The sequence below is a fragment of the Cupressus sempervirens genome, chromosome 3 (genome assembly GCF_028749045.1).
Source record: "Cupressus sempervirens isolate cs-2001-9-10 chromosome 3, ASM2874904v1, whole genome shotgun sequence".
NCBI lineage: Eukaryota > Viridiplantae > Streptophyta > Pinopsida > Cupressales > Cupressaceae > Cupressus > Cupressus sempervirens.
Genome location: NC_143120.1, coordinates 255,595,032 through 255,667,120, shown reverse-complemented (window position 1 = coordinate 255,667,120; position 72,089 = coordinate 255,595,032). Strand labels below are relative to the sequence as shown.

The following is a 72,089-nucleotide window of genomic DNA, read 5'->3' as shown; positions in this document are numbered from 1 at the left end:
TAACTAAATAAAATGTGTGAGTGGTAATAAAACTTAGGATAATAAAATGATGTGTGAGAGCCTTTCCATTGAGGGATGTTGTATCCACACGACCCAAGCTTAGGCTTGTTGATGCCAAGTGACTCTCCATGATGTCAGCCCTACTTAGTAGCCTATTGAGTGTCTAACCAAGACCTATACTCCTTGCATTGTCTTAGGTTCTTGGTTATAGCCAACATACTGTCTAGCATGAGTGTTAGCCATGGATGTTGTGCTTTAAGTGTTTTTGTGGTTGGATCATTATCTCCATTAGCACAACAAGTGTGGACCTACGGGTGCCACGTGGTTGGGAGGCGTAGCTACCTATACGACTGCTAGGGACTAGTGTATAGAGACAGTCTTTTGTCCTAGTGCGACCATTGCTGGATGTTTTCACTTGATGCTTCAGGTTCTGGAGTATGCTTTCTTGTAATTTATGCTTTCATTGGAATGCTTGGATATCATGTTTAGATGATGTGAGTTTATTTGAAGCATTCACATATTATGATGTTTAGCATATGACTAGATGATGTGAATTGATGTATTGGATTATCTATTGTTTATTGGTTTAACATGTTAGATTTCCTTATTATGATGACCAACATGTGATAGGTGATGTTATCTACTTGAAGGATTATCTTATGCTTTACTACCAGCATGTTAGATTTTTTTATGTTTATATTGTAGCATGTTTTAGTAGTGACGTCCCTATTACAATAGTACCAACGATCTGATCGATGGCTTGGGATGTTACGCGTAGGGGATGGCTAGGATCCATGATGGTCTTATGATGCTATTGATAGTTGGGAGGAACCATGTACGTAGTTTGGTTGTTCAGTTATTTTGATATTATTTTTGTACATTGTGATGTTACTTCTGTTCACTATGATGTTGCTTTCAATATGTTCTTTACTGCTATGGTTTAGATGAATAGATTTTCCTCTTTCTTGTTGTTTATGCACTCAAGTGTTTGGTCCTTGATTTATGTGGATCTGGTACTCCCTGATGTGGAGGAAATTCATTTTCTAAGTTGTTTTCCTTTAGTGTTTTGGCTTGTTGATGTGTTTCCTCGAGTGAAATTGTACTTTTTTGCATGAGATTATTATGGTTCACGTGGTTCCTTGTATGTCTTCACGCGGTTCTTAGTACTTCCTTGTGTGAGAATGTGAAGGTTCACATAGTTCTTGGTGCTTCCTTGCGTGAGATTGTGCACTTCCTTGCATGAGATTGGAGACCAGTGCACTTCCTCACATGAGAAACAGAGAGCAGTTAGGCTTGGCTGAGGAAGTTTTGGAAGTTGGTTTTGGACACCTTATTGGATTTCACACCTTTCCAATTCAAAACATTCTTTCTAAGGGGTTTAAAATATATCATTTAAGTATAAGTTGACATATATTTAATTCCTTATACATAAGATATATTTTAATATATGTAATGAATCTTTTGAGATGGGTTTTAGACCTCCCCGAGATAAGATAAAGATTCTAATAAATTTCAGGGCTTAAAAATTCAAACTTAGCCAAATTTCAGGGCTTTAGGATTTTAAACTTAGCCAAATTTTAGGATTTTGCATTTATACCCCAGCTTGGTGTTTTATTGATGAGTGGTCATTTCTTTGAGCCCTCATTGTGTGTGTGGTCATTGTTGGCCTCTGTTTGCATGTGTCTATTTGGTAGTGGCATTCAGAGATTCATTGGTTGTTGGGATTGTGGTGAAGTCTTCCATTGCAATATTTGTGATCCCTGTATGATATTGTCATGTGCATTCATACTTGTAACCAAAAAATATCTTGGCTTGAATTGAATCCTTGTTCCAAGGATCTTTGGGTGGGGCATTGCATCTAGTATCAGAGCCCATATTCAAGCATTTGGATCTTTGCATTTATGTTGCCCATGTGGTTGTTGTTGTGTTGGTTGAGTGTGAGTGTCTTGGTGAGAGCTCATGATCTTTAATGCTTTAGTATCTACTTGTGATGGACTTTCTTGTCTAGTAGATGCAACTAGATCAGTGTACGGAGAAGGAAGTGAGTCTTTCCTTGATTTGCAAATGGTATCGATGTGCCTTGGTTGGTTGGTTTCTTGTGTGACCCTTTTGGATGGAACCACTAATTTATGTCTATGTGTTGGCTTTGAGTGCCTCTTTTGTTTCTCCTTGTGGAGAAAGATGCATTGTTTCCTTGTTTTCTCCTTATTGTAAGTAAATAAATGGATCTTATTTATGATTCTATGTTATGACATTATACTAATGAAATGGTTCTTTTCATTGAGAAATGAGTGTTTATTGTGAACCATTGCAAAGGAGTAGGTCTTGTATTAGATCTTTTGGGTTAATGACTTAAGTTCCCAATCTGATTGCTTCATAAGCTAATGGAAAATTGAATAAATTTAATGGATATCTAATTGTCACATTGCATGGAAAAATAATTAAGGAAATTATTGTTGTCTACATATGCATGAAGTTACTAATGGTATATTGCTTGATGTGTGTGAGTGTGTTCTCTAACGTTGCTAGGGTGATGTATTCCTTAGCATTGTGTAGTGATTTATCCCTCTTGTGTGACTATCCTTAGTCATCACATGTAATGTGATTTGATTGATGCCTTATTTTATTTGGCTGGAGGTACTTTCCTCATGTTGTTGGGCTAGCATTGGTTTTTAGTACTTTCCTTCTTGGAATAGTCATCAAATTTTATCCATCGCTCTCTTTGTTTCAATTGTCATGTGTGATTTATTCTTGAAATGTGCACTTTTGATATTTACTATTGGAATTGACAATTCCCCATGTGAGCTTTTATTTTGGTTCTTGATGACTATTCTGAATGTGTTTTAACTACTGTTCAGTTGTGTATTGTGACTCTACTATGTTCATCTCGAACCTCTGGTAGTATGTATAAGGGATAATATCATGGAGAACATGCTAGTGTGGCCTTGATAGATTTAAAGTTTTTAATGAAATTGGATGGTTTAAAAAATGAGTAAAGGTAATGTTAATTCTTGAAAGAAATTGAAAGATATGTACTTGTTTTATGGTGACTCTTGAACCCTTGCTTTGAAAACCTTTCAGTTTCGTTGTGCATCAGTGCTTATGTTAGGTTTAACTAATGAAATTATGAAAGAGAAGTAATGATGGTTTTAGTTTTTTAATTACCTTTCTTTCCATGTCTTATGTTGTTATGGGCATGTGTGTTCTTGAGTGGTTTTGGACATTTTGTTTGTTGCTTGTCTTGGTTACCGAGGCTATTTTTTTTCCTATGTTGTGTTGTCTTGAGTGGTGTTTCAAACTCTTAGGTCTTACGAAACTCTTAGCTCCATCATGTTTTAGGCCTCTTTGATATCTTTCTAACACTTTTCGAATGGAGTTAATCTGAATTTAGATGTGAAAGTTATCGCCTCCAGAGTGAAGGCAATTTTTGTGCTGATTTGAAATTTTGTGCGAGAAATTGGTGGTCATGCACTTTCTCGCCTAGTTCATTGCACTTTCTCTCTTGGTTTGTTGAGAAATGTCATGCAATATTGTGCTAATGCAAAAAATTTCCTAGGGAACAACAATCATCTTGTTCACACTTCTGGAGTTGCTAATTGATGTTTCGAGTACCCTTTATCGAGTAGAGACCAATTCAATCATGACATATCATATTTATGGCCATTGGAGAAGTTTATCTCTTCATGTTATTTGTAATAGAAGATTTATCTAGTCTTCATAATCTACTAGGTACTTTCATGAGTTCATGCTTGGGTTTGTGTGTTTACTATTGCACCAACCCACCCTTGTGAGGTGAAGTGTGGTTGTGAGCATTCCTTGTTTGAGGTTGATGTTTCCTTATCATTTGGGAGTGACTTAGTTCTTTGATGAGTCTAGATTCTCCCTTTTAGACATTTTCTTTGGTGCCTCTTCGTATCCTTTTCTCTTTTGAGAGAGTAGGCTAGCATGGTTATGCCACTAGCTCAGGTAGTGTTTTCAAATGAGTATGTTGATGGTTGGCAAAATTATGAGTTTTCCCTAACTCATCTTGGGCTGATTTAGTGCAAAGGTTGAGAGAGAGACTCCCTCTCAGTCCTATACTTTGTAGTTACTTTCTCCCTAAGCTTGTTTCTTCAAGAGGATTTGTCTCAGTCAAGTTTTATGGTTGATCGTTGATTTGAGGCTGGAGATTGAGTTTAGCAATAGGTTGGGTGTGGTATTCCCAACATGGTGCTAGAGGGACATGGTATCATTGGACACATGTTACCATCTTATGATTTGGTATGCAAATATTACATGATTGTATCCACTGACGGAAGTCTTTACAACCTTGTAGAAAGGTGATACCTTGTCTAGTTGGGTTGTGCAACCCTAGTTCCTAGTGGTAGTTGAGCTTGTATACCTTGGAAAGACATTGTACTCCTACGCTTAGTGGTGAGTAGTCTTTGGAATGTGTAATTTTGTTTGTAAGTCGTCATCCTCTATGCTCAAAGGGTGAGTTTACATGGTTCCAAGGATGCTCATGTGTGACATGATAGTATTCTTAGGGATTTTGGGAGGGTTATTCCCCATGATTCCAGCTCTTGTTAGAAGTGTGTAGTGTTTTGACCTAGTTTTGTGGTCATGTGGTAGGTGCATGTCATAGTTGGGCACCTTTTGACGAGGTAGAGTGGCTTTTTCCTTACCTTGTATTGTTGACTTTATGGCTAGATGGGTTTTTCCTAGCGCATAAAAGGTTTCTTGTTGGAGGACCTTATGTCAATATGAAACCTATTCTCTAGTTGTTGACCTATTTGGGGGTTGACATGATGGTTTGAGAATGTTGGAGTGATTTGGGTTTGACTTGCAAAGAGTTGTTGAGTCATTCCTATTGCTCACTTTTGATTTTGTTTTTAGTGTGTTTGGTTTCTATTCTTGGACTGCAAGCTTCTAGGAGTAAGCCTAGTCTTTGGGGGGGGAAGGGGGGGGGGGGGGATGATGTAGTGCCTCTCCCATTTGACTTCTATAAGTCATCCTGATGGATGCAACCTTGTTGATCTTTTTTTGTGATGGATCATGATTGTGACCATGAGTGGTCTACACTGTTGAGGGGATTTGATTTATGTTTTTATATTAGTTGCTTTGATTATGCTTTGGCTAACTTTTGAGATTATGATGTGATTTTTGGTTCACTGAGGTTTTTACCAGTGATTACCAAGATGGATGTGGTATCATGAGGTTGTTCAATGATTACCTTGAGATGTGTGTAGAGATTGCATTGTGTACTTTTACTATGCTACATTGGACTAGGTTCTTGTAGTAGTGGATAGTCATGTTTATGATGGTGTTTTAAGTGCCTTTTCTTGTTATTTAAACAACCATTAGTAAATGCTTAAATAATTAGAAATAGATTGTCGATGTTGGATTCATTGGTTATGTGTTGCATATATCTACTTATGTTATGTTTTACTTTTGAGATGACCTAAGGGTCAGATGTTATACCTTGATTTCAGTATCATAGATGTTAGACTACTATGCTGCTTAGTTGATCATATTACATGATGATGCCATTTTGAGATGACAGTTTGTTTTATGATGATATTTGGTTATCCAGTATTTGGACATATCACTGATTATGTTATATGATGGATTTAATGCTATGGTTATTTGCTTCATTCCTATGTTGTTATGCTTTATGCAAACGTGAGTGATGTAAATAGATTATTTTAATATAATTAAATAAATGGTTAAATTAGGTGATTTAATGTATTTATTTCTTTGGCTATGTTATTATATGCGATTGCACTTGATCATGTTGTTTAGTGTGCAAGATTTATATCCCTAGCAGTGGCACATGGAGTTAATGATTCAGCTATTCATATTTTACCAATGTCATCCCTGTATGGTCGACCTATTCTCATTTTAATTATTTAATTAATCCTTTTGGTTTATTAAATCCAAATTCATTTGCATTATGTGATTAGACCAGTGAGCATGTCTGTGCATTTAGAGTTTCGCATTGTCATGAAAGTTGTTAAGGAATTTTTTGTGTTTTTTGATTTTTAGGCTTTTAAATTAATTTATTTTAACTTCTGGCAGCTTTTCCATAGGTGAATTCATATTTATAGGAATAGCCTATTTCGTTTGGGTGGATTCGAGGTTTAACTAGGTTGGCTGGTTATTTGCTCTAATCGATTATTCACTTGAAAAGTGAATAAGTATCCAAAAAAGGAAATTAGAAAGTTGGAGAGTAAAACCCAAAATCCTCTTCATGAGGATTTGTTGTTTTGTTTTTTCTAGGAGCTACGGGCTTGGGATCATTGCGAGGTTGAGCTTGTTGGATCCAGCTCGGGGAGACCTTGGATAGTGGTGATTTTCAGCCACTTTTGTGGGCTTTTTATTTTATGGCTCAAATTTCCAATTTTCCCTTTTGGCTGCGAGGTAGGGCTCTCCTGTTTTATTATTTCTACTTCGTTTCTGCTTCTTTTTTTGGTAGTCATTTGGCTGGAGGTTGAGAACTAGTGTTCCCCTCTATTTTTGTTTGTTGGTTATGCCTGGTTGGTCTAGTATGAGCATTTCCTTATTTTTTGGGATGAAAGTTTGGGGTTTTGCATCGTTATGTTGGCCGTTTTTGCATAAGGTGTCCGAACTCATTTATTTTTGGATTTTTGGGGTTTTCGTACCCAAAGGCCAAATGGATTTTAATATTGAAGTTTTCCAAAATTTGGGGTTTTACCTCGTTTTGTGTGTTGCCCTATTTTCTCAAGTTTTCTTGGCACGAGTTAGGTCGTGAACCTAGATTATCTGTTTGGATATTAGTTAAACCTTTGTTTCACTTTTTTGTTTGCATTGGGATGTGTGTCACATCTGTACTCCCAACTTTGTGTTAAGTGATTTTATACTTGTTGTTATGGCTTGTTTTGGACCTTTGCTTTTGTTTGGTGGAAACTAGGATTCGTGTAGAATCCATACTCTCGGATTGAGGCTGGTTGAGTGAGTTCATGATGTTTGGTCTTGTCACATCATTGGGATTTGTGTAGAATCCATACTCCTAGATTGAGGCCAGTTGAGTGATTTCATGATGTATGGTTTTATTGGTTGTTGGGATTTGTGTAGAATCCATCCTCCCGAGTTATTTTCGATTGAGTTTTGTTTTGCATTATGTTCTCATCTAGTCCTTGTGTTATGATCCTTGTGATGGTGGTGCACTAGACACAAGTACATGTGTGTACATTTATCAAAGGACTTGGGGGTCTCGATCTTCCATGGTACTTTTTGGAGTTATGATCATTGGGGTTGGGATGGAAGAATACATGCCCATGGGCACTTGTCTTAGGATGAGCATGGGTAGGGTAAGGTAGCATATGGAGGGGGCTTCTATCCCACAGCCTGGCAATCATGATGCCATAGGTATGGTAGAGGTTAGGAATTTTTAAATAAGTGATAACTAAATAAAATTTGTGAGTGGTAATAAAACTTAATAAAATGTATGTGTGAGAGCCTTTCCGTTGAGGGATTTTGTATCCGCACGATCTAATCTTGGGCTTCTCGATGTCAAGTGACTCTCTGTGATGTCATCCCCTACTTAGTAGCTTATTGAGTGTTTGACCATGACCTATACTCCTTGCATTGTCTTAGGTTCTTAGTTATAGCCATCATACTATCTGGCGTGAGTGTTAGCCATGGATGTTGTGCTTTATGTGTATTTGTGGTTAAGTCATTATCTTCATCAGTATGGTGAGTGTGGACCTATGGGTGCCACATGGTTGGGAGGCATAGCTACCTATACCACTACTAGGGACTGGTGTACAAAGACGATATTTTACCCTAGTACGACCATTGTTGGATGTTTTCACTTGATGCTTCAAGTTTCAGAGTATGCTTTCTTGTGATTTATGCTTTCATTGGAATTCTTGGATAACATGTTTAGATGATGTTAGTTTATTTGATGCATTTCCATATTATGATGTTTAGCATATGACTAGATGATGTGAATTGCTATATTGGATTATCTATTGCTTATTAGTTTAGCATGTTAGACTTCCTTATTATGATGAACAACATGTGATAGGTGATGTTATCTACTTCAAGGATTATCTTATGCTTTACTAATAGCATGTTAGATTTCTTTATGCTTATATTGTAGCATGTTTTAGTAGTGACATCCCTATTACAATAGTACCAAAGATCTTATCAGTGGCTTCGGATGTTACACATAGGGGATAGCTAGGATCCATGATGGTCTTATGATGCTATTGATGGTTGAAAAGAATTGCATACGTAGTTTGGTTGTTCAGTTATTTTGATGTTATTTCTATACATTGTGATGTTACTTCTATTCACTGTGATGTTGCTTTCAGTATGTTCTTTATTGCTATGGTTTAGATGGATAGATGTTCCTCTTTCTTGTTGTTTATGCACTCAAGTGTTCTTTCCTCAATTTATGTGGATCTAGTACTCCCCAATGTGGATGAAATTCATTTCCTAAGTTTCTTTCCTTTAGTGTTTTGGCTTTTTGATGTGTTTCCTCGTGCAAAATTGTACTTTTTCATGTGAGATTATGATAGTTCACGTGGCTCCTTGCATGTCTTCACACAGTTCTTGGTACTTCCTTGCATGAGAATGTTAAGGTTCACATAGTTCTAGGTGATTCCTCACGTGAGATTGTGCACTTCCTCACGTGAGATTGGAGACTAGTGCACTTCCTCGCGCGAGAAATAGGGAACAATTAGGCTTGGCTGAGGAAGTTTTGGAAGTTGGTTTTGGACACCTTATTGGATTTCACACCTTTCGAATTCAAGATAGTCTTTCTAAGGGGTTTAAAATATATCATTTAACTATAAGTTGACGTATATTTAATTCCTTATATATGTGATGAATCTTTTGAGATGGGTTTCAAACCTCCCCAAGATAAGATAAAGATTCTAGAAAATTTCAAAGCTTCAAAAATTTAGACTTAGCCAAATTGCAAGGCTTCAAGATTTTAGACTTAGCCAAATTTTAGGATTCTACATTTATACATTCGCTTGGTGTTTTGTTGATGAGTGGTTGTTTCTTCAAACCCTCATCGTGTGCTTGGTCACTGTTGGCCTCTATTTGCATATGTCTGTTTGGTAGTGGCATTCGGAGATTCATTGGTTGCTAGGATTGTGGTGAAGTCTTTTGTTGCGATCTTTGTGATCCCTGTATGATGTTTTCATGTGCATTCATACTTGTAAAAAAAATATCTTGGTTTGAATTTAATCCTTGTTCCAAGGATCTTCAGGTAGGGTAGTACAAGGATCTTGAAGATGGAAGCCAACAAACTAGAAAACATCATTGAGAACCAAAAGATTGATGTTTAGTGTGCATTTGAACAATTCAAGACTACAAAGGAGACATTGAGGCAATCCTTGAAGACAAGGAAAGAGATGGAACTTCAACAAAATGACACCCAATGCAAAGAAGAGATTGTTGAAGAACTATTTGATGAAAATCATTCTAGTGAATCTGATGTAGCAATAGCAAATCTGTTGGACAAAAATAACATTCTAAATGAAGAAGTTAGAGAATTGAAAAGAGAACATGAGATACAAGTAGTAAGATTATATGAAGTGACTTAACAAAAGAAAAAGGTCGAGGAAGACAAAGAAAAGGCTAAAGAAGACAAAGAAATGGTTGATGAAGATAAAAGATAGATGATTATAAGACTTGATGAAAGGATCAATGAATTACATAAGATGACCCACAATTAGTTTGACATTATCAATCAGTTACTAATTGAAAATCATGAGATTGCAAGAAAGGACCTAGAGATTGCAAATTTGAAATCTGATAATGACATATTGGTGAATGAGTTGAAAGTTGAAAAGCAATTCATTGAGAGGTTAAAAAAACCTAAATAAACATCAATTTTCCACAATCTATCATGTATAGCAACAGTTTTTGGAATATATTGTGTTGGATTTTTTGCGTTAAAGAACATTTTGGATCACACTCTGTGATCCATCATTGGGACAAAAAAGAGTTGAATGATGAGTACAAACAAAGATTCTAGACCATGGTGGGGGTAAAGGCAGTTAAAAAGAAGGGAAATGACCAAGGGCTCAACGATCAAGGACAAAGAAGGAGGAGAGGACATAAAGTATAAAGGAAACTAGATCCAAAGGACAACTAAATTTTTAATTAAATATAAAACTAAAAGAAAGAGAAGCACCAAAAAGAACACAAGTAAAGAAAGAAACTAGAGAACTAATTAAAAAAAAGAGGAAGATCACCAATATATATATATATATATATATATATATATATATATATATATATATATATATATATATATATATATACATATATATATATATATATACATACATATATATATATATACATATACATATATATACATACATATATATATATATACATATACATATATATATATACATATATATATATACATATACATATATATATATACATATACATATATATATATACACATATATATACATATATATAGATATATATATATATATACATACATATATATATGTATGTATATATATATATGTATATATATATGTATGTATATATATATATATATCTATATATATGTATATATATGTGTATATATATATATGTATATGTATATATATATATGTATATGTATATATATATACATATATATATGTATATATATATACATATATATATGTATATATATATACATACATATATATACATATATATATATACATATAGATATATACATATATATATATATACATATATACATATATATATATATATATATATACCTATATGTATATATCTATATGTATATATATATGTATATATATGTATGTATACATACATACATACATACATACATACATACATACATACATACATACATACATACATACATACATACATACATACATACATACATACATACATACATATATATATATATATATATATATATATATATATATATATATATATATATCAACACAATCTCTTCCAAAAACTATTGCTATATAAACCTAAATAGGCTATGAAATTTCTTAATGAATAGATTAATGCACTAAGAAGACTTTGTGACACCTCTAGACTAGACTATGTTGAGTTCCTATCAAGTACCGAGAAAGGAGAATCATCAAAGAAAGGAGAACAAAGAAATGTGACTAGAAAACCAAAGAACAAGAAGCCTACATGTTATCACTACGGAAAACTAGGCTATACAAAAAATATTTGTAGGAGCAAAATTGGTAAGTCAAACCCTAAACCCAAATTTAATGGTTATTGTTTCACTTGAAACAAATAAGGTCATCAAGCACTTGAGTGTCGATCAAAGGTCAGTAAGGGATCTAGATTTGAAGGTCATTGTTATACATGTCAGAACTATGGTCATAAGGCACACGATTGCAAATCTAAAGTAAAGAACAATTGGACACCTAAAGGTCAAGGAAAAGCACCAAAACAAGGTAATACTATAAATTGGGATTAGAATACTCATGTGAATTGTGGAAAATATGGACACATTATAGAAAATTGTGCTATAATGCATCTCAGAGGAAGATCTGGAAATTGGAGAATATTGGACTAGTATGTTTCAATTTTCAAAAGTTTGGCCACCTAAGAAAGCACTATATGAACCAAGTGACATTACCTAAGAAAGAAATTGAAAGAAAAGGGTCAATACTAAGGAAGTGAGAACCTAGATGAATCAAATCTAGAAGAAGAATACTAATAGAGGCAATAGTGCAAATGGTGAAGTTGTGATCACCAAATCCAATGGATTAGGTGATTACTCAACCTCAAATGAAATGATAAGGTATGTATGGAACTATGCTTAAATTGATAAATCATGCATTAGTTCCTAATACTATATGCATATAAGTCCAAATCAACATTAGGGACAAATCTAAAGTTTAAAAAGGAAAATGATTTTTAATGTCATGTTGAAAATGTGGTAAAGACTAAGTTCCAATATTGAAGTTTGGATAGTATGAACTGAGTTATGATATTGACCAAGTGAAGTTGAGGGAAGTTTGTTTTCCAAGTTCCCTTGAGTTGGTCGAGATAGTTGCTGAGCACCTAACACATGTACAAAGCATTTATGGAGATCTAATTTGGTCATTTGAACTTATATAGAGGATTTCAAGGCTCATTCTAGTCACTAGGATTTCAATAATTTATAGAGTGAATCGTGAAGGTGATTGCAGAGTGAATTTGTCTAAAATTGTTAAAGATCTAGTGTGTGTTGCCAACATCTCAAGTAAGTTGTACACAGCTAAATTAAGATTGATTTGTGAAGTTATTTGCATTTTAAACCTTAATATGAAGAAATGGCATCAACCACATCTACAAGAAAGAAGAAGGATGTATTAAATGATTGTATTGCTCAGATAGTTTGTAACAAAGTGTGTCCTCCACCATAATTCAAGGCATACCAAGATATTGCATTAACTGGAGATTCTTTTGGAGCATTATCAATGATTCCACCAAGGGTTATTATGGTTCGCGATGTCAAATGGTACTACATGTGTAAGATTTGAGAGATGGGAGACTTTGATTTGAGGAATGTGTATGAAAATGAAAGATTGAAGGATGAGTACAAGGTAGTATCTGGGAAAGCGTTAACTCTTTCTCTAAACTTTCCAAAGATCTTTAAGATAGAATATATCAAAATCATGTTAATCTAGATCCATGGCATGAACCTCTAATTGGAGAACGGACTAGCAAAGATCACAAAGAACATCTTTCATCATGACACAGGATATCCTATTCTGGATAGGGTAAAGACCATTCACTGTCAAGGAAGGGATGTGATTAAAAAAAATGCTAAAGCAAAATGGAATGACAAAGGTATGTCAATCACCACCATTGAGAATCCAAAGGTTGAGTTTTTTGTTAGGGTCATAGCACATAAATTCTACCAGTCGAGCCAAATTAACATTGTGTCATATGTTGTTGTGGACATGGGCCACAAACTTGTTAAGAAAGACCATAGTTATGATCTAGTTGAGCTACAACTTACTTAGTTGGCAAAGAACCTGCGAGCCATAAGGAAAGAAAATAATGATATGTAAGTTTGGTTCTCTCTTTGTTTGTATATTCTTTTATGTACAATATTTATTCCCTACAATAGGAGATGTGGCATGGGATAAGAAGAAACTTTTTGTTGAGAAAATCAATGAGTTTATTAGTCAAATAGGTGACAACTTTGAGACATTTATGGACAAATACTTTGAAAACTTTAAGAAAAATATGAATAATAGGTTTAGGATCCCTAAGTCAATCATTGATCAATATTATAATGATATATGTTTCTTAGTGGATATTGATTAGACATATGTTCAAGATGTTATTCCAAGAGTTGTGTGGTTGAGACCTCTTTACCATGAGGTTAACATTGATGAAGTTTCAACAATCATTACTACAATATTGGTCGAGGAGATTGACAAGAATTTTGAACCTTTTGGTACTTATGAGAAAAATAAGATTAAAATGATGATTCAAACTAAGGTTCCTAAGTTGGATAGGAAAAGAAAGAAATTGATAGAGAGTTTAGAAGGCACATTTGGTGAAGCACCACTATCGATAATATAAGGAAAATGCAAAGACCTTAGTAGTGAGGATGATGATGAAGGTGATGATGATGAAGGAAAAGAAGGAAAATTTAAAGAGTTAGTTGTTGTTGAGCCCAAGGAAACCAAAGGTAAATAGATTTTTTTGGTTGAACCCAAAGTGAAGAAAGATTTGAAGAAGGTGGCTATTAAGCTTACAACCACACCATCTAGGGTTAAAAGACATAGATCCAAGGTAGGTTGCACTATAGTTGCCAAGAAATTAAAGAAAGGAGTCATGAAAATTACCAAGCTTGCACTAGTGTCAAGTACAACAAAGGGAAAGGCAACATTTGAAGAAGTAGAATCGAGTAAAAAATGTAGAAACCAAGAAGAAGGCTCATGGTAAAGAAGGATAATGAAGAAGAAGAAGTGGAAAGGACTAAGTCTGATGACTTGAGTCAATTTAAAGTTGTAGTACACAAGAAACCTCAGAATATTGATGAGGTATGTTATAAACTTAGGAATATTGAAGGTTTATCAGGATTTCATTTTATTAAGTATGATAAATTGAGTAAATAAGAGAAGGTAAAGATAGAAGAGGTTGTGATAGATATGTTGAGCCAAACATTAGTCTTGTAAAGGTAATGAACACATCAACACAAAAAATTGTAAGCCAAGTTCAAACTAAGTCTTTGTAGATGATAGTCCACACAAAGATATTGGACTCTAATCCCGTATTAGTGAAAATAAAGGACTATTCCGAGATTGAGACATAGGTGGAAACTCAATTGGTTGAACTTGCATCTACTCATGTTGCTAAACTGAGCCATGATGACAACCAAGGCGATGTACAAGCAAGTGTTGTCGAACAACGGAGTGGGATGGTCACTATAGAAGAGATTACAAAGACAAATGAATCCACGGAAGGATGTAGAAAGAGAATAGAAAGTTGGAGATCAAAATGATCAAGTAGATCAATCTACTACTAGCGAAGAAAGGCCACAAGCCTCAGGAACTTAAATTGAGGTAACAAAGGAGGTAGGAAAATAAATTTTTGTAATTGAAATCAAATCTATAGAGGAAAATAAATCAAGTGAAGATCCTGAGAAGGCCAAGGAAACCAGCACTAAGATTCAGAGATTAAGTATGGAGCTACAAACACAAAGCTTAAAAGTATCAATATCAAGCTCCAATATTCTAGATAAGAAGATCAAGAAGAAAAGAGTACAGTCCCCAATTTCTTTTCAAGCTGAACCTATTATGCTTGACAAATATATGTAAGAATTTGGTATTGTTCTGATACCATGTAAGAATTTTCCTAAGGACAAAATTCACCCAAGAACTAAGAACTCAAACACAAGCACAATTGTAGACCAAAAAATGGATATGATCAATTAATCAGAGTATGTCTTAATACATTGCTTTGTTTAGTATGTGATGTTCAAACACACTAGGAGTGCCTGTATATAAAGGCCTCTCAGGAAGCACCTAGAATGTCTCTAGAAGGAACCAGGAGATAAGATAAGCATCATTACAAAAAAGCACATGCCTTATCCATCATTCTAGATGAGTGGATAAGAATGACAAGGTTGTAGACACCATGTGCATAAAAGAGGTGCGAACTCCTGTGTTGTCAACATGACAACTCACAAGAGTACACATACTCCTAGGTGGCTAATAAATAAATTAATAAAATATGCATTAACCTAAGTAAACTTAAGTGTATATAGTGAATAATTATTTACACCAATAAGATAGTATAATACCTGATTGGGACAAGTCAAAATTGATAGAGGAAAAAATGAAGATATTGAGTGAATTATTTTCTAGGAAGGCTAAGCAAGCAAGCACAAAAAATAATTCTTGTATGACATTAAGGATGTATTCCTTGATTTATTTGTTATTGAAATTTTGGATGAGAATGCTCCCATCATTGAGAAATTGATTACAAAGTACAATAGAATAAGAGCCAAACTAATATCTATCCAAATCTATCAGCTGCAGATAATTTGGTGCATCTAGCAGCAAAGTTGGAGATTGAGATTCATTCTATTGAATCCATACGAATTAATTGGGATAGCACCCTAGGTAACATTTTGCAAGTCCACAAACCATTTTTGGATAAGTATGGTTTGACCCTTATACCCTAGCAACCATGAGTGTCAAAAACAAGGGGGAAATATGATGATCAAGGGGAGTTTTGAAAGGAAGTTTTAAACATGTATATACCAAGAGTGAATAAGAATATGTGTATAGTGTTTATCGAGTCAAGATATGGATTATATTCTAAGGGGGGGGTACTTATGTCTTGGTATTGTAAAATATTATTTTATTATTATGAATAAGTTTTTTTGCCACTAATATCAAAGGGGGAGATTGTTGATCCCTAAGGCTAAGTTTTGTATTAGTGTCAAACACTTAGTCATTCACAAGGCAAGATTGGTCATTCATCACTGCAACTGAGTCATCCTATACAGGTCAAGTCATGTTGAAGACTTCTATATATTTCAAGTGAAGTGTTGAGCATTAGTTACTATTGAGCAAGCTTGAGGTCACTGAGTACTCCAATGATTGTCAAGTTTTTTAGAGAAAGTAGTAGAAGTTGAGTGATGTAGAGACTGAGAAATTTAGTATATGTCACTCATAGTTAAGGCTGAGGGACAACATGATGAAATAGTTTATGTTGAGTATCAATATGGTATAAGTGCCCATTAACATAGTTTTGCATATTTGTTTGGAATTGCACAAACTTTAAGATAAAATATTTTTATCAAGCTGAAAGTGTGTTTTACAGATCGAGGAGTTAATCAAGGATCTCATTACGCATCTAACAAAGGATCATTAATCCTTATATAAGGCAATCCACCAAACAATAAATTGCATAGACTAAGTAGAAAAAGAAATGAATCTAGATCATTGATTGGGATCTAGAATTTTCACCCAAACAACTATTTAAGAAGGGTTTATGACCTAGTTTGATAGAGTTTGCATATGGAGTATATGTGATTAAGGGTTTGGTTGCAATGCGGAGTAGAGAGGTGAACCAAGTAGAAGTGACCAAGCAGTGCAATGAATAGTTTTGAACAAAGATAATGAAGATCAATCATAGTAAGGTGATAAAACATTGCATAGAGGAGATCTATTATCAACATTGAAGTGCATATCGAAGAATCAGGTACTAAACATTCTAACAGGTGTTTCAGGGTTCAAATCTCTTAATAGAGTAGCTTAATAAGGCTTTTGTAAATCTCTTAATATAGTAATCACTTCACTGCAATATTTAAATCCTTTAGTCAAGGTAGGACTTAACATTCTTGTAAGCCTTTAATAGGGAAGACCCCTTGCAGGGTAGATATTAGAAGTGATCAAACATTGTAGCCTTAATAGGCTCACTTTATTGTTCTAGTAGTGAAGATTTTATGGGTGTCATCCCCACCGTAGTTTTACCTTCGCCTTGGAGGGTTTTTGTGTTACCCAATATGTGTGTTAATGTGTTATGTGTTTATGTGTTTAGAAGTTGGATTTGATGTTATGTAGTAGTAAATGATTACATTGATATGAGGCTAATGTTCAAATTAAGGTGTATTCAAAGACATAATATATGTTTCATGTTTGAAGTGTTAAAAAAATTATAGATCCAGATTCATCCCCCCGCCCCTCTTATTTCCCTATTATATTTCCAACAAAGACTCATAGCTGAATACTTAGGAAAACATCAATGGTGATTTGGTCATGTTTCCATTTATAAATATATCTAGTTGAGTGTCGTTATCTAATTGCATCACATTGACAATTATAAATTGATTTAGAGAGAGATATAAGAAGGTACATGAGCGCATGGTTATAAAGTGCTAGAGGCACTGGACACTTAAATGATTAATGAAGGTCTCGGGACATACCTTGAGTAGATTCATACTAAAAGCAAATGTTCTATAAAAAATAGGCCTCAAAAGGTAAATACAATAAATATATATATTCCTGGGAGGCCCTTTTGGATTGAACAAAGAGTTGTAATTACACAATCTCCAATCATATTGTAACATTAAGAACATGCAACAAAGGAGGGAAAAGTCATTCCCACAACAATCACCTTCTAAGGGATTTTTCTAAGCCATAAACACCACATTGTATATGGCTTTCGTACAAGGAAAAAGGAGGTAAGAAAATTATTTGAAATTAGTTTCTATGAAAAGGATACTATGAAAAGGATATATATATATATATATTAGGTACCTTGGAATAATGGGGATTAAGGTAAAAGGGAATAATGTTAGGCTATAATTATCTCTATTTTCTCGAAAATATCTTATGTTGAGTATTATTGTAGTCTCTCTCTTGTTTTTATTTTCAATACATTTACTATAAGAGCTATTTGCCTTGATCTTTTTCGAGAATGCTCTTGTAGGAAAAGGAGGATTGATATCAAATTAAGAGGGAGTCTAACACTTCTTCAAAGGTAAAGGAGCTCATAAAATTGATGCTAAGAGGGAGAATAAGATTCAAAGGGAGCTTTCCATTTCATCAAAGGAAACCTTGAAAGAGAGGGAGAGAATAAAGGATATGGTTCAGTCAACCTTCGGTGATCTCGGTCATTTTGATTCAGAGGGAGTAGACCATGTTGAGATGGATTCTCTAGCAATCAATAAATTGTAGCAGTCAAGAGGACTATGATTCATGAATATATTTGATGACTATTTGGACCTAATCCCCACGTACATCACAAGAAAGTGTCGACTTCCAAATGATTAAAACTTGTATTTGCAGAAGTTATTGAAAGGTGGCTATCTTACAATAACTTAATTTTCTGTTATGATGGATATCTTACAATGTCTATGTAGATCATGATAGACTATACTTTGCAAGGTGGATGTTTATATGGTACACATTATGAGAATTCATGTGAACATAGCTTATAAAAAAATTGAGTACATGGTGAATGTTATGCAAATTGATGCTCAAGAAGCTATTACATAAAGTACTTGGTGAATATCATGTGACTTGATGTTTAGGAGGTCATTACTAATAGTATTGGGTGAATATCTTGTAAATCGACATGCAGGAGATCATTTCTCAAATAATATTTGGTGAATATCATATATTCATATTCTGGAAGCCAATACTCATGATATACAAATATTACTCGGATTATTTGGTGAATATCATATGTTGATATCTTGGAGGCATGTAATGCCCCGCCAAGAGATCCAAAAAATTAACCTAAAGTTTCACTAAGTTTGCCCAACAATTTTTTTTTAAAAACATGAAAGTAAATCCATTTACAACTAATCCATTTACAACTTATACATAATAATGGAAGCAATATCAATGTCCATCTAAAAGTAAACATAACAAGTTATATTCTTTAAGGATCCCTCAACGTTGAATTACATCTAAATAAACTAACATTATTGAATCCATCTAATACAACAACCACATGAAATAATAATGATAAGTCCAATGTTCATAAATTACATTTCCGATGCTCAATCATCCACTGTACATGTCACAGGGTATGAAAGGCTTAAAAGAATATACATGTGTGAAATAAAGTACATCATCATTCTAAAACTAATCCATGATGCAATAACATAAATGAAACCATAAATCATACATGATACATCATCATAAAAGATATAAACATCATAAAAGATAACCATTTTTCACAAACATAATTAACTAAGTGCACAGTTCCTCCCAACCGTAAATAGCATCATTAGACCATCATGGATCCTAGCCATCCCTCCGTGCGTAACATTCCAAATCACTGAAGAGATCATTGGTATTAACATAGTAGGAATGTCACTCCTAAATCATACTACATCATATGCAGAAAGAAGTCTAATATGCTACAACATACGCATAAGAATTCTAATCATGCAAAGTAAAACATAAGATAACATCATCTAACATATGCAAATCATCAATGTGAGGATACATGTCCACCATCATAATCCATGAAGAAAGATGCCAACAAAGAATGCATCAACCACGGTGTCTCAGACGGATCTCAAATGATAAGAGTGAAAAAGAACTACCACCTGACTGCGTGGAACCTAAATGGCCCACTCCCACTGCACTAAGTAGATAATCTCAAGTCCCAAACAGGTTATCAAAATCACATAGCATAAATACTCTCTAAGTTCAGGAATCCTAAAAGTATACTAACTCAAAGGTTTCAATCACAAAACCGACATCTACTTCCCAGAGGCACACAATGACATGTAGGAAACCTACTCTGTAAGCAGGCAAGTGTCATCGCATATATCATGTAGAAGTTACCTTGGCAGTTAGCTTAGGACTCTAGGGTCCCTACTGATCCTTATGCAGCCACTAGTATCCTCTCATACTGACAAGGCATACTATGAAATGAAAGGTCGCAACCAAGCGTTCTCTCTACTCCCATCCTAGTCTGTACTAGCACTCGAGGCATGGGCGAGAACAAAACAATTATCTTATTAGGTTCATTTAATCCCCATTTAGTGTAAATATTTTCACTTATTAAAATAACTTACAATGAGTTACCCTGGTAGCCACTTAGAGCCCTGGCCCCCATTGCAAGCCACTTCCCGACACTACAAGTAGATAACCTACCCTAAGCTCATGGAATCATAAATCACAAAATCACCACAGTCCTATACAAGCAACTGAAAAAATACCAAAAGAATAATCCATAAAAAGAGCATCAAATCTCCATGAGCAAATGAAAAGCATCCATAGATAATCATGACCACAATAGTTCTCTATTGGCAACTGAAGGTATCACTGATAATCGCAATAATCATTGGTTCTCAACAAGCAACCACAAAGTATCTCAAAATAATACTGATCGAAGACTCCAAAATGGTTGAGTCAAAACATGTCACAACATGACATCATCAAGAAATAAATCAACACTTCGGTCCCATCATGGCGACTGAAAAGTAATCCAAGGATAACTGATCGATGACCCAAAAATGGTTAGTTCAAGTGTCTCATACACATACATCTCAGCTTCACACATGAAGAGTGATGAGTAATAACAATCAGTAAATACAAACATCTCATAGAGCATGCCATCACATTACCATGGTTGGGTTTTAAAAGAATCGAGACCAAATAACATCAACATGCCATCACATTCGCATAACTCCCAAGCCTCTGGTAGACATCCTAACTGGTCAACACTCTAGGACCACCCAAACCCCAAACATGGACAGCATAAAGAACAAGACACAAACACATATTTTAGTTCACTTTTGCAATCACATGGTTAAGCCAAATATGAGGATTCAATTTTTGTTTCAAGTATACTTCAATTGTATAAGATTCTACGTTTAATTTTCAAGTCAACATAGAATTATCCCTCCATTGTTTTAAAACAATTTTCTAAAATAGTCAAAAGATAATTATTTACTTATGTAAATCATTAAACTAGTTCCCATTGACTTTTAGATAAAATCATTCACATTATTCAAAACATTAGAATAATACTTATCAACTTTCAAATAATTAGTTTAAAATTTCCTTTAAACACTTCAAGGACAATCATTTATTTAAAATAATCCTCATTGATTTTAAGTAAAATCAATCTTATTAATAATTCAATTATATAATTCCACTTATTAATATCTCTTTTCTTTTAATTTTCCCTCATTTAAAAATCCATTCACTTAAATTGACTAATAATTAATTACACTTCTTCTACTATTAACTAATCTTAATTAAATTTAATTTAATTAGATTAGTTAATAAATCATATAAAACTAATGCATAATAATAAGATTCTATTTTAATTCAAACCCAAACTCGAATCAATTTCCAAATCTTGATTATAAATGTCTTAGATCTATGCTGGTTTAATTTTTAATTCATTCCATGCTTTGATAGATTATTTTTGTGAAGTTTAAGCACAAAGAACTCTTGGTTATGGAAAATGGAGGAATGACTTTCATTGAATAAAATAGTCCCAATACGAGGGCCATATCTCCCTAATGAACCATTGGATCGAGCCAAATTTGAAATATGTTGGAGAGGGCCAAGTTGCACCAAATATGACTAGAGCGATTGAATAAATTTGGTCTAGATAAAAAGTTATGAATGTTTGAGTTCGGGTCTATGTAAGGGACAGCGACAGGGCAGTTTGTGATGAATTTCTTTTATAAATAAAACTAGGATTTCTTAATGGTTTCTTTGCAACCAAATTAACATACATATCTAGATTCCAATTTCAAGATTGAAGATTCGTTCATAGAGTATATTCAGACACATATAATAGACACGATGATGACAGGAAGAGAAAGAGTGCAAATGGAACATGCGAAAATTACGAGTGCACCTGAATACTGATGCTAATTTGCTATGCCTCAAAAGATTGTAGAGAAGCTCCTCCTCTTAGAACCTTCTCCCTTCCAAAAATTCTTTCTTTCTCCAACCTTTGTAATTCCTTCAAGAATCGAACCCCCTCGAGTGACTAGGAGTGCTTGTAGAAGCATATGATGATGTCCAAACACACTAGGAGAGCCTCTATATAAAGGCCTCTAAGATGCATCTAGAATGTGTCTAGAATGTGTCTAGAAGGAACTAGGAGATAAACATGACAACTAAGAACATAACTTCCATGATAAGAAGATAAAGATGATGAAGTTTCTAGAATGTTGTAGACACCATGTGCTCAAATAATGTGCTAACTCCTAAGTGTAGACAACATTTGCATAATTAGAGTGCAAACTCCTATGTTGTCAACATGACAACTCATGAGAGTTCACATACTCCTATGTGAATAAATATAATGCACATTAATTTATTTAATATTCACTTTACTCTTTCCAATTTTATTTATTAATTTTTATATCTTATGCACTCACTTTAATAACTCCACTTGTTTTATCTTAATATATTTATATTTTAATCACATGCACACATCATGCAACCTATAATCTTTTAATAATTTTAATATCTTTTTTCATTTTCGAAACTTAATTGCTAAAATATTTATTAACTTAAATAAATATTATCACATTCCAACTTTAAAATTATAACTTTTATCTTCAAATTTAATTATTTTTATTTAATTAATTTCTCAATTAATTAAATAAAAATAAATATTAAAATACCATATTAATTTTTTATTAAATTAAACTATTAATTTAATCTTTTAATTAGGCTTAATTAATAGAAAATACACTAAAGACTCATAAGGTAAAATACAAAAATCCATCATAGCAAAACACATACAAAATCAAACCAAAAGGGTTAATATCACGAATTATGTCATCTGACGCATTCAGAGGGTACTCAACTTAGATACTTGTCCTAATTTTCAATTAGGACAAATGGCTTAAAGGGTTGGGATTTGGACTTGATAATTTATCTCCCCTCTCTTACCATTGAGATAATACAATAGGGTACGCTCATCCTAGGAATTCAGGGAAGTCGATACCCGGTACCTGCAACCTGCATCAAATCCATGCATGTACATACAATATATATATATATATATATATATATATATATATATATATATATAGATATATATATGCTAAGCTAAACAGGCAATGGCAGGAAGTGGTGCATTATATAGATCCTGACTAGCAGGTGACTATGACTCCCTTCCTTAACCACATCAGAAACACCATCCAAAAAAACAAACACACACACCATACACATGCAAGTATGGGGTAAGTATCCATAAGAAAACACGTATGATAATAACCATCTAACTAATCATCATCAATAATTGAAAGTAATGTAATAATCATCATGCATACATGAAATGTAGAGTCTAATTAATCTCATCGCATATCAACTGAATCTGAAACAATATCTGATATATCTCAAAATAATGTTACTAATAATCATCAACATAAAACTAGCCCTAAAAGAGTTCGACAATGATAACAAAAATGCGAACTAGGGGCAGGCACTACAAGGAAAATACTCATGATATCAAACCTTATTGGGTACATGGTAAATATCGTGTGTTAATATTGTGCAAGTCATTAATCATAGTATTTGGTGAATATCATATGTCGATAGTTTGGTGATCAATACTCATGTATCAAATGTCATATTAAAATGGTGTAGATCTTCTGATCAAAGATATCCTTAAAAATTTTCATTCCTAATATTACCAATGGTGTAATAGTATCATGTGTCCATCCTCCCTAGCTAAGAGGGGATGCTAATGTTTTCTAGCTTTGGTTAGATAAACTCATGAGACTAAACTGAATTTGTGTGTGTAGTTAAATAATAATTTGTTATATTAATTAAATATTAATGAATAAACAAGGGACATGTCTATCCATATCCCATCCACAATATAAGAGAGGTCATTGCACTTGGACCACACATATTAAGAAGGCAATGCCACCACATCTGCAAGCAATCCATGAATGTTCACTAGTTTTTGTCTATTAATTGGCATATTTTTTGGTATGAAAACATGAAGATAAGTCAATATCACATAATACAAAGTACCACTCACCCATCCCAGTACTACTCCAACTTAAACGCACTTAACTACAAAGTTTCCTCCTACTTATCACTTGATGAGCTTAAGGGGATTTCTAATGAATGGTTTATAAGGCACAACACTTGGTGAAGGTTTTGCAAATGGGGTTGCAAGCAGAGTAGGTTTAACCATGGAGGAAACTCTGTAGTTAAGCATGCTCGAGCTAGAGTAGTACTGGGATGGGTGACTTCCCAGGGAGTCTTGGTGCTTCTCCTCTATGAGCATCGCCTAGATCCAATGAGTGCTAAGTGTTCCATTTATTCTCATGAGAGATAGATTCATGTATGAATCACTACTCATGAAACATGGATCAATGAGTTGGACTCAAAAACTACACAGTTAAATCTTGATAGCAATATCAAAATTTGGCTTACTGTGAAAATATCTCCTACTTATCACTCTTCTAAGAGGTTGTCATTTCATTCAAAGGGCAACATATTCCTATTTAATAGCGATCTTAAGACTTGGAGAGAGAAAATTTAGGGAAGTTTAAAGGATAACATCATTAGTTTTTCCATAGAATTAGAGATAGGGGCTAAAAGAGATTTAAATTTGGGTATATAATAGGACTCAAAATCCTTTAAACCCCAATTTTTTAAGAAATATTACTTCAATTCTAAATATTAAAGCATTTTTTCATCAATATCATAACTTTAAACATTCAAATTTTGAGCTTGAATTAGACATATTACCTTCAATTCAAGTTACTAATGAAATTTATTTAAAAATCATAGGATTGAAGATGAGGTTATATTTAATAAAGTTATAGTTTAAGTAGATAAATTGATAATAAATTCTAAATAAAGGTTTTCTTGAAGGTTTTTTTTTTTCAAAAGTAAAACAATACTTTCTATCCAATTTTACAATTTAAAGCTAATTGTAGATGTTGAGACTAGGGGAAAGGATGTTAGAAGCTAAGGTTTCAAATTCAAAAAAAAGATGGACAACATCAAACAAAGAATGATACAAAGGATATGATGCCATGATCAAATTTCAATTCAAAAGAACAAGAAGATTAGAGACGCCAATCTAGGACTTGTCAACATCTTGCAAGTGAGAGAAAGGATGCCTAGAGGAAATCCTTCAAGGATGGAAAGAAGAATGGACAATAATGGAATTGGGCAAGCAGTTGTCTTTCCTCCTACAATACAATGAATTGGACTTTTACTTGAGTGTGTTACACTCTACAACCAACAAAAGAAGGTAGTCCACTATGAGAAAGATTTAAAAAAAAGTGTTAACTCTCCTCACTAAACAAGTGATTGCAGAAACTTTTAATAAACCATATCATGAGTTAGGAATCTACATGGAAAAGCAACAAAATTTAAAACACTGTAGTGATCAATTGGATTATTATGCATACAAGATGAATAAAGAATAGCTATATGAACCAAGAAGCCATCATTTCAAGATATTGAAATTATCCAAGTTAACCAAGTGAAATTTTAAGGAGGATTGTGAAAACCTCATCATCATGTTAAGAAAGGTCATAGGAGAGTCACAAGGATCTATTTTTGATCCTTGTATGTTCTACTTCATGGAGAAGGTATCTACATGAGAAGTTATGTTTTAGTGAGATAAGATAATCAATGACAACCTTGATCTCCAATTGAGGATGATAAAGAACACAAAGGAATTTCATATGACATCTTTTTTGGTCTACATGTTGGACATCATATTTAAGTTTCCAAGATTGACAAGCTTGGAGCATTGTGGAGTTGTAACAAGAGAGTTCCTTGCATGTGAATGTTACCCAAAGTTGCATCTTCATAACAAGCACTTCAATATCTTCAACAATGCATTTCTATAAGAATTGTAAGAACATTAACAAAGACACCATCTAAAATATTTTTGAAGGAAGCTAAGAATTTAATCAAGAAGCATGAATCATGGTGAATCTAATATCCCAAGTTCACATACACTCGATTTTTTAGGGATTACTTTATTAGAAATTTGTTTAACGCTCCCCTCGAAATTCATGACAAGGGCTTAATCGCCTCCTATGTACTAGAAGTTGAGTGGTTGTATCGGGCATTGATAGATTGGTCTTTTGGTGCAATGGTAACCCCACTCTAACAAGTGGTACTAGAGCTTAATCATAGGTTTAAATCCTTAGACCCTGGTTAATGATGAGAGGGAGATTGTTAGAAATTTGTTCAACACTCCCCTCAAGATTCATGACAAGGGCTTAACCACCTCCTATGTACTATAAGTTGAGTGGTTGTATTAGGCATTGATAGATCGGTCTTTCGCTGCAATGACAACCCCACTCTAACATACTTGTTGTCCTAGGAGGCTCCCAAGATATCCTCCCAGCAAGTTGGAGATCATTGAAGTGGCAAGGCAACCAATTGCCTCTGTTAAGATTGAAAAACGAAAACACAAGCCTAGGGTTGGATTTTAATTAAATCATTAAAGAAAAAAAAAAATCATACATTGTAGTAGTTGAGGTCATAGAGAAAGAGTTTGAATTCTATAGTTTGTTGTATTGTGAAGAAAGAAAAAACTTTAACCTTGGAAAGAATATCAAGAGAGCATATGGAAGCAAATACCTTCACATTCAACACAAGATTATTGGGTAGATATAGATAATAAATTTGAAATCAGGATGAGAATATTCCAAAGGCTAATAGTGGATATGATCAAGAAATACGTATAGAAGAAAATTCAAATCCTCAATCAATTGGAGGAAGGTGCTAGAGTTATTAGGAATGATTTTGGAACAACTATAAATCAAGAATTTGAAGTTATAAGTTGGTATGATGATTAGGCAATCAATCTAGAAATCTTAATGATCCCAATTACTCTTTTCACTTATGAATGCCTAGATAGAAAGATGGCAAGTTTGGTAAGGAGAAGAATCTCATTGACACATGGAAATAAAAAGGAGGTAGAGGAAGTTGAAGAATAATAATAGTTGCAAGCATCAAGTGAAAGACAATAAAGGTGAGGTCGTAAAAAAGAGAATGAATTTAGAATGCTCCACAAAATGAAGACTCAAGGGATAAAGGGATAAAGATTGAGGAGCAAAAGCCAAGAAGCAAAACACTAATGATCATCCAAGGAAAGTGCTACTTCTAAACAAGAAAAAAATATTCCAACAAAGGGAAAAGAAGTAAATCAAGAGTTTGGAAAGAATAAATACAAGAAAAAAAGTTGAAGGTTCAAGCAATATCTAAAGAAAATCTTCGATCTTATCTAGTAGAGGGATAAAAAATTTGCATCGTCTCTCACCCTTGAGAGGGAGTTGATGGATGGTTTTGAGGACTTGAATATGTTAATCTAGAAGTCAAAGGATTGGATGGAAGTGGTTATATAAAAAGTTATTGCCTTTCTCCCTAAATTATTGAAACAATGTCATACAACCACATCAATCAAAGAAAGACCTCAAGCCATACATGCGATTTGGGAGGAATTCTAGCCCATAAGAGAGAAAACCATCTCCCAATTATGTAAGGATAGAAATTCAAAGACAACTCTTGGAGATGGGAAAGGTGATAAAAACGACTGGAATGAAAGATGCTAAAAAATGGTACTTGAGTTTTAGATAGGATAGTTTAGTGAACATAAGGAGTGATTGTTACCACCTCAATTCCACCACACAAGCTATTTGTGATAAGGCCAAAGAAGCAATAACATTACATGACTTGATGAAAAAAGAGAATACATCATGAATTTGGAAACGTTGACAGAAATATTAAGAGCCTTCAACTTTGAAGATTATGAAACCATCAAAAGGGAGTAACTTAGAAAATTTTCAGCTTTCATGGCTTTAGTACAAGACAACATGCCACATTAGGAGAAGATTATTTCCACAAGTACAATCGAGTTAGACATGGCTCTAATTGCAAGTTGCAAAGGATGCATATGCCTCTAGTGGATGAGCTTAATAATGTTTTGACTAGGTTAATTGAATTAGTAGAGAAAAAAAGGAACAAAGTTGTCTTCTAAAAGAAGATTTGATGTAAGCCTAAGTGGTAATTAATTTTCTGATTGGTAGATAGTTTAGGTGCTCTATTCTAACTAGCCCACAAGTTGGTGCCTCTTGATTAGTTGACAAAACTATATAATTTTCTTTTTGGATCACATGGTGGTTCGTTACTTTCATTGTATGGTAGGGTGGCAACCTTAATTAGGGTTTGTAGGGGATTGATCTAGGCCATTCATAATATTTAATCTTGGTCATTCATCATAACTAAGCCATTGTATAAGGCTTTCTCTCCTCAATAGTAAGGGAGATTTTTTGGAGAATCATTTCCAATATACAACTAAATTTGTTCTACTATTCATGGGTGTGTCTTACATGGTAAATTATTGTGATCAAATTGAAAGTGTTGCATGGTTATATGCATTCCTCACTTAGGATAGATTTGATTTGAAGTTGTTAAGTTAGAATTTACTTTGAGTAATTTAGTTGGATAAGAGTAATTGTGAATGCATATTTATTTGATTCAATCATAGACCAAACCGCTAGCTACTTGTTGATTGTAATTATTGTCTTGGGTGGTTAAGTGGAATTCAAATGCACTTAACTTCGATTTCTACTTGATCTTTAATTTGCATCAATTGACAAGATTGAACAAAGGGTATTGATTTGAAAATCACTTGGATACAGTTTAGAAGCTTGTGTTAGGTGAGTGGATCCAATTACAAGATTGCATCTAGTTGAGTCCAATTGCATTCACTCTTCCTTGCATCTTTAGGTAGAATAGAAAGCAACCTAGTGATCTAGCAAACCATATCATTTCAACTAAGTGGGTATCCACATTAAGTAAGGAACCTTGAGGTCACCTTATGGTCTTTCATCACAAAATTAATGTTTGTGTGTGTGTGTGTGTGTATGTGTGTGTGTGTGTGTGTGTGTGTGTGCGCGTGCATGCACATCAATAACAATAGCATCAACATCATCACATTCGCAAAAAATCATTCTTAGGTGAAAATGAATTAGGAAAAATTGTCTTATATAGAGTTCTTGAGGTATTTTATAGATTATTTTGACCTCTAATAATATGCGCGCGTGTGTGTGTGTGTGCGTGCATCAATAGCAATAGCATCAACATCATTACATTTGCAACAAATCATTCTTAGGTGAAAATGAATTAGGAAAAACTGTCTTATATAGAGTTCTCGAGGTATTTTATAGATTATTTTGACCTCTAATAATATTGGGATTAGATAACAAAAGGTGGGAAATAACATTCTAATAGGTTTGAATGTTGGCATGTTTTGGCAAGAATTATTGGGAAATGAATAGGTTCAATACCAAAGATTGTGAAAACCAATCTCTGTACGAAAAAACTAATTAATGGATTAGATTGAAGGCTTGGATAGAAACAACATGAAAATCTCAAACTTATATGAAGATATGAAATATAGGTTTTCTTAATTATGGATAACATATTATTAGACCCTTATTCAATATGATGCCCAAAAGTAGCATGGTAACCATGCTCAATAAACCTTGCAATACAATAAATAAAGATTAACATCGGCTTGAGATGGAAGTAATAAGGCATAAATCAAAACATAACATCCACACAACCCAAAATTTACATGGAGAAAATCTTGTGTGTGTGTGTGTGTGTGTGTGTGTGTGTGTGTGTGTGTGTGTGTGTGTGTGTGTCTGTGTCTGTGTCTATGTCTGTGTCCGTGTCTGTGTCCGTGCACGCGTATATTGGTCTAGATATCCATAATCTCGAAAAATAATATCAAATAATTTTGTTTATAACCCACTTTAACCATTGCTAGTGGAACACGCCACCACTTATGAATGTAGTAGAAATAATGGTGAGAATTAAATATTAAAAATTAATTTTACAATTTAGAGGAAGTACCTTAGGACACTTTCCAAGAATGTTGGAACAATATCATAAGATCTACAAGGTAGATGGAATCTTAATCCCAACATTTTCCCACATGGTGTCATATATAGTAAATACACTCATTAAGAATCATAAACAAGGGAAACTATCCCTTAGTCATCCATATATCATTTAAATCTTCAACATGCTCTTATGCTCTCAATTGCAAATCCAACATGTCACATATGGATGAAAAGGAACATGTTGAGGTGAACCATGTCAACTATTATTGAAACCTGCACTAGTCTCTTCATGGGCATAATCATCAAATTCAAATTGATATCTATGTCTTTGAATAACTGCCTTGCTCATACCACCTAGAAGAGAAACCACTAAAAAAAACAATTCATCCAAGCTAACCATAACTTAAAAGCAAAGCATACCAATATAGATGAACTTTATGTCATCAACCTATTAGTAGTACATCTACAATCAAAATGCAATATATCCATACTCCTATGTCAATGAAATTTACCAATATTTTATGACTACAAACAAGGCCAACAAACCAAGTCTTCATAATTACTAAAACAATCTTGTGGATATAGGCATTCCACATTTAAGTCATCCTACTACAAGAAAATGAGTATCTTACTACATCCACAATCAAAATGCAATATATCCATGCTCATATGTCAATGAAGTTTACCAATATTTTATGACTACAAACAAGGCCAACTAACCGAGTCTTCATAATTACTAAAACAATCTTGTGGATATAGACATTCCACATTTGAGTCATCCTACTACAAGAAAATGAGTATCTAATTCATAGCCTACATAACTTATAGATCCTTATCCAATGAAACATGCAAAGTCATCACCACATCAATAATTAGAAATCCAAGATATGTCATAGGACAATCAAACATATATCTAGAAACTCACCCCATGAGTAAAGTCAAATTTGAAGAATAAATCAAATTATTTTAAGTTTATCTATAGAACATCACATACATGATGTGTCTAACTTCTCTATTATATTGTTTCCAGGAAACATACATTGATCTACAGTTCCTATAACCAAAATGATACATTCTCTCTTATCATCAATCTCCATAGCTCTCCAAGTTTTTCAAACTCCATCATGTGAATGTAAACAAAAACGTGCAAGAAGAACAAATCATGTTACCAAGTTAATGTAGTGCAAGATCTCCTTCACCACTCCCAAACTGAAAGGATTCCATCTAAGATTGGAATTTAATAAAAAGTGGTAGATGAAAAAAATCATTTATACCCATAATAAAGGAAATAATGCCCAAAATCTACAAACCTTTCCTTGTACCTCTCCAAATAAATCATCAAAATCATATCCATATTTTAAGCAACAAGAAGAACAAAAATCCATAAATCAATGTTTCTTCTTCACAACAAGCCCTTCAAACTTCTATATTCCATATCAATTAATCATACGTTGTGTAAATTATCTTTGCCCTTGTCTTACATTGTAATAGTGCGGCCTTGAAGGATGTCCCTATAAAATGATAAGGTTTAAAGGAAAAATGCAACCTTACCCTAGAAGGAAAAAAGTGAGGTGGGGAGAATTGTCATTGCAGATTCACCACATTGTATCAAAGTTTTCTCTGTCTCAATTTTATTTACATTTCTAAATAGTTGTCCCCACCATCCCAAATTCTAGGGAAAAAAAAAACCCATCTTAAACCTCATTGTCATATCCCCACGCAAGAAACTTAAAGAAACGCTACTAGACAATTGATTTAGAGGCAACACAAAGTCTTCAATACTAAAAAAAACTACTATATACCTATTACTGTGCGTTGACATGAATCACAAATGAAGATACATGTAATGCAAACTAAATATGCCAACTATAATGATGCTTCCTATTGCACAAGAAAAAAAAGGGGATATCAAAACACTTCATTATTATCGGGAGTAATTGTTAAATACTTTAAAATAAAAAATTGGCAACTATTGTTAAACATGTTATTGTTGTTTTAAGAATATATGGCTTTATTGTAAATTCAAAGGTTTTTGTAATACATAGTATGTTTCAATGGTGTACTTGTGTTGTAATGAGAAAAGCAAATATTTTGATTTTTTAAGTAATCAAGATTACAAATTCTTATTTGGTACAAATTCATTTTGTAAGGAAAACAAGTAGATCATGTTATTGTTATAAACAGTGTAACACTAGCACTGGGGTACGTTAGGACACTAAGACTCTAGAACCATTTTTCAAGATAGGATGGCAATGGTCCTCAATTTTGGGACACTAGAGGGATGGTCATGGTCAAGGGATGGAGGGGATGGGGGGGTAGGGAGGGGTGTTGTGTATTATACATATAGAATTTGAAATGCTAGTTATGAAATGATGTTTCAGGACAACATACCAAACTGAAATACTTGAATATATAACAAAATTGCAACACGAACTAAAACCATTGAACATTCAACATACTAACATAGTAAATACCCAATAGTAACATTCACAAAACAAAATTCAAATACTCTTCCTAGTGACACTGTGGTTGCAGAATGGTGGACGTGGGGGTACTCGAGTACTCCAAGTACCCAATGCAGGGAAATGTCAACGACAGGTACTTCTAGGTTTGGAGGGGGGTATGAGTCCCCAACCTGAGTTTGACTGGTTATAAATGCTATTCCAATACATTGCTTTATATTTGTAGTTAGAAGCTCAATGCGGAAAATAATCTTCTTGTAATAAGAAAAAGAAATAATTTAATTTTTTAAGTAATCAAGATTATAATTTTTTTTTGGTTCAGTTTCATTTTGCAAGGGAAAAGAGTATAGATTAAGCTATTGTTATAAGTGCTATTCCAATATATTGCTTTCTAATTGTAGTTAGTTTAATAGCTCAATGAGGAAAATAATCTTCGTGTGAAAGCTTTGGCACCTTACATTCTCCTCTGTACTAGTTCATTTAGTTATCCTTTAGTCCAATCTGATTGCATAGACATCAGTTACTGTACATTATAGAAAAACAAGTAATACACTTATCATGAGGACATTGGTAGTGACATGATCTAAAACTGATTGAAATGAACCTACAAACTAAACCATGAAAAGCAATTGAAATTGAACAAAAAAGCATATTCTCTTAATAAGTATAATGATCTTACAAAGCAGAACTGAATGTATATAATAATTAATCAGCATGCATAAAACTGTGAAACAAATACAATGGAAACTGATGTAAACACTCCAACACTTCCTCACCAACTTTCCCATCAACATTGTTTGAATTTTGAGAGTGCTTCCAATTAGCTAAATACTGCCATTTTGCATTTGTGCATTTGCTATGGGTGAGATTTTTCAAAAATCCACTGATATGAACTAACAGCACTAGGGAAACCTTAATTTGGAATCAAATAAAAGCACATGTTATCTCATATAAGGCCAATATGGTTAAGGAATCAGTCCTCAGCTAATAAAATATAGGACTTCAGAGAAAAATCTGCCATGAATTAAACTTTTGGCATAACTAGAAGGCTGCAAAAGTGCCCTCCTATTGAATTTCCGAAGCTTGTATTCAATTTCAAGTTCAAAGAGAATTTCAATGCATCATGCAATAACATCCAATTGAAAACTTTTAAGCTGAGATATTTTGAGAGCTTACAAGTTTCAGTAAATAAAGGTTCTTTTATGAAGGCTAACTAGTTAGATACAAATGCTTGACAGTTTTGAAGTTGTCCTCAGTGTCGTATCTATTCCCTTAATAGACTAATGGTATCATTGAAGTCTACTACCCGATCTTGGAGTCCAAATCCTACTGTTCAGTTTGCATAAAACCCTCCTAGGTCAAAATTTACTTCAAGAGTAGGAGAGGTATACAAGTACAACCTAACTCTTATCTCTGACCACCAAGGGAAAAGGCCAAGTTGGTCTAAAGTACAATGAGATCCACTTCATAGATATTCAGAGCTAAATACAAGAGTGCACTGGTACTAGGCAAACTCCCCAAGTCCTCAGATGAGCCTGGTCTCCCAAGGCCACAAGACTAAGGAACAAGTCCTGTGCCTGGCCAGACTCACATGCCCCAATATCAAGTGTCACTCCACAGTTGTGCAATTGATGTACATCAAAGGATGATATCCATTTTAAAATTCCCAGTCCATTCTGACTTTCTTTCAATTTAACCTTCCAGATTTTATTTGCAATCACATAAAAGCCTAACAAACTTACACAATCAGACACATGCACTCAATAGCATTCATAACGAATATCTTCGGTCACTCTGTTGAATTCTGCCCAAACCCAAACCCACCCACACCCCCACCTCCCCTGCCAACCACACCCTTGCATCAAGTTTTTGTCATTTTTGTATGCCAGTCAGGCAGTGTTGTTTTGAGAACAGAAAGGCATTGTCCAACCGTCCAACAATAGCCAGTAAAAATTATGCAGAACCAGCCTCGTCTCTTAGCAATCCCAATACCTGCCTCATGTGTTTCCCTTCCAGACTAACTCCACAGTGCCACAGAAAAGTTTCTTTTAATTTTCTAGTACTTTGGTGCTTGTTGGTGATTTGTTCTAGCATCTGACTATCTCATTTCTTGAGCTTTCTATCTAGTCCGTTACACATATGCCAGTCCATTAACATTCATCACTCCAGCTATTGATTATTTGCAATCACTTCCATCTTGCACAACAATGCAATCACACTTTCTGCACTTGCTTTTAGTTGCTCCAATCTTTGCCAGGAAGCCTAATTAACCCAGACTTGAGATGCCGTCAACTTAAACAAATCCAATTTGCTTTGATTACTATGTGCACATTGATCCCACTAATGATCTTGCTGAAATCTGAATTTGTTTGATTTTCTTATTTATTTATCTTTATTTTTTATCATTACTTCAACCCATTATAATCAGTCTAGATCAACCTATATATTGGTCCAGGTCCACCTACTTGCTACAGACCATCTGTCCAGCTAGTGAGTAATCTGGCTGAATTATATCTAGCTTTACTCATTTGCTAGTTTCTCATCCATTTTGTTGCACTCTCAACTAACTTAAATGAACAAAAGTTTCTTTAGTCTTACAATCACTTGCTATCAACAAGTTGGCTCAATTTGTCCTAATTTTCAGGTTGATCATTTTGCTGTCACCAATTATTTTTAATTCGAAATGATTTACACTAGTTTTAGCCTTTGATTTTTTTCACAAAACCTATGATATTGGATTTATTTAACAAAAATCATGGTTTTGAAGTGGTCTCTCAAACTTTTGCTACCACCTTCTAATCTAGGTCACAAGGTTAATGTTCAAGTTTGTGTCCATTATCAGGAAATAAAGAAGTCACAATAGTTTGTCAGCTATGTAAACAAGAGTAAATCTTCAAGATAAAAAAGTTTGAGGTTTTATCTTGAGTATTAAAATGTAACAAATGATCATATTAACCAATAAATGAACAAAACAAAACTACAAACATTGATATGAATAATTACAAATTCATTATAACAACTAATTTTGTGGGGATGATCTATGAGTTTTATCTCCAAAATGATATCATATATAGTAGCATACCTATTTTGAACAAAGTCTATGTAAATGGCACCAATAGATATCATTCTTAAGGCACTCATTCTGCTTGAATGACAGATCCACTCAGAAAAAATGTGTCTTAAGTACAGTATCTCTTGCCATCTTCACATAAACTTATCTAAAATTAGGTAGGCTAGTACCCATTTCAAGTAAAAAGGTTATAAAATGTAACATGAATAAAATATAAAGCATAGATCTCAATATAATAAATAAAGACAGTTGGAAAAGACAATAGGTGAAAGAAATTTTTTTATCGGCAATCTTAATAACATTACCAATTGTCAAATATATAAACTACACTATATTAGGCTATTGGCAAAAATTTATAAATGTTAGATAATTAAGTCAAAGTTATTTACTTGTGTTACTACCAGTTTAAGATTAAAATTACATACTTATGTTACTACTAGCTTCAGAATAGTGGCAAACTTATGTTGTCGACACCTAAATGGTGCTGAATTCAAATCTTCCTCAATACAAAAAAAATTAAAAAATTAAGCTTTACATCCAGATCCACTTATGCAAGTAATGCTTCTCCCCAGAAAATTTCATCTGGAAAGTAAATTAGGAAGTCAAGACAGCACAGGCTCAGTCAAGGAGGGTAGTCCCCTAATTTACAGGTGCTCATTAGCAGATGGATGCCCAATAAAATCAAATGGTTCTTTTGCCTATGAATGCTAACTTGTAACATGGGATGAGGTGGACAAAAAAACAACCAACCAGCTAAAATCCTTTAAAAACATCAAAAAACTGTGATATAACTTCAGTTACGGCTTTTTACTTAGAAATTCACTTCAGAACACTAAAAGAACTTCAGAAGAAGAATTTTTGATAGACAAAATCTGAGGCCAAGACAGTAGATGTTTTTTAAATGTCCAAGAAAAAAATAATAATAAATTAAATAAAAATGCAAGTTCTCTGTGGATTTTCTCTGGGTGCACACTTTGGAGCACAAATTCATCTATGGATGTACCCACCCTACCCCAAGCTCCAAAGCCTGGACCCAAAGAAAATTGGACCACAAAACTGAACTGAGGATAAGCTAAACTCAAATCTAGGGTTTTACGTTTTTCTAAGCAAGTTGGACCACAAAACTGAACTGAGGATGAGTTAAACTCAAACCTAGGGTTTTAGGTTTTTCTAAGCAAATTGGGAACAAGGTAAAATTGCTCAAATTCACATTGTATTTGTTTGCTGAATGTATATTTTGTCTAGTGTGTGCCACGTCCAAGTCTCAAGCCCAAATTTCAGTGAAAAATAAACCTGCATAGTCTATGTCAAGTCCAAGTCTGATAACTGTGGTCCAAAGCTTGTTCAAGAAACTTCGGAAAAAAAAGGTTCCTAAAGAAAATCCTAACAAGCTAGGGAAAAGAAGTGTAATCGTCACAACACTGAGACCTTAAATGAATGCAAATGCCAAAGGCATCAAGGTGGATGGCATCAACCTCTATTTCAGCTATGTATTGTGCATTTATCCCTTACTTCACATCTTTTATTTACTTGTATCTCCAATCCTGTTGACCAATCCTAAGGAGATGGATGTAGATCTTTTTCTACTTTAAGCTAAAGCCTTTTAACCAAGCTTTTTTAGATAAGATTACTTTATGACCTTGGTGCTACCAAAGCATTAATCTTGTTCTTTTTAACTTGTAAATTCATCATAAAAGTATGTTCTTCTCTTCAAGCCCATTTTCCTTAGTGCCCATGCATCCATGTTTACCCTCTATTTATTAAATATCCTCTATTTCCATTTACTCTGCATGAATAATGTATGCACTGAAATATGCTCTCAAAGGAATTAATCTACGGAAAACAAAATTCAAAGTGACATCAAAATTGGACGAAAGGGATCCAAAACAAACAAGTGTTGGCCTCCTTAATGCAGTGGTGTGTCTTCTGGTTGTAAATTGTATGTGCGCTCACAATTTTGGCATTATGATTGTGCTGAAACTTGCTCAAAGATGGAGTTGTGTGGAGACAATGAAGTTGAGTTGTTGCATTCTTTTGTTGCATAATGAAAGAATGAGACAATGTTTTGGTTATGTGTTGGAGAGAATGAAATGGAGAACTATGATGAGGAGATGGAGATTGAGCGTGCAGAAAAGTTAGGCTTCTCACCCCATGAGAGGTTGAGAATGCCAAGTGTTGGGAAGAGGAATATGGTTGAGTGCAAGAAAGGTTTGTCTTAAAGGAACTTCTTGTCCTCACACTCCTAAGAACACAGGGAAGAGGAATAAGGAATTTAAAATTGCTTGAGAATGCCAAGTGTTGGGAAGAGGAATATGGTTGAGTGCAAGAAAGGTTTGTCTTAAAGGAACTTCTTGTCCTCACACTCCTAAGAACACAGGGAAGAGGAATAAGGAATTTAAAATTGCTTTGAAGTGAAAAGAGGGAAGTGTCCCCATATGGTACCATCCAAAAGTGGGTGGCTGAGAAGGCTAAGTGGGTTTCGGGAAGAATGTCATTTAAGGTGTGAGTTAACATTCTCCCTAATCTTCATAATTAGGGGTGTGCACATTAAAGGAGGGGATTAAATTAATAAAAGTAGGTCCGTAGGCAAGTGACAATGTAGGTGGATGGGACATTTGGAAAGAAAATGAGTAGAGGAATAAAAAATTCCTTTTAATTCAAAGTGCAGGGAAGGGATAAAATGAATTAAATCAAATAAATATGGGAATTTATTTAGTTTAATAAATGAAGTGGGAAAAGGAGGATTTAATTAAATTAAATAGCAGGAAGGAATATAGTTAGTGTACATATATTAGGTAAATTAATTTAATTTAGAGAAAAGGAAAATGCAAATTAATTAATTAAAATTTTAATTATTGAATTAATAATGGAATTCAAATTGAAGGATAAAAGACAACTTAATTTTGATCAAATGGAAATGATCACATTTAGGTGTCTACAAATTGCTAGCATTGATTTTCTTTTATAGTTTCCTTTACCCTTAGTCTTATGCTTAGGATGTAGTTCGGGATGACACTTAAATATTTTAAAATCTACATGCCAATCTATATGAAATGAGTACAATGACTCACTGTCCTCTTTTGGCACTATTGGATCAGCTTTCTTTTTTTTTTTCCATAATTCCTTATATTTCCCTTGGATTTGGAAGACTCTCCTTTGTATCTCTTTTTTCTTCTCTCTTACATAGTGTGCTTCGATGCAAGCCTTCTCCAAGCCCTTTGGGTTAGCAGCAGCCACTCTCCTTCATATGTGAATATGGGGTCAGCCAAGATATTTATCATCGTGTCCTCCTTATGATGTATACCAATCACAATAGGTTGCTGCCAATATTGCTTGCTTTGAAAATTTAAATTGTTTGTAATACATCCATCTTCTTATCAAACTTATGTCATCCTATAGGATTGAAAATCCTTCTTGTTGAGACTCTGATAAACTAATGGCTTTCTCCTTTTGATACAATTTCCAACATGTGCATCCCACTATACAAAGAGCATGATCAATCACCTCAAGGCAAACAAAATTGATCCTTTTAACTCTTATTTATTTTATGGAGGTTAAAAATAGACTTCCAATTACTTTGTGTATATAATATTTCATTTGTCCATTAAAAGGTTCAGTTTCTTATTTTGTTTCAACCTTGAATGGATTTACACTGTTTGCTTTTATGTTAGGTTTATTTATGCCATCCACAATAATACTGCATTTCTTTACCATAGCCTTAACCAACTCACCAATAGAAATTTGGCCTTCTTCAATTATACCCTTTTGCCTACTCAAGCTCTTGATGTTGCCTCAACTATTGTTGATTCTGTGATGCCTTTCATGAGGCCTTATAGTCCTATCAAATGTGCATTCAACTCCTCCATGGGTGTTTTGAGCTCTTGTTCATTTATGCAAATTCCCTTCACAAATCCACAAAAGATTAAGTTGTTTTGATGCCAAAACTGATATAAAAATTATACTTTGGGATTTAGAAATTGATAAAAATGTTTCTCCTACTTTCTTCGCCAATAAAAAGTTCAGATTTAAAAGATCAGGAATTAGTGTACTTAAACCATAAACAAATAAGGAACAACTCACAACAAGCTAATTTTATCTTGGAAAACCCTAAATATGAGGAAATGCTAGTTTATTCAATGCATGGTTGACTTTCCCAGGGCTCTTAGTTATAGTTGTTTCAAGGCTTGGTTGAGTTTCCTGCTCCCTGGGTGAAGATCAATAGTTACTGAATGTTAAACTGATGCCTGTACAGTCAATTGCCAATATAACTGTGGACACTGTAAATGTACTGGTAAACTTTAAATCAGACTGTGCTACTATTTGCAAATGAATGCAATTCAGAATTTATATATATCAAATAGATATTCAGAACTGAGAGATAATTGCTGATGATTTTATTGCACAAGTATAACATGCAGAGATAGAACTATTTATGATTTTGATTGTCCTTATCTCCTGCATTTTATCCATATGTATAGCCCTACCAAAGGGCGGTCATGTCTGATTGGTCTAAAGAGGCATGATGGTTCAATTAGAATTATTCCCAAAAGCCGATCCTAATCAGGTGTTTGTAATTAGCTAATTAAAACACTAATCTCATTAGTGTTGTTTGGATAACAAATCATAACTGATCTGCATAAGGCAATGATCATAGACTCTACCAATGCTTGATCGTTTTGGCAAGGTAATGCACAATTTCAAGAGATAATTACAGATTTCATAGTTAGCAAAATATGCAGAGTCAGATTGAGATTGTTGATGGTAAGGATAATAACTTCGATCATATATTTGTGTGTGTGTGTGAGCGCACAGGTGTATATCATCAGTTCACATGGTGAACTGGTATACATGCATGCACACACAGTTATTAGGTTCAGCTTTTCATAGTAACTGACGCTACCATAATTTAACACTCCCTCTTAGCGAGGGAAGATAACTAAGTATGAACTGATTTAGACATCACCTAACTCGTGATATCAAGGAGTATATAAAACATCAAGTCTACATGAAATTCATATATCCTTGTTATGGTATGTGCACGGACATCACATGATGTCTACCATAATATATCATGGCATATCCACATATATTACGTCACATTATATCTACCACGATTATCTCATAAAGAGCATATTGATACACAACCGATATCAAGTCAGGATGATATCTATCAATAAGTCCAAGAGATATTAACTCTAAAGACATTTCCATGAATATCAAGTCAACATGATATTCATCATGATAGTGAACATTGTAAAGTCACCATTTTACAATATGGTATACAAGTGTATATTATCAAAAAGATCGCCACCTTTTAGTAACGTACATAGGGGCCCATAAGGTCATAGAGTCACACATGACAAAGAGTTTAAACATTAAACATCTTTATATATATATATATATATATATATATATATATATATATATATATATATATATATATATATATATCAGTACAAATAGAACAAGTTTTGAGATTTAGTCTCAAAAAATTACATTTCAACCATACCAAGTTTCTTTCTGAAGTACTCCACTTTAACTCTAGAGAGAGGCTTGGTAAGATTCTCTGTTGTTTGATCATTTTTACAAATATATTACAACTGGATTGCTTTCCTTTCAACCATATCTCTCACATAGTGATAAGGGATCTCTATATGCTTGGATCGATCATGGAAAACAAGATTCACTGAGAGTTTGATGCACCTTTGATTGTCACAGTGGATATTAGTAGGTTTCAGGGGTTCTCTAAATAATCTCACAATCAACTTCTGAAGCCGTACTACTTCTCTAGCTCCCATCACGATTGCAATGTATTTTGCTTCAGTAGAACTTTGTGCTACGAAAGACTATTTCCTGCTTATCCAAGAGATCATGGCTGATCCCAAACTAAAACAACATCTAGCCGTGCTCATCAGTCACACTTTCGGCCCAATCTAAATTTGAGTATCCATGTAAGTCTAAACAACATTCTTATATTTGAGCCCATATCCAATAGTACCCTATAGGAACCCCAATATGTGTTTAGCATCAACAAGGTGTATCTCTCACAGTTCACACATAAACTAACTCAAGGCATTCACTGCATAGCAAATGTCAGGCTGTATGTTAACCAAGTACATTAGAGTTCTAATAATCTATCTATAAAGGGTAGGATATGCAAATTTGGAGTCAATTGTTACCTCTTTCAATGTATGCAAGTTAGTTTCCATGGGTCTGGACATAGGCCTACAGTTTAGCATTCCAAATCTTTTCAGAATATCAATGAAGTATTTTCCTTGATCCAGAGGCATACTGTCAAGTTTCTGCTAGACTTCCAATCCTAGGAAGTAGTGTAAATTAGCGAAATCCTTCATATCAAATGCTGAAGCCAAATCTTTCTTGCATTGAGCAATAAGGTGGTCTTCTCTTGTAATCACCAGGTCATCAACATATAGAATTAATATTAACATGTCACATTCAATAATTTTAAAGTAGAGATTTGGATCTGCATAATTCTTAGAGAAACCTAGTCCAATAAGGTAGCTATCAATTCTCTCGTAACAGGCTCTGGGAACCTGTTTGAGTCTATACGAGGCTTTCTTTACTTTGCATGCATGAGATGCCACATCATGAATCACAAAACTATCAGGTTGTTATAGGGGATTGTGTAACTAGTGTGCCTTATGTTTCTCTATACCATTATTTGTAGCATGTTTAATTTTGAAGAGTCATTTAGAGACAATAGATTTCCCTTTAGGTCTAGGTACTATATCCCACACATCATTTTTTTAGAATGGATTGATGCTCTTTTGTCATGGCATCTTTCCATAATTGGTGTTTAAGAGCTTTTGTTATAATAGTAGGTTTTGAGTTTATAATCTCGTTCATTAGAGCCATGTATTTTGATAATATATTAGGCCTCTTACTCTCTCTAAAAGTGCCTTCGGGTGCGGCAAAGTTTTATGCTTCCTCAACAACCTTTCTAGCCCAAAGTGGTTATTTCCTTTCGTTAATGTTTTGATTTTTCTCTTCATGCTCCCTCTGAATCTCAGGATCAGCTTGGATTACACTAGAGGCTTCTTCTGGTTACTCCCTCTAAGGCTTGGAAGTAGGTTCTTCCTCCATGTTTTCAGGTGAGTCCTGAATTTCTAACTCATCTAAGCTCTTTGACCTTTTGAAGGCAATGCCTTCCTTGAAGGTGACATCTTTGCTCAGCTCTACTTGGCCTTGTTCAAGTAGGTATATCCTGTAGCCTTTGGAAGTTTCATTGTAACCTACAAAAATCCATTCTCTCCTCGAAGGTTCTAATTTTGTCCTTTTTCTCTTTAAATGCATGTATGTATACAAGACACCCAAATATCCTAAGATGGCTTATATCGAGTTTTATCTCGGTAAAGGCCTCTTCTGGTGTTTTATTATCAAGATGTGAATGGAGACATCTATTTTATATCTAGATAGTTGTTCTTGAAGCTTCTGCGCAAAATGAAGCATCAAGGTTTTGGTCACACATCATTGACTTTGCAGCCTCTACAATGGTTCTGGTTTTTCTCTCAAACACCCCATTTTGTTGAGGATTATAAGGTATAGTGAACTCTCTCTTAATCCCAACATCAATACAAAATTCTTTAAAGATTTCTTAAGTGAATTATTTCCCATTGTCAATTCTCAAGGTTTTAACTTTCTTTCCAAGTGAGTTCTCTATTAGGGCTTCGAATTCTTTGAATTTCTTAAGAATCTCTTCAGACTCTTTACATTTCAGGAAGTAGATCCAGGTATATCTGGAGAAATCATCCACAAAAATTATATAATATAGAGACCCTCCCATAATGGAGTTGACATGGGTCTACACAAATCTGAGTGGACTAATTCTAATATATTTATAGTCCTGCTTAAACTATTTTGGAAGGATCCTTTAGTGTTCTTCCCTAAAGCACATTGCTTACATGTACCACTGGGGACTGTGTTTAGTTTGGGAAGTCCTATCACTAATTTTTCCATAGATAATAAGGCTCAAAAGTGTATATGCCCTAATCTTCTATGCCAAATTTCATTGGAGTTATAGGTTTCATGAATGAGTGCTTGCTTTGACTCAATCCAGAGTTTGTATAGGTATCGATGTCTCATACCTATGGTTTTAGCCTTCTTAAAAGTAGCATTCTTTGGCCATGCCCTGATTTTTCCATCCATGAAAGTGGCTCTATATTCATTATCTTCCAGGGCAGATATAGATACTAAGGATCTTTTAATTCCTAGTACAAATAGTACACATCTTGTAGTTGAATAGTGATGCCCAAGTCTAATTTAATGTTATAGGTTCCCACCCCTTTTACAGAATGTGCGGAGTCATCTCTGATGATTATCTCTTCCTCAATTTCTTCCACCATAGTATCTAGATGTTCTTGTAATTTGGTTATATGTCTTGACGACCCACTATCAATCACCCAAGTGTTGAAATTGTTTGCTACATGATTTGATAGTGTTGAATAGAATAGAAACTTCTCAAAATCCTCTTTTTTGTTTGTTTTTCCAACTTTAGCATAGGATGCTTTTTTCTTAGTTTTGTCATGACAATTTGCAGCACAGTGACCATATTGATCACATCTAAAACACTGAATATGGGAGACATCTTTTCTTTGTCTGAATGAACCTTTTCCATTATGATTTTTCTTCCTTTTGAAGTTCTTCTTTCCTTGTTATGATGGTTGGTATTCAGAACATCAATGTCTTTATTTATGAATTTTTGTTTGATTCCTTTAGGTAACTGCCTAGCTTCTTCTTGTAGGCAGTTGGATTTTAGGCAGTCTAACTTTGGGAGTTTTGAGCTTGCACTTATGCCTTGTTTGAATGATTCCCATGAGTTGGGTAGGCCAACTAAAGCTATTAGGGATTATTCTTTGCTTTCAATTTTATACCCTACATTTGATAATTGATCCCTTAATTCTATTATTGTCATGAATAAGGCATTCAAAGATTCTCCTTTGTTCATACTTATGTGATTCAACTGTGCTTTGAGTGCAAGGGTTCTGCCGGTATTATTTATCTCAAAGGTGTTCTCTAGAGATTTGAACAGAAGCATGAAGTTGTCTGTTTTGCCAGTATAGGTACTATGTGATCTCTCACAGAATACACTATCAATTTCATAGCTTTCCTGTTATTTTCAATCCATTGGGATTTTTCTGGCTCATCCTCAGGTTCTGCCATTTTATCTTTTACATATGAATCTACTTTGTTCTCTTCTAATATCATCATGACTCTCAGTTTCCATACTATGAAGTTGTTGGCTCCTTCAAGGCGATCCTCAAACCTGATTGTGTTAGTCATTCTGATTGAAGTGTGACTGTACTTTATTAAAGTAGGTAGTCTGATTTCTCAAGTTTAACTTCGATCTTCTTAGCTTAGCTCTGATACCATGTAAATGTACTGGTAAACTTTAATCAGATTGTGTTATTATTTGCAAATGAATGCAATTCAGAATTGATATATATCAAATAGATATTCGGAACTGAGAGATGATCACTGATGATTTTATTGCAGAAGTATAACATGCAGAGATAGAACTATTTATGATTTTGATGGTCCTTATATCTAGTGTTTTATCCAAATGTATAGCCCTACCAAAGGTTGCTCATGTCTGATTGGTCTAAAGAAACATGATGATTCAATTAGAATTATTCCCAAAAGCCTGATCCTAATTGGGTTTTTGTAATTAACTAATTAAAACACCGATCTCATTAGTTTTGTTTGGATAACAAATCAGAACCAATCTGTATAAGGCAATGATCATAGACTCAATCAATGCTCGGTCGTTTTGGCAAGGTAATGCACGATTTCAAGAGACAATTACAGATTTCATACTTAGCAAACTATGCAGAGTCAATTGAGATTGCTGCTGACAAGGATAATAACTTTGATCACATATATATGTGTGTGTATGCATGTATATCAGTCCACATGGTGAACTGGTATGTGAACTGGTATACATGCATGCACACATAGTTATTAGATTCATCCTTTCATACTGACCAACGCTGCCATATTTTAACAGACACCAGTGCACCTGCACCATGGTCTAGACTCCAGTGCACTTATATTGTCATCTGCTCAGCCACACTGGCATCTATGGCTAGTATACATTGCAGCACTGTTCAAACATACATGCTTTTATCTGAAACTTAATCTCTAATTCTGTTTCATATGTTTTTCGAAATCCATTTGGATTGTTATTGGACTATCAGAAGAAAAAGAACTCAGTTAAGTCTTCCTTTGCTTGATGAGTTCTTAAATGTGTATTTGTTGTTCTCTCGAACCAATCTGTGATGGAATGTACTGTTTGGTAGTGGAAATCCAAGAACAAGATCAGTTTGATGATTGATTAAGCAATGTGGAGGGATGTCTTTCAGTAATTCAAAGATATATTTGTATCATTGTGGGAGACTGTTAAATTTTTGCTTATGCTTTGCAGACCAATTCAATTGAGTTGAAATTATACAATTTTTTCAATACTGATTAAATTCTAATCCTGAGAGAATTCACCTTCTAAAAACTAATTGACCAGAGACAGGACTGAGATTATCCTTCAAAAAGACAAAGAGAATCTATATATCTTATAATTATTGAGGTTATAGAAAGGCTAAAGCTAAAAGTTCACATAGCTTCCTAATGAGGAGAATTCTCTCCTAAGTACACAACTAGTCAATTGAAAAATTAAATCTAAGAGCTACTATATTGTAGTTCAGGTAGCAAAAGGTCAGTGACAGAACTCAGAAAAGCTACTCATATAGTCAATACTCTGAATATCCATTTTTTAGAACTTGCTAGAGTAAACATAAGCCAAATTGCCTAGCAGATGAAATGAATTTTGTTGAACTTTATAACACATCACAACTTCGTTGGCACTGTTAAAAATAAATAACAATAACAATCCAATGTTTTCTAAGTGGTCAATAAAACACCCAAGTCAAAGCAAGGTACACTTCAATAAGATCCTTAAGAAGGCATATCATCGTGGCTCAAAAAGTTCAAATACACCCCAGCATAGATCTCTTACAGAATATTTTATTTAATTTGCTGTATAGGCATCAAGATGTCCCAGAAAAAAAAGTAAATATCACTGAGTAATCGGCTATTCCTGCTACTGTGCACAAATCAAAGCAGAACACTCTGGGATAACGTAATTTAAAGATAAGGGTTATCATGACTCAAAAGATTCAGAGACACCATAGCATAGGCCTCTTGAACATATATTGTTAATTAGCTTTAAAGGCATAAAGATGTCCCAAAAAGTTAACGAGGACTCCAATCCGCTACTCCTGCTACTGTAAGGAGGCAAAATGCCCTAGAAAATCAAAATTCTTGGCATATTTCACTTTGATGAGGCTAAAATAATATTTCAATATTCTCCACAATGGATTGTAGCAAAGTAACAAAAAAATCTCCAAACAATTACATTTGTTTCTTCTAACCTGTTGATATAACTGTCTTATTGCAGGATACATGGGTCTGTCATCATCAACTACTTTTCAGTTTATTTGTTAAAATCCTTTGAAAATGGATTGAAAATAAGAACTTGCCAAGGATAGTCATTCTTTTTATTTCATACAGCTGATGCGCATCTTGTAACTTCTTTCCATATGCAATCTTATGCCTTGACAAATAGTGGCATATACAGAAAACTTTTCTCCAAACAATTTTTAAAAAGTCATTACTTCACATAAAAGGCCAATGTTTTTGTATACATTCAAAATTCACTTCACTCAAACAGCTATTGTATTTATTGGAGAAACGGGCAACACCCAAACCATAATGGTGAGTCTCCAAAGAGCCCCATTGACAAAGAGAATCAGTTGCCTGGTGGTAGGGCACAGACATTAGTTATACTAGATTCATGTCCTAGATGGTCCATGGAAACAAACACAGCATCAGAATCACAAAGAGCCTTGACCACAAAGCGCAAGGAAGGGTACTGGAAAAATCAGCCACACCTGAAGCCCAACAAAAAGCTGCAGCCACAAAGAAATCAATAGCTTAGTGATAGAGCACCTCAGCATGCACCTCAGCATGCACATAGAAAGTCCTGGCTGCCACATGGGAGCAAACACATTGATGCCAAACCGTATTACGAAACCAATTATTAGTTATTTATTGTATATTCTTTCACAGATCGTCATGGGATAAGTAGGAGATATTTTCCATGGCAGGTCAAATTATGATATTGCTATCAGGATTCAACTGTGTAGTTTTCATATCAAACTCAATGGCCCATGTTTGATGAGGAGTGGTTCACAAGAACTGATCTCTCTTGGGAATGAATGGTCCACTTAGCAACTATTATCATCTAGGTGATGCTCACAGAGGTGAAGCCTTGGGTCTTCCCGAGAGGTCACCTCTGTGAGCATCACCTATATGGAATGAGTGATGGGTTCTTGTGAACCATTGCTCTATGAAACATGGGTCAATGACAATACAAAGTTAAATCCTGATAGCAATATAGATTGTCAAAAATCCATCTACATATCAAAGACTTGGAAGATGATTTAATGCCCATGTCCCTAATTCAACTGGTAGAATAATTATAACCTGACTAGTTGATGATTAGGTCTCCTGTAAAATGAACATCCTTCATTACCATTAAATGGTTATGGCATCACCACAACCAATCATCAATTTATCAAGTTCTGTGTATGTTCATGTGTAATTACACACACCAATTTAAAGCTACTTGATATATCTATAGAAACAATCGATTTAGAACAGCAAGCTCAAAAGCTTCTTTGATAACAGTCTCAACGTCAGATTTTGGAATGTAAAATACTATACTATTGCCTCCTCTGTAAATACAAAGTAGAATTACTGGCATGAACTAAAAGATGAGCAGAACATGCAAATAAAAAAATGTGCAACAGAGTAAAAGCCAAAAAAGAAAAACAGAATACCTGCACTGTTTTTTTAAAGTGATAAACATGCTGCTTAATAGATATGCAAGCTATACAATGACAAAATAAAAGCAATTTAATCATTTTACCAGTCCCTATCAAACTCCAATCTCAGGATTTGACAGCCACAACCAGTGAGAAATATTCCCTTGATTAGATAGTAGAAGACAGAAACATTCACTTGCCTTCAAGCTATAACATCAAAGAATTGAAGCTGTTTGCCGTTCTTGAGTGGCCCCCTCTGAATTCTGAGCATTGAAGAAATCTTGCAACGGAATCATCTTTATTTCAGTCTTTTTCATGCTTTTAATAGCCTCGGCAGTAGCTAATGCCCCAGCAACTGTTGTTATGATGGGTATTTTGTATGACAATGCCATTCTCCTAATCTGTCGGCCATCAATTTGATCTAGTGCATCCCCTGAACTAGTAATAATAGCTAATTGGACCTGACCATTGGTGATCATGTCACCAGCATGAGGACGCCCTTCATGGAGTTTCAAAACTCGCTCCACAGGAATTCCTTGCATTTCCAAGAATTTTGCTGTGCCACTGGTTGACAGTATCTTGAATCCAAGATCAATAAAACCATTTGCAACTATTGGAAGACTTGATTTTGTTAGATCATTAAAACTTAGGAACACAGTCCCTGCAAGAGGCAAAATTTGATTGGAGGCAATTTGTGCCTTTGCAAATGCCATCGCAAATTCAAAGTCTATTCCCATCACTTCTCCTGTACTTCTCATTTCAGGGCCGAGAACTACATCACAGCCTTGAAACTTTTCAAATGGAATTACTGCTTCTTTAACAGACACATGACGTGTAATAATTTCCTGTGTAAAACCAATGTCCTGCAGAGACTTTCCTGACATTACAAGGGCAGCATACTTTGCTAAAGGATGACCAACAGACTTACTGACAAAAGGGACTGTTCGGGATGCCCTAGGATTTGCTTCAAGGAGGTAAACTTCACCAGTAGGAGTTATTGCATATTGACAATTCATTAATCCACAAACCTGAAGTTGCTTTGCCAGCTTAAAAGTCCATGATCTAATGGTTGATAAGCATGCAGGTGAGACTGTTTTTGTTGGAAGAGAACAGGCTGAATCTCCAGAGTGTATCCCCGCTTGTTCGATGTGCTCCATGATACCACCAACAACCACATTACCTTCAAAATCTGACAAAGAATCTATATCAATTTCACACGCATCTATGAGATACTTATCAATAAGTACCGGCCTTTCTGGGTCTACTTGAACAGCAGTCTCCAGATATTGCTTCAATTTTTCGTCACTGTAGACAATTTCCATTGCACGGCCACCTAAAACATATGATGGTCTGACAACCACAGGGTATCCAATATTTTCTGCTATTGCCAAAGCATCTTTATCACTTTTTGCTATACCTCCTTGAGGTTGCTTGATTTTCAGCTGATTCAACACTGCATTAAACCTTTCCCTATCTTCAGCAGCATCAATTGAATCAGGAGATGTCCCCCAAATACGCACAGGCCCTTCCCCAGTAGCAGACATGGGCTTAAATTCATCAAGGTAAAGCTGTAAGGGCAGAGCAAGTTTCAATGGAGTTTGTCCACCAAACTGTACAATTATACCATTGGGCCTTTCTAAATCAATAACATTCAAGACATCCTCTATTGTTAGCGGTTCAAAGTACAGCCTGTCACTGGTATCATAATCTGTAGACACAGTCTCGGGGTTTGAATTCATCATAATGGTTTCATATCCTGCATCCTGAAAAGGCATGAAAGGACAATGGGTCACAAATATGTTAGAAACACAATCTTCATTGCCACTTTTGTGTGAACATTAAACAATAGCTTTCTTAAAGAATACTTTGAGGGCTGATAATGTCATACAAACCTGTAGCGCATATGATGCATGACAACAACAATAATCAAATTCAATGCCCTGACCAATACGATTGGGTCCTCCTCCAAGAATCAAGACCTTCTTTTTTATGCTTGGTGCTGATTCGCATTCATCGTCATAGGATGAATACATATATGGTGTATTAGCCTCAAACTCAGCTGCACAAGTATCCACTCTTTTATAGGCTGGACGTACACCCAAAGATAAGCGGCGAAGCCGAACATCTTTTTCAGATGAATTAGTTGCATATGCTATCTGCTTATCACTAAATCCGCTCCTCTTCACTTCATAAAAGTCATGTTTACTAAGTTCTGCTACTTTTGTGTTAGAAAGGAATTCTTCAAAATCTAGAAGCTCCCGAAACTGTGAGAGGAACCATTTGTCCACATAGCATAGTGCATGAATTTCTTCAACATTCATACCCCTTTTCATGGCCGCATAGAGTGCATACATCCTCTCTGGACCAGGAACTCTTAGACTATACTTAAGTTGTTCCCAATCCCAGTCCAGCTCCTTCATCTGCTCACAACCCCATCCAGAATGACCAGTTTCCAATGACCGAAGAGCTTTCTGAAATGATTCCTGGAATGTGCGGCCCAAAGCCATAGCTTCTCCCACGGATTTCATTTGTGTTGTAAGAATTGGTTGTGAGCCTGGAAACTTCTCAAAGGCAAAGCGAGGAATCTGAACACAAGTTGTAAGAAAATAGCATCAATCAATATTATTATACTCTTCTTTCTTCTGAAAAAGGAAAGACCAACCAGTACAAAGCCAATAGTATCTATGGGTTGCTTGCAAATTTGCGTAAGGCCACTAATATCCATAGGAATGATATTCATGTGCATGAAACAAATCACAAATTATACATGTTTGTAAAACGAAACATGGGGGTAAAAATCAAATGAAATATGATGAACAATAGTTTAAAAAGGGCATAAAAACATTGGCTATATAAACAGCTCATAAAATAATCCCTGTTTTATATTGTAAATGTTCAAAGAAAATCAAGGAAATGTATACAGATGACAATTAGAGATTCAAATCTCTTAGATGGCTTGATCATTTGCAGCTTCATCATCCCCACACTATCCAGAAGACCTCATAATCGACCTTTACCTATTTCTCTTGAGTTGCGGTTGTCATCAAAACATATTCAGAAGTTTAGTACTTGGCAAAAGTTTAGGATGTTTACTGTATTAATGTAACATATAATGGATTTGACAAATCAGAATAAGTTAAAAGAAAATCATTAAAATTAATGAAGATTTGATGCTGAGCCTGTATAAAGAAAAAGTTCCAACTTAATTGGGAAGTAATTAAGAATTATGGTGAATCCCATTAAATGGCAAGGCTATGAAAGCATATGCAACCTATATTAGAAATGGCAAGGCCACGAAAGTGCATCCAAGGCTATGAAAGTATGCAATATGTTCAATTTCATTCTTACTAAAGATATTAAAGCTTTTAAAATAGTGATTTATCTTATTTAGCGCTAAGTATTTTGTTGTTTGATAGGCTGTACTAATTTTTTTACCCAAAGTCAAGGGATTATAATAAGTCCTATCACTCCCTCCCGAATGTAAATTCCTGCTCAATGCAAGCTTGTCGGACAGCAATAATTTCTTTACTGAGAAGCAAGAGAATTAAATGCATATTGCTGCCCCTCAACCGTGAATTTCTTGTCTTTACAAGTTCTACTTAATTGAACAAAATATTTAACAATGACTGAATCCAACAGTGACTTGTGATTACTGTACCTCCATACAATAGTTTGTAATCCAGGTGGGTACAGTGGGTTAGAATGGGAAACCAAACAATATAACAGAACAATGGATTCCTTGAAATTAGAAAGCAAAGATAATAACACTTCAGATTCTCACTAACACCAATTAAAAAAGTAGATTATGCATTCGAGTCTACCATATCGAAACCTTACCTTAGTGACCACATAGTCAATAGAGGGCTCAAAACTGGCAGGAGTTTTCTTAGTGATATCATTGGGAATCTGATCCAATGTATATCCTACAGACAACTTGGCCGCCATCTTAGCTATAGGAAACCCAGTTGCCTTTGATGCCAATGCAGATGACCTTGACACCCGCGGATTCATCTCTATAACCATAACTTCACCATCCTCTGGATTCACAGCAAACTGAACATTAGAACCTCCACATTCTACGCCAATTTCTCTGATTATTGCCACAGCATAATCTCTAAGACGTTGATATTCTTTATCTGTCAGAGTCTGTGCCGGGGCCACAGTGATTGAATCCCCTGTGTGAACACCCATGGGATCAATATTCTCTATTGAGCAAATGATCACAACATTGTCAGCCAAGTCCCTCATAACCTCAAGTTCGTATTCCTTCCAGCCCAGAAGAGACTTTTCCACCAAAACCTGAAAACAGTGAAAACTTAAGCAGCCAATGTTACCAAATCATTACTTTAGTTTCTTTTATCAAATTAAATGTGATTCAAAACGAAGATTAGTCTCATTTTTTTGGCAAAAATAACATTTTTCTTTAATAATTTGTCAAAAAATTGTATAAGATGTATATATCTACAAAAAATTGAACAATAAATCGACCTCAAGAAATCTGTATTACCTTGGAGAAGAGTTAGAGTTTTGATTATCCAAATTCAATGTAAAAGGATTAAGAAGTATACGTTGCAGAACACTTGCTCAAAATATGAGTATTCAAAAAAAATAATGTATCTACATTCAAAATAATAGGATTTAGAAATCTTCCCTTTTCAATAGCACCTATGAAAACTATTAACTTGAAACTTGATGCTCAAAAATGTTAACAATGAAATAAGTTTTGAGATTCCAAACTAAACATAATAGGACTGGGAAAGAGGCCTTCACAAAACACTGACACAAACTATCTTGTTATATTTGGATGCTCAAGGTGCTAGCACTCACAATTGAAGAATTGAAGAAGATTCACCAAAATATTAAATTCTAAAACCTTCCAGCTACTTAAAATTTGCCTTACTTGAGAAGTAATACTGGCAGCCAATCCAGCCTTACAGATTGTCTCAAACTCTTCCTTGTTGTAAGCAATGCCACCTCCGGTACCACCCAATGTGAAAGCAGGCCTGATTATTAGAGGGAATTCACCAACTTCTTCAGCAATCTTCAGGCACTCCTCCAGAGTTGTCCCGATCCCGGAGGGGGGAGACTTAACCCCGATTTTCTCCATTGCCTTCTTGAACAAATCCCTATCCTCGGACTTCTTAATAGCCTCCAACTTTGCCCCAATGAGTTCCACCCCGTATTTCTCCAGAGCTCCCCTCTCGGCCAAAGCAACCGCCAGATTTAGCGCTGTTTGGCCCCCCATAGTTGGCAGAATAGCATCAGGCCTCTCCTTCTCTAAAACCTGCTCGACTAATTCAGGAGTCATGGGAGTAATGTATGTTTTATCTGCCATATCAGGATCGGTCATGATGGTGGCAGGATTGGAATTAATCAATATAACTTCATAGCCTTCTTCCTTCAAGGCCTTGCATGCCTGTGTTCCAGAGTAATCAAATTCACAGGCTTGCCCTATGACAATAGGGCCTGCGCCCAAAATAAGTATTTTTTTCAAATCAGTGCGCTTACCACTTTTATGTTTGCCATTCTTCTCAGACCTCTCTATGGATCCATCCTGCTCCTTTGTTTTTGCAGAACAATTTACATCATTCCGGATTCTTCTCTTGCATTTGCTGTGACTGGAAAGCCCAACTGTGGGCTTCCTGCAGAGTGTGCGCACAGACGATCGAACGAGACGATGGGATTCGAAACGAAGCCCAGCTGGAAAAGCATCAAGCTTCTTTGATAGCTTCGAAGCTGAAGAAGAACCAAGCAATGAAGAAGCAGCCATGATTTCAGGCGGGAAATTTCAAGAGATCAGACTATTATTTTCCAAATGAGTTACTAAGGAGTTTCTTGGAAGCTTGAATTGCCCCTGCTAGAATTTCCTTTCGTATTTGTAAGGGCGTAAAGGGTTTCTGTCCTGTCAACATCTCAAAGCGGCTTATTCGGTTTCGAAAAGAGCTTGAAGGCTTTTTAATTGCTTAATTTTCGGGATTTTTTTGAGCCTGAAGCTAACATTATTTTTAAGGAGTCTGGAGTTTGAATATCCACTATAATTCTTGTTAAAACTGAATGAAAAACCCTAATTCGACTTTGTTTTTACATTAAACCTTGGCACTGAGTGAGTGCATTGTGCTCAACTTTGCACTAGGCAGCACTAAAAACTATTTTGTTGCTTTGAAAAGTTTATGATGCATTTGTCGCGTCGGATTTTCCATGAAAATGTTGGAATCTCAGTAGGAAAGCACTGGAATACCACTAAGGACAATTTCTGAATGGATTTTCATGTTTTATTTGGATCTTTGTAGGAAAGCACTAAATATAGAAGTGGGATCAGATAATATTGGATAGGAATATATGATTAAAGATTATAAAATTTGGGATATTTTGTGCGAATGTAAGCACTGGAATGGGTACTTTATTCATTTCAAATATAAAGTTCTTAGAGGATGTCTAATTGTCATCGATGTTATTTAACAGTTTCAGAGTATATTTTTATACCATTTTTGGATTTTATGAGTTATTTTAATTTTCAATTAACATATATATAATATAATTTTAATATGTTTATATATATATTGAAAAAGATATGTAAAAGTTGAGTTCATAATATTGTAATTATTGTTAAACAATATTAATTGCATATCATATTGTGATAAATATCATATTATGATTTATATTTTGTATTTGTATGTTATTCTTAGTATATTTGTATATTCCTTTTAAGTTATTAAGTCTAAATCATTAGTATATTATTACAACCTTTTATTTTTAGTTTATATTATTATTATGATCTTATCTTTCTCCTTTAAAAAAATATGTTTTATTTGCTCTCACTGTCATGTTCCTACTTTTAAATTTATTCATCCAAAAGAAATCCAAGCATATCCCTTGATGTGTCAAGACATCCTTTATCTGTAATTTTAATTAGTTTATGAATAGTTTTATATTTATTCTATAAAGTCTTTACAAAACCACACCAAAGTAAGCATCTACTAACAACATATAGTCATTTACTAAGATAGCTTAAAATGTCAAAAGGACAAAGTTTTACACAACCAAAAACAACCATAAAAAAAGACATAGTCAACCCATTTATCTCTTTAGTCATTTATGATGAACTTGAAGAGTTTCTTATAATTTCGGTTCAAAAAAAATTAGTTTTCATTTCACTAACCTTGAGATTCAATTTGTTCATCTTATTTGTGACATTATCTATATTGAAACTTTATATGTTATTAGTCTAAGGTCAATACTTGACGAGGGCACAACCCAAGACAAAATGAACACAACAAGAAAAGGAGAATCTTATTTTTAGAAATGATATGCTATTGCAGTCAATACAGAGAAAATAGACTCAACTACATGCCCTATGGGCTTACAATGTTATCAGATTCTAGAGAAAAACCCTTCTCACAGTACCTTCTCCCAAACTCCGTAAAGATTGCCTTAACAATGTAAGAAATGACCTTAAGTAAACTAAATTAGGTTTAGGACTAGGAATACATTTTAGAATATGTCATTTGGCATTCACCGCCAAAGCAGAAGGTTCTAGAAGACATGTCAAAAGTCAGTGCAAAATTAGAAGAATCTAGAAATGGTAGTCCACTTCCAAGAGGCATAACTTTTGATCAAGGACTCTGATTGACGAACAGTTTACATTTCTAGCAAGCTCTCCAAGCGCTCTCCAACATTATGGACAAGCTATGCTAGTTCCCCATTTTTTAGGCTCGTGTGAGGTCGTTTAGTGCCTCAAATTTGACTTTGAAGCACTCTTAAGGGGTCTCCTAGCAACTTAAAACTGTAATAACTTTCAAACCATAAAACCTTTTGACCTGATTCTCTTTAAGGAATTCTTTACATTAAGTACAATCATCCCTCCAACTTACACCCTCTAACTCATCATAATTATGGCTCAATTACAAAATAATCTATTTTTTTACACTGGCACATATCCCAAGGTGCTCAAAAACACTAACCTAGAAAACCAATAGTAGAACTATGAGAGTTGGAATCTCTATTTGGCCCAAATGGGTATCCAAAAATATAAATAGATTAAACATAAGCTAACACTAAGCATATTTTTGGGTGATACAGGATTGCCCTTACACCATTAGATGCTCCTACATTAGGCACCCATGGTAAATTGAAAAGTGACCTTGTCACTTTATAACAGGTAGAGGAAAACCCAAACAAAAAACCTCCATCTTTGGTAACCAGGTCAAGTCTTACAATGGTTGTCCCTTCCACTTCACTAGGTACTCCTTATACTACATGTTTATGGTGCTCCAACCTACATGACTATCCAAAATTTCTTCAATCTCCTCCCTCTCAAAAGTAAGAATGGGAAACATGGCTCCAGCATCAACTTCTCCTCTACACCATCATCATGATATTATGTTAAGTCTACAATATTGAAAATAGGGGAAATATGGATCCCATCTGGCAACTCCATTTCATAAGCATTTCTTGAATCATATTTCTTCAAAATCTTACAGGGACCAATTTTCTTCATCTTCAGCTTGTTGTAGGTGCCCACTGGAAATCATTCCTTCCTTAAGTACACCATAACCAGATCTCAAACTTGGAACTCCTTATATCTCCTCTTTTGATCCGCTTCGACCTTATACTATAGGTTCATCTTGGTAATATGAGCACATACCTCCTCTTGCAAGTTCTTGACATGTTCGGCAAAGTGTTCTACCTCAACACTAGTCCTCTCTCCTTGCTCCATCTTTCTCAACTCTGGTGCAGTCCTTGGACTACTCCCATACATAATTTGGAATGGTGATCTACCATTATTCCTATTCACATAATTATTGTAAGCAATTTTCTCTTGTGGTATAATCAAATCCCATCCCTTGGGCTTATCTCCTACTAAACACCTCAACAAATTTCCCAGACTTTTATTCACCACTTTTGTTTGTCCATCAATCTACAGATGATGTGCATAATTGAACTTCAATTTTGTCTTTAACTTCTTCCACAAAGTCCTCTAGAAAAACCCAATAAATTTAGTGACTCTGTCAGAAATAATACTTTTTGGGAGACCATGTAGTCTCACCACCTCTTTGAAAAAAAAATCTGCAATATGCACTGTATCGCGAGTCTTATGGCATGTAATTAAATGTGTCATCTTGGAGAACCTATCAACCACCACAAATACTGAGTCATTACCCCTTTATGTCATTGGCAAGCCAATAATGAAATCCATACTCATTCCCTCCCAAGGCTTTGATAGAACAAGCAATATTTGATAAAGTCTAGTATTCTAACTGACTCCTTTGGTTGTCTAACATACTCGACAACTCTGCACAAAATTCTTCACATCTTGTGACAATTGAGGCAAAAAATAATGTTCACTAACAATGGCAATGGTCTTATCTCGACCAAAGTGTCCAGTCATCCCTCCACTATGTTTCTCCTTGATCAAGTTCTCCCTTGTGGAACTCCTTGGAATACATAGTTGATTGCCTTTGAACAAAATACCATCTTGGATCATGTAATCTAACCATATGGTCCTATCTAGAGTAATAAGCTCTTTACAAGCCTTCCAAGCCTCTACAAAGTTAGGATCCTCAGGGTACAGATTCTTGAGTTCATCAAACCAAACCACTTCAACCTACATTTCTATCAGAAACAATTATCTCCTACTTAATGCATATGCAACCCTATTAGATCTTTCACTTATATGTTTCAATGCAAATGTATAGCTCTGCAAGAACTCTACCCATTTCAAGTGTCTCTAATTCGATTTACCTTGGCTATTTACGTACTTCAATGCTTGATGATTAGTATACAAGAAAAATTCTTTTGGCAACAAATAATGCCTCCATTTCTTTAAGGCCTAAACTATTTCATAGAACTCCTTATCATAAACGTAATACTTCTCCTTTGCATCATTCAATTTTTCACTAAAATAGGGAATAGGCTTACCTTCTTGGCTCAACACAACCCCAATAGCACTATCGCTAGCATTACAATCCACCTGGGACACTTTGTTAAAATCAAGAAGTGCCAATATAGGTTGCTCTATGACCTTCTTCTTCAACAACTCAAAACTCCTTGCAGCTCTTGTAGTCCACTTGAACTCTTTTTTATCCCCTCTCATTGTTTTAGTTAGGGGTGCACATTTACTATTGAAATTCCTAATGAACTTCTTGTAAAAACTAGACAAAACATGGAATGACCTCACCTCAGTGGCAAACCTTGGAGTAGGCCATTCCAGGATGACCTTCACCTTCTCTGGGTTCATTTTAAGACCTTCAATTGATACAACAAACCCCAAATAGACTAATTCATTTTTTACAGAGCTATACTTCTTCATAATTATCAACAATTTCTCTTCCCTCAACCTTTCAAGGACACCATGAATGTGCAATAAATGTTCCTCTAGAGACTTACTAAAAATCAAACTATCATCCAAATAGACAATAACAAATTTTCCCAACAATTTCTTTAATACCTCATTCATAAGTCACATGAAGGTGCTTGATGCATTGGTTAGCCCAAAGGGCATGACTAACCACTCATATAGACCCTCCTTGGTCTTAAATGCAATCTTCCACTCATCTCCCTCTCTTATCCATATATGGTGATAACCACTCTTGAGATCTATCTTTGTGAAGTACTAAACTTCACTCAATCAGTCCATAAGATCATCCATCCTTGGCAAAGGAAACTAGTACTTGATGGTTATCTTGTTTATAGCCCAAGAGTTTGTACACATCCTCCACTCTCCATCCTTCTTTGGTGCCAGTACTGTAGGTACTACACATGGGCTCGGGCTCTCTCGAATTAGACCTTTCCTCAACAACTCCTGAACTTGTATGTTTAGCTCCTCAATCTCAATAGGAGTCATCCTATAGAAGCCTTGTTAGGCAAACTAGCTATAGGGACTAAATCTATTTGATGACTAATTTTCCTTATTAGTGGCAATCCTTCTAGAACATTATCAGATATGATATCTCCATACTCACTTAATAGACTTGAAACTTCAACTAGAACTTCACTACTACCTTCCTTATTCTTTCTAGGAATTAAAGAATAACACATATGCTGATGTTTCATGCTATCCAGAAATTTTTTTCCATCAACAAGACATACTCTAGCACTATTGTATACCTTTTCACCCTCCTTTATCAAGGGCTTCAACTTGTGATGAACTCCATCCTTCACCAGAGAATATGTATTTACATGACCATCGTGTATAGTACACCTATCATACTGCCATGACCTTCCCAACAACAAATGGCATACATCCATCGAGATGATGTCACAGAGAACCTTGCCATGGTAACTCCCAATCTTGAACTTTACCAAACATTGTTCGCTAACCAGGACCTTATGATCATCCTACACCTAGCCAATCATATATGGATGGGGATGTTTCTCCATCTTTAGATTTAGCTTTGAGACCATCTCCTCTGACACCAAGTTGTTAGTGTTCCCATCATCAATTATCACATCACAACATTTACCCTCACACTTGCACCTAGTACGAAACAAACTCCTCCTTTGTCCAGGTTTAGTCTCACCACTCAACAAGACCCTTTCATTAACCAAAACCTCCCATCTTTTTGCATCATCTGAATGCAATGACTTAGCATCATCATCCACATGAGCAACCCCTGCTTGACCATCAACTCTCATATCTATCCTTCCTTAGCATTAAGAGCACCCATAGGCGCAATGGCCTTCTTCGTTGCAGTGAAAACATGTATTGTGAAATCCTAATCTTCCCAAACCTTGTCCATATCCTCTACCTCTTCTTATTTGCTCTCCAAAGTTTTGGCTATGTGAGCAATTGAAACCCTCATTCCTCTGGTTTCAACTAGTACCCACATCTTTATTTCTCTTGTAGTCCTCATTCTGGCATCCAAATGACCTACCACTGCCCCTTCCTCCTTGATCATGCCTCATTTTCTTTCCATCAAAGTTTTTGTTTAGCTTCTCCTCAACTTGCAAGCCAAACTAGTATGCCTCTTCAATGTTGGTCATTCTAACAAGACTTAGCTCCTCCTAAATGCTAGGTCTTAACCCATTAAGTTAATGAGAAATATTCTCCTTGTTTTATTTTGCATGCCTCATCCCAATAAGGACTCAGTAAAACTCCTTTGTATATTCCTGGACATATTTTCCCTCTTGCTTTAACCCTTGCATCTTCTTGAAAAAATCAATCGCGCAGTCAATATGAATGAATTGCTTCTTTAGTTTGTCCACCATGTGATCTCATCTTGTGATTTTCTCCTTCCCTCTTCTATTCCTTTTTAATTGAATCTCTTGCCACTAGATTTTGGCATGGCCCTTCAGTTTGGCCTTCGCAAACTTAACTTTATCTGGGTCCTCAATATCCTCAAACTCAAAATATTCCTCCAACTCATTGATCCAATCAATGAACTCATCCAGGTTTAGATTTCCCAAAAACATGTTGACCTCAAGTTTAGGTCTTTTTCCTATCTTGGAAATGGCCCTAAAAATATTCTCCTCTGCTTGGTTCAAAACTTCTCCTTCTTCTTCCCCTTCCTACACAACATTTCCTTCTTCATTTTCCTCCTCACTTTCATCCCTTGCGACAAGATTCATCCCTCTATGGATCTCGTCTTACAATGCTTGAACTTGTCTCTGGAGGGATCTAACCTCTAGGAAAACCCATAACCACACAATCCTGGTGCAAACTACCTCACAGTTGACACTCTGTCTACACACTCAAGAACTCTCGCTCTAATACCAATTGATGAGGGCACAACCCAAGACAAAATGAACAAAACAAGAAAAGGAGAATCTTATTATAAAAAATGATATGCTATTACATTCAATATAGAGAAAATAGACTCAACTACATGCCCTATGGGCTTACAATGTTATTAGATTCTAGAGACAAACCCTTCTCATGGTACCTTCTCCCAAACCCTGCTAAAAATATCTTTACAATGCAAGAAATGACCTTAAGTAAATTGAATTAGATTTAGGGTTAGGAATATATTTTAGAATATGTAATTTTCCATCCACCTTCAAAGTAGAAGGTTCAAGAAGACATGTCAGAAGTCAGTGCAAAATTAGAAGAATCCAGAAATGGTAGTCCAACTTCCAAGAGGCATAACTTTTGATCTGGGACTCTGATTGATGAATCGTTTACATTTTTAGAAAGCTCTCCAAGTGCTCTATAGCCCTATGGAAAAAATTTATTCATTCCCAATTTTTTGGGCCTATATGAGACCATTTAGTGCCTCAAATTTGACTTTGAAGCATTCTTAGGGGGTCTCCTAACAACTTAGAATTGCAATAACTTCCAAACTGTAAAACCTTTTGACCTGATTCTTTTTCTAGAATGCTTTAAATTATAAGTACAATCATCCTCCAACTTACACCCTCTAACTTATCATAATTATGGCTCAATTACAAAATAACCTATTTTCTACACTTGCACATATCCCAAGGTGCTCAAAACACTAACCCAGAGAACCAATTGTGGAACTATGAGAATTGGAATCTCTATTTGGCCCAAATGGATATCCAAAAATATGAACAAATTAAATAGGAACTGACACTAAACATATTTTTGGGTGATACAAAATTGCCCTTACACGACTAGATGCTTCTACATCAATACTTATGTTTAGGTGAATGATCCATTAAAGAGTTTTTCTAATGCTCAATATTTTTTTATTTTTATGTTTTTTTTAAAAATTATTTCTTTTTTCTAATTGATTCTTTACATTTTTGCTAGCCGTTTTTGTATTTTTCTATTGAGAAATTTTTAAAATTGTGTGGCCAATAAAAATAAGCATTAGTATTAGTTGTTTTCATCTCACTCTCTTTTATTAATTTCACCAAACATTTTTTTCAATCTTGCAGTTCATATATTTTCACTTTTTTAATTTTTAGAGTATTATTTTATCATTTATTTAGCCACTATTATTATTACTAGTGATTTTATTATTTTCATATTAAAAAAATATATATTTGGATTGAGAAGGAACTTCTCTAGTCAGCGCCTGTGCTCTAACGCAACATCGCCCAAACCCTCAACGACTTTTCCATCAGTCATAGAAAGGTAGAATAATCGGTAGATGAAGGCAAATTAAGAGTAGTGAATGAATTGAATGAAATCATTAAAGTGGATTGTGAAATTGAATGGTTATTTTCTATTTTTTGAAAGTTTGTTGTTGCCTCATCTAAACAGAAGGGTATCTTCAAATGACTTCTTACTTCTTCCATTTGACAATCACACCAAATATTTGAGAAAGTCCAATGAGAACAACAATCAATCAATATACTACATTTCACTTGGAAAATATTAGAAGCAGATATCAAAGGAAGTCAAAGTAGAAAATAGAAGCGATTAATATCCAAATAAAATAATGTGATTGGTTATAGAAGGTTTTATCATCATCAAGAGTTTAGAGCACAATCAAATAGGAGATCTAAAGAAAAGCCACATCGAAGGGACAAGTACGAGCTTAAGTGGAGAAAAAGTAGCAATTGGGTCTTAAATAATTAAGCAGTGAATTCTTCAAGGCAATGATCGAGTTAGAAATGCACCAAGCAACATATCTAATTAAAAGGTAGCAAAAATTGTGATAAACCTATGATCTATAGTCAAAACCAAGGCTAAAAATTATAACTCCTTGACAAAAAATTTAAATTCAATATCTATGACTACAACATAAGCGATTTCCTACAACATATGCAGTGAATTTCTCTGCCTCATTAGGCAATAATTTCTCAAACACAAGATAGGAATTTTATGATTTCAAAGGCTTTTTACCTACAAATTACATTCTTATTCAATATCAGATTACACCCAAATCTGGGTAGCAAAATCTATATCACTAGGTGGCAGGAAATAATTTCCAAACCTAGCAGGGACTTTTACATCAATAGATTGAGATTGGGAGAAATGATAAAAAATGTTGAATATTAGACACCAATAACATCAAATTCAAAAGAACATTATTCAATGAACAATATTAATTGAGCTATAATTGGACCTAAGCATCAACAAATAATATTAAGGCAACAATGAATAAGAAGCAACAAATTTTCCAGTATGTGGTTTGTTCAATCATTGCATACTACATACTTTCTCCAATTTGGCATTGACACCTCCATCACAACAACTTCATCATTTGGAAATTGACTAAGCATGAAGAAACCTAGATCTACAACCTTGGAAGTCAATTTGTCAATTTATATTAGTGTCAGGTGCATGCGGCCACATTTGGATTTCAATTTGATGAATATCGGTAAAAATGTGCTTTGCTCTTGCTTTAGCGAATCACAGTAACTCTTGCAAGAAGAAGCAAATGATGGATGGACTATAGTCCAATCCTGGAGGTTAAGAAAGAGACAGAGTAGATCCATGGTAGATCATAAACATTATGTCCCCATGAAACATAAGTATCAACATAGGAAACATTAGTCTTCAAACCCCTTTAGCCCTCTTCAGGAGAAAATGGAGGAAGTAAGAAAAAACAATTCCATAGAGCCACGACAATTTGAAAATAGGGAGGATGCCATATCTCAGGGAACTTTAGATAATCTCAAATGCCAAAAGTATCAATCTAATTGGTAGGATAGGTTCAGAGGAGATGTCAAGACCAAGGCCTTTCTGCTCGCTGGACATATCCAAGGATGGAGGCTGATCATGTGGCAAATTAGCTAAAAAGTATTTTGGGTAAGCACGTTAACTTCACAGTAATGGAAAATGAATTTATTTATTTATCATGCGATAAAATAGATCTCAAGGATGAAATTTTGTATGGTAATAATTTAGTTTTTAAAGGTTATCCTATTAAATTCCTAGATTGGAGTCCCTATTTTTACCCAAAAAAATTGGCGGACTTCGAGGTAGAAAAAGCTATCTTATTACCCAATTACCAATTGAATTTTTGCATGAGGAAATTCTCAAAATAATTGGATCTAGTTTTGGAACTTATGTAGGTTTGGTAGGATTAAATTTGGCTATGTCTAGTCCAATTATTATAGTAAAAACATATGTTAACACTATTGAATTTAAAAACCTAGATATTAATATTGATGATAAAATAATTTATGTTAAACCATAATTAATTGAAGGCCTCTTCAGTACTTATTAGGATTTAGCTTCATCTCAATCCTATCTTGGGGTTAATCTAAGGAAGGTAGAAAACACTCAAACTATAAATAGTGATGAAGAGGAGAAACTATCGATCTACCAAGAGGATGGGGAAGAAGGGGAAATTAAAGACTTTCATCCACACCTCAACTTAGTTATCATTGTTTCAAATCTAGATAAGGTAGTTAACCCTTTGGAGACTCCACCCTAATTACCAGTAAGCTAAAGTAACCAAACTGATATGGAAAGTAGAGATTTATTAAGTTAGGCAACTAACTCTTAGGGAGATAGAAGTGAAACCCCAGAAAGAAAGGAAGCATAAGTTAATATCTTGATAGAAGCCTTGAATAATATGGTTGTTGATGATATTATGAATTAATCCATTGAAGATATTTGTGATGAGGAGGAACTCAAGTTGTAAAAATCTATTTTGATCTCTAAAATCCAAGAAGTAGAGGGCATGGAAAGGGAGACAAGCCCCATTGTAATCAAATAAAGGTTAACAGAGTTGGATGAGGATTCAATAGGTCCTTTAGGAATAGGGGTCATTCTCCCAAGTAGGGGAGGTCCTGATTGTGTGAAAGTATTGAGAAAGTGAGGATGGAAAACCTTGAGAGAACTGTGTCTAAAAGATGGGGAGCTAAGGGCTAGATTAAATTAACTAATATTCTTAATGCTAGGAAGGGGAAGTTCCTTCCCAAGCACCACAAATATCTTAACTTGGAATGTTAGGGGCCTCAATGCTTCTAACAAGCAATGACTCCTAAAACGTTGCATTACTAACACTAAAGCTGACATAATTATTCTTCAAGAAATGAAACTTAATAGTGAAGAAATGAATAAGTTCAGAAGATCATTAGGTTGGAGGGAGATGAAATATTCCCCTGCTGAAGGGACTTTAGGAGGTCTTGACATAATATGGGATCCTAGAAATGTATCAATTTTATCTATAGAAATTCATAAAAATTAGATGAATGGTATGGTGAAAGGAATCAGATTTGAATTTCACTATAGGTTGTTTAATGTCTATGGTCCAATTCACAATGAAGATAAAGTTGGGTTACAAAAAGAGTTGGAAGAAAAACTAATGTTAGAACAGGAAGGCCTATCTATTCTAGGAGGAGATTTTAATATTATTCTTCGATCTTCATAAAAAAGAGGAGGCAACAACACCCTCTCACTAGCATCAAAAGAATTTTTTAATTGGGTAAATAGGTTAAGTCTTCTGGAGTTGGGTAGATCAGACACCACCTTCACTTGGAACAATAGAAGGAAGGGACCCAATAATATTGTTGAAAGATAAGACAATTTTTTATGTCATGGAGATTTGTCATCGATATTAGTTTCATGTCAATCTGAAGTTAATAAAACTGATATTTGGATTGGATCTCTATCATGTTAAGCTTAAAATTCTAGAAAATAAAGGGCCTAGCAATTATCCTTTCAAATTTGAGAAAATGTGGCCCGAAAATGATAATTGTATTAATCTTGTTGGGAGATGGTGGGATGAAATAGAAGTCTCAGGATCCAAGATGTTCTAAGTAGTTAGTAAATTAAAAGCAATATCAAATGCAAGTTAAAAGAGTTGAACTCATAATTCTTTGGAAATATCTGAGGATAAGATAACTCTAGAAGACAAGCTGGAAACATTAAACAAGGAATTTATGGAAAATAGAATGGGAGAGGCTCAATTTTTCCAAGAAAGAAAGCTTATGTAACAATAAGGAGAATTTTTGGTTAAAGAACTTTTCTAGAGACAAAATTTGAGAGAAACATGGTTAGTCAGGGATAATAACACCAAATATTTTCATAATATCTCTAAGTAGAGAAGAGTTATTAATCGAATTACTTCTATTAAATGAATGGAGGTCATCAATGTGTCCAACAAAATCCAGCCTGAAGAACAAGGATAACCCTAACTTCAAACATGTCTGTTCAAAGACAGATCAACTATAATAAAGTCGTCACTTTAAATAGGGTCAAAACACAAGAAAGGTCATCACCTTTCATAAGACAAGTTGTCACTTTTCACAACACAAGCTTGCAAGGCGCAATTTTATATTCATGAATATATTAGTTAGTGAATGTATTTACGAAAATGTCATACCAAGTTTACCTCTGAAGTACACAATTTTCAACTTTGCAAGAGGCTTGGTAAAAATATCAGCATTTTGCTCATTTGTACTGATATAACTTAATTTGATAACATCTCTACCAACCATATCTCTTATATAGTGATAAGGAGTCTCGATATGCTTCACATGCTGCCATGGAGGCAACTACATACTCAGCTTCAGTAGAACTCAAGGCAACAACTAGTGGTTTTCTACTAAACCAAGATATCATAGCTTGACCCAAGACCAAAGCAACAATAAACATGAGTGCATTACTTAGAACTTCTTCTCATAGAGAGGATATCATCCATGAAGGATTTCATCTTAGAATTTCTCCCTCTGAATATCGATCCTGGGAGGTCAAGTCCTCTAGTTACTTCCACAAGAATTTCTTCCCCTAGGGATGCTTGTCAAACTCCCTTTGAATTTGATATCAGTTTTCTAATTTCTTGGTGATAAGTCATCACTTTGTCATGATGTACATAGGGGTAGGCCCAAGAGGTAGTTACCCACATTTATTTTTAGACTCCCTCTGATTATTAATCTTCTAAGCTCCAATGTTGCCTTAGATGAAGTGAAAGACTCCCTCTTATTATAGAAGGATACTCATAATCTCAATCATCAAAAGATTTTTTTTTCAAGAGCATCACTTTATCCATCTTGATCATGAGGGTCTTTGGATCTACTATCATTAGATTGAGTCTATACAATATTTGGTAGCATGTGTAAAGTACCAACCTTCTTTTCCTATAAGAACATCCTCAAACATAAAGGAAAAGATCAAGACAACTCTTATAGTATGTATAGAATTATAAATAAGAGAGACTACAATGAGTAAAAAAAAATGTAAACGATAAGAATACTTATCTACACATGAAGATTTAGAAATTGTCTTCTTAGATTATTTGAGAATGGAACATCTCCCCTCTAAAGAAGGTTCAAGTGGGAATGAAACATTGACTATTATTTCCCCCACAATGTAAAATTCCCACTCATATTTGTTGAACAATTTTGTATTGACCTTCTTTCTACTTAATAGATCTCAAATTCTTAGTCTATTTGATCAATATCTCATATGATAATCGATATTTTGAAACATAATCATTATTGCTTGGAAAATTGGTAGATTCAGTTTATTATATCACTAGCGCATGTTGTAGATTTTATGTGCAATAAGACCTTAAAGTACTACCATCACTTTCATTGTGCTTTTGTGATCTACAACTTCTCCAAACAACACACCTTCAAATTCCTTATATCATTCTCTTACTTCAACATATGCCTATTAATGTCTTCAAGGATCTTCTATTGTACCATACAAAGTTGTAAATTCTCCCAATATTAGAGTGTTGAACTGATTAATATAAGAGCATCAAATATATTATATTGATCACCAACTACACACAAGTAGATCCCTTCATCTCTAATACTTGAAAACTATAGGCAGCCCCATTATATTTATGTTTTCATACTCAACAAAATATCGTCAACCCTAAATCCAACATCTTCAAACTCGCTGCAATATTTTCAATAGAATTAATCCTCATTCATTAAATGTAGATTGCCTCTTATTGTTTCTTGAATTTAATAGCCTCTATAATTATAAAGTCTCAGTCTCCTTATTTACTTTCATAATCAATATTCCTTTCATATTAACATTCCACTTAGACTACTTCTAATCGGGACTGCTAATAATCCATTTGACGAATCCAAGTGATCAATAAAGACTTGATGCATTGACAAAAATTTCTTGCAATGTCTTGTCCAACAAACATCGCTAATACTCAGTTTTTAAAAAAATGTCTCTGGGACCTTTGTCTTATGTAATATTACTAGATCTCTTCATCTCTGTTCATATGATTAAATAAGAGGATGTTTTATGGCTGAAATCGTGGGTGTGATAATGGTGTGTTGCTTAATCTATTTGGGCAGTGAGTGGACACAGAGTTTCCAACATCATGGTAACATACATGACACCAAACATTAATCTCTAATGTACTAGTGATAGTCGAGAAAATCCAATAGTGTTACCTTTAATTTCCCATGAGGGGATAGATGCAAAGTCTTATAGCATGAACTCCTAACTAATGGTTGAAGCATGATGAAGCTATAGAATGAATGAAAAAATAATGATTCTAATAAACTCTTGCGTGACTCTTCAACATGCCAATGGATTGTTTAGTTCTTTGGTAGCTTGTACAGATGACTCATTTGAGTGTTGACCAATCCTGTGATTATTTATGCTTATTTTCTTCCCGTATAACACTATCTAAAATTATACTCCCAATACATATTTTTGCTGCTACCTCCTTATTCAATATTGGATTTCTATGCTTGCTTATATCTTTCCTACTTTGCTACTAGATTTTCTGATTTCTATTGGAACGCTGTAGATTGGTAAATAATGACTATCTTTATTAATTATTGGATTGACTGCATTTTGAAAGTGAAGTATTGATTCCTATCCATGGATAATCAGGTGTTACCATCAATATTCTACTCCATCGATACTGACATGACTGCTATCATGAATCTATTAATTCCATGGACAATCATTGTTCTCCATTAACTGGATATCTATAGGATGAATGAACTAGTTTATCCAATCAATTGATGTCATCCTAGATGTCCCATTACTGGTTGTTCAATAATATTTGTATTTTGTTTTCTTAGACTAGAGGATGCTTGAGAGCATGAAGAACCACACAAAATGTTGAACATATATCTGGTGTGTAGAATTGAATTGTTGGATGCTGAATGGAATGACATCTCCACTTTAATGATGACTATGCTATCAAGTTTTGTGTTGATTGCAATGTTTGGTAATCCATTTGCGGTGATATTCTTTATTTATCTGCCCACAATTGACGCTAGAAATTAGTTTGTCTTCCTTTAGGCCCCGTTTGGTTACGGGAATACCGGGCGCGGAATAGGGTTTTCAGCGCCAAAATCGGGTTATGGAAGAAAATGGTGGCGTTTGGTTCATCAAACGCATAACCCGGTTTCGGGTTTCGTCTGCCAATTTCGCTCGAAAATTGGAAGAAATTTCTTCCAAGAAATAGGTGGAAGTTGAAATGAAAACCAGGTTTTGGGTTTTTATGAATGCGTTTGAATAAATCGTCGGGTCCGCCGAATCCGCCTTAGGTTTTTGGAAGAACAAATTGGGTTTTTTGGAAGACGACGGTTGTATTGTTTTCGTGCTCTGTTGTGCGAAGGCGAGGGTTTTTGGTTTGTTGCGTTTGTTGGGCTTGTGGGTTTTCTGTGGCCGTGGTTTGCGAGGGTTTCTGGTTTGTGGGTTTTCTGTGGCCGTGGTTTCCTGTGGCCGTGGCGTGTGGCTGTGGCATTTTCTATGATTTCTCTTCTCCACTTTGAACAGCGGCGGCGGTAAACGGTTCTCCTCTCACACCCACCTTTGCATACTGGATTTTTTAAAGTTTTTTTGGTTCATTCAAACGTAACTGTTTGTTTCAAATCTATTTTTAAAATAGTCAATATATGTGATAACTGTTTGTTTCAAATCTGTTTTTAAAATAGTCAATATGTGCTCACTAATAAATTCGAGTATAGTGCTGTGAGAGATCAATACCAGTGAAATGAAAAATTAAACTTTGTAACAATTTCTGGGTGTTTGTTTTAAATCTGTTTAGCAAAATAGTCAATATGTGCTCACTAATAAATTCCACTATAGTGCTGTGAGAGATCAATACCAGTGAAATCAACAACCAAACTTTGTAACAATTTCTTGCCAGTAATGAGTTCTAGTATGTTGTTCTGAGAGATGAATGAAATACCATTAAATAGAGCCAAGTCATAAACTTGTGCTCACTAATAAATTCCAGTATAGTGCTGTGAGAGATCAATACCAGTGAAATGAATAACTAAACTTTCTAACTGTTTCTTGCCAATAATGAGTTCTAGTATACTGCTGTGAGAGATGAATGCAATACCATTAAATAGAGTCAAGTCATAAACTATGTATGAATCAACTATGTATAGATCAATGTCAATCATGGCTTTTATCTATACATAATCAATATGTGCTCAATATGTGCTTAATAATGAATTCTAGTGTGTGCTCATGTGATTACCTGTATATATCATAGTGCCAATCAAGCAAAACATGGCAATCATGGCTTTTATCTATACATAGTTGACCTATACGTAGTTTATCATGGTTCAAATCTGTTTAGCAAAACAATCCAATATATGCTGTAACAGTTTGTTTAGAATCTGTTTGACAAAATAGTCAATATATGCTCACTAATGACTTTCAGTATAGTGTTGTGAGAGATCAATACCAGTGAAATGAACAACTAAACTTTGTAACAGTTTCTTGCCAGTAATGAGTTTTAGTGTACTGCTGTGAGAGATGAATGCAATACCATTAAATAGAGCCAAATCATAAACTATGTATAGATCAATGGCAATCATGGCTTTTATCTATACATAATCAATATGTGCTCAATATGTGCTCAATAATGAATTCCAGTATGTGATCATGTGATTACCTGTATATATTATAGTGCCAATCATAATAGCAAAACATGGCAATCATGCTTTTATCTATACATAGTTGACCTATACATAGATTATCATGGTTCAAATCTGTTTAGCAAAATAGTCCAATGAGTTCCAGTATAGTGATGTGAGAGATCAATGCAATACCATTAATCAAAGTGAATCATGCCAATGAAATGAACAACTAAACTATGGATATATCAAGTATGTATTGATCCATGCAAAATCATTCAACATACTTATGAGGTCATAAACTATGTATAGATAAAAGCCATGATTTCAAACTATGTATAGATCAATGCAGAAAGAAACTCTATTCCTATTGCCAACTATGTTACTTTTCATCTTCTAAAAGACGGGCCTCAATTTCAGCGGACCCGACGATTTATTAAAACACATTCATAGAAGCCCAAATTCAAGTTATAGTTTGTACATGTGTATGTGTACATACATACATGTGTGTGTATGTACGTACACACATACATACTTGTGTGTGTACGTACATGCATGCATACATACATGTGTGTGTCTACGTACATGCATGCATATATGTGTGTGTGTGTGTGTACGTACATACATCCATACATACATACATACATTCATGTGTGTGTGTGTACATACACACATACATACATGTGTGTGTACGTACGTACATGCATACATACATGTGTGTGTGTACGTACATACATGCATACATACATGTGTGTGCACATACATATATACATACATGTGTGTATACATATAGACAAATGGAATCAATATTATGCTTTCATTGGTATAGATAGATTACATGGAGTATAATGACACATTGTAATTTGTTCTTTATGGGCTTATGATCCTCGGTAGTTGGTACTCCTTGTTGTATTTGAATAAATAATTGACTTCTTAATGCAATGAGGCTAGCAAATAATCATGTTGTATCTCGATAGGTGATAGTTGATATTTCATAACTGATAGTGTTTAAATTGTCCACATTTCAGGTCACTAATGGATCCTATGGAGAGTATAGAGGTCCAAGGAAGCATAGTTAGGAAGACCACATACACCCGCATTCTCACAATTCTTTTTTCTTTTGTTGGCATAGCCAAAGTACTGGTAGCCCGAGAAGGTAGTCAAATGGG

General features: G+C 34.6%; 2 protein-coding genes across 2 annotated transcripts in view; one reads left to right on the top strand and one right to left on the bottom strand.

Annotated features, from left to right (window-relative positions):
* Nucleotides 1–46,890: 46,890 nt before the first annotated feature.
* CARB (carbamoyl phosphate synthetase B) lies at nucleotides 46,891–54,301 on the bottom strand. The gene is made up of 5 exons (XM_089819337.1): nucleotides 53,156–54,301; nucleotides 52,093–52,554; nucleotides 50,148–50,840; nucleotides 48,456–50,018; nucleotides 46,891–47,337 (listed from the first exon to the last, which is right to left on the bottom strand). Exons 1-4 carry the CDS (start codon nucleotides 54,023–54,025, stop codon nucleotides 48,471–48,473), a joined length of 3,573 nt encoding a protein of 1,190 aa, XP_089675463.1. The 5' UTR covers nucleotides 54,026–54,301; the 3' UTR covers nucleotides 46,891–47,337; nucleotides 48,456–48,470.
* A 17,594-nt stretch (nucleotides 54,302–71,895) lies between these two features.
* LOC149565840 (uncharacterized) overlaps nucleotides 71,896–72,089 on the top strand; it is a 1,004-nt gene continuing 810 nt past the window's right edge. The window contains exon 1 of the mRNA XM_089817273.1: nucleotides 71,896–72,089. This exon is cut by the window's right edge and continues 376 nt beyond it. Coding sequence (XP_089673399.1) covers nucleotides 71,956–72,089 — 134 coding nt within the window. The 5' untranslated portion in view covers nucleotides 71,896–71,955.

Bases quoted from the DNA above. Each gene is read 5' to 3' on its own strand.
- CARB (XM_089819337.1), bottom strand. From the start codon at position 54,025: ATGGCTGCTTCTTCATTGCTTGGTTCTTCTTCAGCTTCGAAGCTATCA. The intron at 52,555-53,155 runs GTAAGGCAAATT...CACTGTTTTCAG, and splicing joins CTGCCAGTATTACTTCTCAA to GTTTTGGTGGAAAAGTCTCT. The intron at 50,019-50,147 runs GTTTGTATGACA...ATGCCTTTTCAG, and splicing joins ATGCATCATATGCGCTACAG to GATGCAGGATATGAAACCAT.